The following is a 72,089-nucleotide window of genomic DNA, read 5'->3' as shown; positions in this document are numbered from 1 at the left end:
TAACCCGGGCCTCGACCGATCCGGTATGTAAGTCTTATTTATGATCCGCATATTTCATTTGGCAAATGAAATGAACCTTTCTAAAGGTTAGAAATAGATAGAATAGAACGAAACAAGCGTTTTCCAGCAGTTCGCATGTCATTCCACAGGGCGGCGCTGCCGTTTCGTTCCGAACCTGCGCGGAGACGCAAGCTCGTGTTCTCCCGCTCAGCCTCGCTGAGCTTCAACTCCTCGAGTTTCTCGCACGCGGGCGCGGGTGAGGTCACCTTCTACTTTACACGCGCGTACGTCAGCGCGGCGCAGCGAGTTAAATCCGACCCGCGCCATTTTAACGCAAGCCCCCGGGGACGCGCACGGCGGAGGACGCGCGTAATGCGGAGGACGCGCGTAATGCGGAGGACGCGCGTAATGCGGAGGACGCGCGGGGGGGGGCGCGTCCACGCCGCTGAAGAGCCGCCGTGAGCGCGCCCCCGTCACCTGTTGCCGTCCGGACTCCGCCAAACAAACCAAGTTCCCCGCTTTCTTCAGTTAGGGACGCGGACTTAGGTAAGGAGCTTCTAGGGTTTCCTGCCGAGAGCGGCTTGTAGTCGGCGACAGGTGGCCTCGGTAGCCGCCTTGTTGACGTGTTCCCGGGCCGGGCCGTTTCGGTCTCTCTCCCGTGTTTCGTGTCGGGGTTTTTAGAGGTGCCGCCGGCTGGGGAGATGAGACCAGCTGGTGTGCTGACAGGTGCTGGGCGGGTTTAGGCCAGGCTGCTGTGTTTGGGTCCAGACGACCCGCTGAAAGGACTCCTGCTACCCGTACACGGTGTTGGTGGCAGGTGGCAGGTGAGGAGGGACAAGGCAGCCCGGGTGTTCCCACATAAATACCACAGTCCACAGGTGGCCCCGGCCGCTCACCATGCATCCCTGCTGGGATCGAACACAGCACCAGGACTGAGCTCGGCTGTCCAGCCTGGCCGGGAAGCGGTCTGCTGGCGGTCCTACGCCTTCACTCCGCTAATTCCTCGGTTGGGACAGAAATGATGATGTGCTGAACAACTTTTTTGTTGTTAGTTATTAGCGGTAGTTGGTTTTACTGAGCACCTTGTTCCTTAACGCGTTCCGAGCTGTGTTTGCTGCGTGCCGCAGAACCCGTTCCCTGTCCATTCCCTGTCCGTTCCCTGTCCATTCCCTGTGCATTCCCTGTTCTTTCCCTGTCCATTCCCTGTCCGTTCCCTGTCCGTTCCCTGTCCATTCCCTGTCCGTCCCCTGTCCGTCCCCTGTCCGTTCCCTGTTCTTTCCCTGTCCGTTCCCTGTCCATTCCCTGTTCTTTCCCTGTCCATTCCCTGTTCTTTCCCTGTCCATTCCCTGTCCGTTCCCTGTCCGTTCCCTGTCCGTTCCCTGTCCATTCCCTGTTCTTTCCCTGTCCATTCCCTGTTCTTTCCCTGTCCATTCCCTGTTCTTTCCCTGTCCGTCCCCTGTCCGTTCCCTGTCCATTCCCTGTCCGCCCCCTGTCCGTTCCCTGTCCATTCCCTGTTCTTTCCTTGTCCGTTCCCTGTCCATTCCCTGTCCGTTCCCTGTTCTTTCCCTGTCCGTTCCCTGTCTTCCACCCCGTGATTCCTAAATGCCCAGAACGGGGCATGAGCTCAGCTGCGGTAATGAAGTGGTGAGAAGGGCCGCGTCCTTCACATTTCACCTGCCTGACCCCACAGTCGTCCTTCTGAACTCCCAACAGTCCGGCTTGTGTGTCACTTCTTAAGCAGGTATCGTCACTTTTCTCTCTTCTGCCGCTGCGCTGAACGGGAATAAAGGGAAAAGCGCTGTATGGGAATAGCAGGGAAAAGTGCTGTATGGGAATAAAGGGAAAACGCGCTGTATGGGAATAGCAGGGGGAAGCGCTGTATGGGAATAGCAGGGGGAAGCGCTGTACGGGAATAGCAGGGAAAACGCGCTGTATGGGAATAGCAGGGAAAATGCGCTGTATGGGAATAGCAGGGAAAAGCGCTGTATGGGAATAGCAGGGGGAAGCGCTGTATGGGAATAGCAGGGGGAAGCGCTGTATGGGAATAAAGGGAAAATGCGCTGTACGGGAATAAAGGGAAAACGCGCTGTATGGGAGTAGCGGGGAACTGGAAGGTGTCTGATACCGAGAAAGCTTTTGATAGTTCACTTTGAGTAGGTGAGTGCAAGTGGGTCCATGCCAACCCAGTGATGGTTGGTGCTTGGGGATGCGGTTATAGCCCGCATGAGGTCATGTGTAATGTGAGTGCAGGTATGTGCTCTATGTCCTTCAAGCCCCCCCCCCCCCCCCGCGCTGAGGCCACTCACCACAGTCTGCAGGCGAGAGAGGCTCTTGGTTTTAAAGTCAAGCTGGGTTTCGTGGGCACACTTGAACTTGCTTGTTGTCTGCGTCATGTTGTTCTTTATCTGAAGCTGTGAAAGGTGGTGGGGGGGGGTTGTGTGTGTGTGTGTGTGGGGGGGGGGGTTGTGTGACGGGGTGCTGCTCTGGTGGGTGTTCGTCTCGTCCCCTCTGTAAATATAACCCCTTCACTACAACACAGGGGATTAAATGAAGGGGTTTTCGTCAGTCCTGGGGACAAATGGGGTGTGGGGGAAGAGCAGGGTTGTGTACTGAGGGGCCTTTGGGTTTGCGGTCTCTTGGTGTGTTAAACGTGCGTAGGCTGAGTCCTGTGTTGGGTAGGAGTCATTGTTTGGAATGTTGTGTCAGGAGTGTGTTCGTGATGGTGTGCTGATCATGCCCGGGTTAGGTTCCCTCGCAAATACAAGACGCAGGTCTGTCATAATTCAGATATTTGGCACGAGAAGTTCGTCACATCCTGCCACTCAAGGATGGTTTTTATAACGGCACCCAAATTAACTGTAAAAAACAAAACAAAAGAAAAGAAGTTGCTGCATAAGCGTACGCCTGCTTGAGGACTGCCACCCTCAGGGATTGGGATCAACGAGAGGCAGGCACCGTCTCTGCCCTTCTCACCAAGGGCGTATAAGAAATCCGTTACTTCACGCTGAGTTACTTCAAATGGTAAAATGTTCTGCTTCATTTCCTAACAATCTATGACGTGCTCGACCTCCCGGCATGTGCTTTTAATAGCAACAGCAACTGTGGGATGTTGTTCAGTGTAATCTAGTAAGGTGTTGTTCAGTGTAATCTAGTAAGTGTTCAGTGTAATCTAGTGAAGTGTTGTTCAGTGTAATCTAGTAAGTGTTCAATGTAATCTAGTAAAGTGTTGTTCAGTGTAATCTAGTAAAGTGTTGTTCAGTGTAATCTAGTAAGTGTTCAATGTAATCTAGTAAGTGTTCAGTGTAATCTAGTAAGGTGTTGTTCAATGTAATCTAGTAAAGTGTTGTTCAATGTAATCTAGTAAGGTGTTGTTCAATGTAATCTAGTAAGTGTTCAGTGTAATCTAGTAAGGTGTTGTTCAATGTAATCTAGTAAAGTGTTGTTCAGTGTAGTCTAGTAAGGTGTTGTTCAATGTAATCTAGTAAACTGTTGTTCAATGTAATCTAGTAAGTGTTCAGTGTAATCTAGTAAGGTGTTGTTCAATGTAATCTAGTAAAGTGTTGTTCAATGTAATCTAGTAAGGTGTTGTTCAGTGTAATCTAGTAAGGTGTTCAGTGTAATCGAGTAAGGTGTTCAGTGTAATCTAGTAAGGTGTTGTTCAATGTAATCTAGTAAGGTGTTGTTCAATGTAATTTAGTAAGGTGTTGTTCAGTGTAATCTAGTAAGGTGTTGTTCAATGTAATCTAGTAAGTGTTCAGTGTAATCTAGTAAAGTGTTGTTCAGTGTAATCTAGTAAGGTGTTGTTCAATGTAATCTAGTAAAGTGTTGTTCAATGTAATCTAGTAAGGTGTTGTTCAGTGTAATCTTGTAAAGTGTTGTTCAATGTAATCTAGTAAGGTGTTGTTCAGTGTAATCTAGTAAAGTGTTGTTCAGTGTAATCTAGTAAAGTGTTGTTCAGTGTAATCTAGTAAAGTGTTGTTCAGTGTAATCTAGTAAAGTGTTGTTCAGTGTAATCTAGTAAAGTGTTGTTCAATATAATCTAGTAAGTGTTCAATGTAATCTAGTAAAGTGTTGTTCAGTGTAATCTAGTAAACTGTTGTTCAGTGTAATCTAGTAAGGTGTTGTTCAATGTAATCTAGTAAAATGTTTAATGTAATCCAGTAAAATGTTGTATAATGTAATCTAGTGAATGTAATCTAGTAAAATGTTGTTCAATGTAATCTAGTGAGGCGGTCTTTAGTGAAACTGGGGCATTTTTCTCTCAGATGCATCTGAATTACACCCAGCGAAGTGTCATCTCCTATAATTTATGCCGAAACGTGCGAGACTAAATTTCAGGGTCTATTTCTAAGTGAGAGATTGGCTCCCTTTCATGTGTTTATTCTGACGCATGATTTAAAACTGATGGCACTTATGGAAATTATAGTAATTATTTTGATTACAATTTCATTTAGCAGACGCTTTTATCCAGAGCCACGTGCAGCTGAGAGTTGGTACAACACAAGCAAGGATCAAGTAAGGGCCCAAAAAACTAGGTTCAAGTCCGATAGGACATAGGGGTCAGTCAGCAGGCAGTGCACAAAGCCAGTGCATAGGGTGCAGAGAAGCATTTTTATTTTTTTTTAGTACCGTCAGGTGTGGAGGTGTTGGAGGAAGAGCTGGGTCTTTGGCTTCTTCTTCAGGCTGGAGAGGGGTTCGGCGGGGCTCGGAATGGAGTTCGGTAACTGGTTCCACCACCAGGGAAGTGCAGAAGAGAAGAGTCTGGCTCGTGCTATTTTGATCTTCTAGTTGTGGTGCAGCTCTTGGAAATGAAGTTGTATTGAACTTGAAAAACTCACAATGAAACACGCTATTTATAAACCCCATCAACACGCTTCTTATGTTCTGGGGTAAAACTGCTCAAATATGTATTTGTAAGACAGAGTGCTGACGTGTTTTGGGTAGAAATGCCCATTCTGTCTGCCAGTCTTTCTCATGTAGGGTGGTGTTTTAAATGTTGACAGTGCTACTCACATATTTAAGATTTCCCTTCAAGACCAAGTAGTTAAAAACGCCCAAATTCCCAAATACCGGTTCAGGCTGGTTTTAGTCTACTGGGTTTGGGGATCTAGTCAAGCATATATTTAGCTTCTGAGGCCAGAAAGTTGACGGTATTGTTCCACCTATGTTGTCATTGGTCATACAAAGGACTTAAAGAGTAAAAAGCTCCCACCCACAATGCCATCCGACGCACATCACTTGTGCGTGTGTGTGTGTGTGTGTGTGTGTGTGTGTGTGTGTGTGTGTGTGTCTGCGTGTGTGTTGGGGGAAGGGTGGGGGTCGTTATTAAGCATCTGCACCTGCCAGCTGATGTCGGAATTCCGAGACCAATATAGCCTCCACTTTGACACACACCGGCCCGCAGTAAAACTCCCTAACGTATGCACGCTCTCATTAAGGCACACTAACAAATACACACATGCTCGAAGTATGGATCCCTTCGCCACGGTACAACATGCACACCACACTCACTCCATACACTAACAACCAAGTCACGAACGGACGCACTGTACACAGCAAGGCCACTTAACCACCATCATAGGCAGAGGGTAACTAACGTGGCATGGTGAGACCGTGAGGCCATCGGAAGCGCGTGCGCCCAGAGGCGTGAGGGAGCTGGTATGCTGGAAGCTTCCCGAAGGAGGGGGGGGGTAGTGTAACGATCACCGATGACTAGACTCGCGAGCCCTTGGCTAACGGGTCGGACCCTTTAGACGACTGGCTAACGTAGTTGCCTGTGGTGCGGGAGATCCGGGTTCGCGTTCCCGGCTGCCCCCCTGGAAATTGGCTGCATTACATTACATCACGTTAGCTGCAGCTAATTGAGCTGTATTGGGCCCGACTAGCATGTCATGCACGGTTACATTTGATGGCAAACTGCCCAGGGAGTTGATCTTGCCACACGGGACACTAATGTCAGATACATCTTCGCTGAAAAAGTAACGGAAACTTTCCTCCTTGCTTTCCATTTTTCTGCCCCCCTTTTATTCCCCAATTGAATTTGACCCAATTACCCCAATCTTCCGAGCCGTCCCGGTCGCTGCTCCACCCCTTCTGCTGATCCGGGGAGGGCTGTAGACTACCACATGCCTCCTCCAGTACATGTGGAGTCACCAGCCGTTTCTTTACACCTGACAGTGAGGAGTTTCACCAGGGGGATGTAGCGTGTGGGAGGATCACGCTATTCCCCCCCAATTCCCCCGAACAGGCGCCCCGAATGACCAGAGGAGGCGCTAGTGCAGTGACCAGGACACATATCCACATCCGGCTTCCCACCCGCAGACATGACCAGTTGTCTCTGTAGGGACACCCGACCAAGCTGCAGGTAACACGGGGATTCGAACCGGTGATCCCTGTGTTGGTAGGCAACGGAGTAGCTTGCCCTCCATCTTGCTTTTACTTTTTGTCTTTCTTTCTGCTTTCCATTAGTGCACAGATTACCGAGGCAGAATTTTAGCTTTGGGTACAATCCACTACACAACAACATAGGCCTAGAGGTTCTGACAGCTGTAGTATGAGTGCACGTGTCACCTGGACCCCAGAGCAGGATTCCAAACAGCACTAAAATTAAAGACCAACTTGGTAAGGGAGCACACTGAAACAATGTGATGCCACAATGCTAAAGGCAAAAGGGTCTAATGCTACCATGCAACAACGCCTCCCTGGAGTATGGTTTTTCATGTCTTCTGCTCAAGGCATCACAACAGGGCTCAGTCAGTGACAGGCCTGAACTGACCAACAGTGGGATTTTGCTGCCATTACTATTCAATCTGCAAATCCAGATATGGAGGTAGCTAGACTTTCCTTTTGGTCAGAATTGGATATTTCAGGCGTCCGGGTAGTGTAGTGGTCTATTTTGTTGCCTACCAACGTGGAGATTGCCGGTTCAAATCCCCGTTTTACCTCCGGCTTGGTCAGGCATCCCTACAGACACAATTGGCTGTGGGTATGTGTCCTGGTCGCTGCACTAGTGCCTCCTCTGGTCAGTTGGGGCGCCTGTTCAGGTAGGAGGGGTAACTGGGGGGGAATGGCATGATCCTCCCATGTGCTACGCCCCCCTGGTGAAACTCCTCACTGTCAGGTGAAAAGAAGTGGCTGGTGACTCCACATGTATGGGAGAGGCATGTGGTAGTCTGCAGCCTTCCCCGGATTGGCAAAGGGGGAGGAGCAGCGACCGGAATGGCTTGGAAGAGTGGGCTAATTGACCGGATACAGCTGGGGAGAAAAAGGGGGGAAATTAAAAAAAAAGAAAAGAAATGGGATATTTCAGCTCGACTACATGGAGAGGTGAAGCAGAAAAGTCACATAGCCACAGACGTGCTGGGAGCCCAGAGATGTGATTTCTTGGGATTGGATCTTCAGAACAAGACCCAAAAGTGTAATGATTTTCTTTGAGAATGATGTGCACTCCATAGATTCCCCCATCCCCAAGCAACAGGACAGGAAGCCCGCTGAAGAAGTGAATAGAAGAATATTATCCCTTTTAGAAGGCCCAGGAGAGACCACTTTATCATGGTTCATGAAGATGCTGTCATCATCACACAAGTCCAGAATCTGCTCTTGGACTGATCAGTCAGCAAATTATCAGTCACGGAGGCCAAGTTTCAGATGTTTTAATCACGCTATATTCTTTGTGTAATTACAATCAGGACTTAATAATCAGACTCAGAATCGGCTTTATTGGTCAAGTGTGCCTATGCACACGAGGAATTTAACTCCAGTTCACAGCAGCTTGTAGCACTTGCAGACTCACACAAAAAAGAAAACAAACAAACAAAAAAGGAAGAAATAAATGGAACAACGGGACATTGGAGGCAATCATGTAAGCACAGTAGGTATGTCACTACTACTATACAGAGTCTTGTTGTGGTTGAGTAATCTATAACTAGGGCCCTACCAAATTCACGGCCGTGAAAATCGCGTCACGGACCGTGAAATCAGCCTCTTCCCGTGTAATTGACCATTTGCCGTGAAATGCAGTGAAATGCAGAATTTAAGTGCGCAACCAGTTTGAGAAAATACTGTGCTGACATGATTGACATTTTGGATGCGCGAATAAAAGCATTCACGTGTCTAAGACATTGATTGGTTAAATGAGCATCCGGGGTGGTCGCAATGATCATTGTTGTTACTAGCATAGTTTGAGTTAGCTGTCGCCAGCATGTTAGCTTAGGCCCTAACGTACTGAAGATGTCGAAATCTAAAGCCTCAAAAAACACGACTGCAGACGACAGAGTAATTGAGTTTGGAAAACATATTTTACACGCTGATGGCGGGAAATTATTTTGTACGAGTTGTAATATCTCGTTAGATCACAGTCGACGAGCAACGATTCAGCGTCACTTGGAAAGTGAAACAAAAAGAGGGCTGCCGAAAAAGAACCACAAGGTCGTTCGGAGACGAGTCAAACGAGAACATTACGCAAAGTAGATTTAAACAACCAGCGGCCGAATTCCTGAAAGCAGTGCGCATTTTTGACCCTGCACAAATATTTATTTTGACGGTGGATTTAAACTCACTCAGCACGGACATTCCTGGATTTGACAAAAACTGTAGGCTGGAATTGCCGAACTACAAACACATCGCACAAGAGGTGGACACAACTTTACTAGCGCTAGCTTTTTGGAAATCCTCCGAATCTAGGCTACCACATCTTGCTAAAGTAGCGTGGCGCTGTCTGTCAATCCCGACGAACTCTGTGGACGCGGAGAGGGCCGTGTCAAAACATGGACAAGTATTTTCATCGCAGAGACAGAGCATGAAGCCAAGCACCATCGCAGGATGCTCAGTGCTTACATTAAACCACCAGTACGGTTATGCTGTGTACAGTAGGCTGGGCTATTCAGGCCCTGTGTGAATAAAAAGTGTAATTTAATAATTGCCGTGAAATGTCGCATTTTTCTTATAGATTCCGTGAAATCTGTGATTTTCGAGAAACTAGGTCCGTGAAATTGAGCGAAATGTACCGTGAATTTGGTAGGGCCATATCTATAACCTATGTCCATAAATTATACCCTAATGCTTATATACTATATTGTCCATACACTCTACCATATACCATACCACAACTCTACCATGCACATGTATAATGCTATATACTCCCACTATATGACACTATGTTGTCTTCTATACCAGAAGTACACACTATATATCCACCTACCATCCACCTCACAACTACATACTATATTGTATACCTATGTTACCACCTCAAAACTAACAGCAATAATTGTAACCAGCATACAGCAGTTGAATGTGTATTTACAATTGTACATTTGTATTGCACATCTGCTTTAAAGAGGTGGTGCACATCGTCGATATGTAGGCGAGACATCTTGACCAGAAGGGGTTGTGTACAAAGTGTCATATTTACAAGATCAGTGTCCTTTATTGCACCATGCTGTTAAGTGTTCATGAGAGAGATGGTCTGTGGGGGAAAAAAACTGTTCCTGTCTGGTGGTTCAAACAGACTGTGACCTGTGTATGGGGAGGGGGGTCTGTGCTGTTTCTGCCCGCCCGTTTCCGGGCTCTAGAGGTGTACAAGTCCTGCAGTGTGGGCAGGAGGGTGCCAATGATTTTTTTTTCTGCAGTCCTTACTGTTCCATGCAGTCTGTTCCTGTCCTGTTTTGTTGCTGCTCTGAACCAGACCGTGATGGATGTGCACAGGACAAATTCCATGACTGCGGTGTAGAACTGGCTCAACAGCTCCTGTGGCAGACCAGATTTCCTCAGTTGCCGCAGAACGAACATCCTCTGCTGGGCCTTTTTGAGATGTTGATCTCCCACTTCAGGTCTTTGGAAATGGTAGTTCCCAGAAACTTGGTCTCCACGGTTGACACAGGCCTGTTGGATATTGGGAGGGGGAGCAGTGCTGAGGGGTGTCTCCTAAAGTCTACTGTCATCCCCACAGTCTTGAGCATTGTTCATCTCCAAGTTGTTCTGACTACACCAGAGCACCAGCCGCTCAACCTCCCGCCAATATGCAGACTCGTCACCATCCTGGGTGAGTCCGATGATCCTCGTGTCGTTTGCAAACTTCAGTAGTGTAACAGCTAGGTCCCTTGAGGTGCAGTCATTGGGATAGAGGGAGAATAATAATATATCCGCTACTAGCTAACTTCAGAAAAGATGCTTAAACTGTTAACATAAGCTCAGTTTTGTAATACCAAGTCTTTCCAAACATCCTTTTGAGCACAAAGAACGAACCGAGCCGTTTAAGAATGTGGTGACTGTCTTATGAGTTGGACCAGTTTTCCCTGGCATGCTACCAGCGCTATAGTATTGGCCTCCGCGGCTTCTAGGGTGTGGGAAGGTGGCGGCGCAAACTCCAGTTTGCATCGTGTGACGTTTTTATTTTGATCTTCGATTTTTTTTTCCTTTAATGGCTGGGAGATCTGGCGTTGGATCGGCTGAGAGAGCTTGGTCTGCTGTGTCCTGTGGGCCCAGGGACCACGGCCTTGCTCGGAGCTGCGCCCGAGAGGAAACACCGAGGCGGTCTGGCTGCGGCCTCGCCTGGCGTCGACTGTGCAGTGTTTTTGTCTGCGTTTGTGTTGTCGTGTGGAGTGCGGGGGAGGTGTGTCAAAGGAGTCTGGCTGGGAGAGCTGGCGTTGGATCGGTTGGGGGAGCTTGGTCTGCTGTGTCCGGTAGGCCCCAAGGACCACGGCCTTGCCTGGAGCTGCGCCCGAAGAGGAAACACCGAGGGTGGTCTGACAGGGCGTGGAAGCGGGGCAGGCTAAGCTAACTGCTAGCCTATGCAGACCGGCAGTTGCGACAGTCATCCTGGCTGGTGTTCGTTGTCCTGGACGGTGGACTCTTTGGACTGTGTTGCACTGAGTGGACCGTGTTGTCAACTGTTTTTTTTCTTCTTCCTTTGTTCTCTCTGTTTTTGTATGTCTTTGGTGGTGCTGTTTTTGGAGGGTTTTGGATATGTGTTTTTATCGTCTCTGTTGCACTGCTGTGGGCTGGTTCTTTTGTGGATGCAAGTGCATGATGGGAATGACAATAAATTGTTCCTGATTCCTGATTCTAACGCACGTGAACATTTTCGTCGTTGAAGATCTCTTCAGTTCACCACAGTCCACCCTCTCAGCAGCAGCTTGGTTCTCAAGATCGTTCATCAGGGAGACCTTTGTCCGTGTGTCTCACAAGTAGGCTTTATTAGAGGACATGTACCCACATTATGTCCACTCATTTACTCCATACCTGTAGGAAGTCGCTGCAGTCCATACTCTGTGTGCTGTGTGTAGTGTGTATGTGGTATTGTCATTTCGCCCCTGCACAGCCCCGGCAGAGGGAGATGACCACATAGTAGCCATGGAAACAACATTCTTTCCTTCTGGAAAAGTAAAGGGCGATGAGGCCCATTATCCATGACTCTGAATTGTCAGGAAGTAAACAACTCAGTGGGCTGATGTGGGGGTAGACTCATCAGCTGTTGCTGCTGCTCAACTCGACTACATATGCAGTCATTAAAAGATGTAGAAAAGATCTTTGGAGCTCACTTTTTAAAAAAATTTAAATCTATTTTTGCAAATAGTTTTTCTTACCTGGTGCTTGGTTACAAGTGCGGGTGGGTCGGCTGGACTCCCAGCTGAGTGGGGGTGGTCACAGTGCTAGCGGCAGGCCTACCAGCATTATGTAATGCCAATAAATGGCCCTGAACTTAAAATTGCAATGCGTCATGGAAATGAATCAGTATGAGCCAGAGTCTGTTGACATGTTGGTTGTGTTTCTACATTGAGAAAGAAGCCCAGTTGCGGAGACCAGAGCTGAATACCCCCAGAAAAAGACCAGTTGATTACCATGTGCTTGAATAATCAAGAAAAAGACAATAGAAAATTTACCTGTACGAACTATGAGGCTAATTCTTTGTCTTCTACATCAGCTTAACTAAACTTGTTTTTTGCTACGGGGGCACCCAGGTGGCGTGGCGGTCTATTCCGCTGCCTACCAACATGGGGATCACTGGTTCGAATCCCTGTGTTACCTCTGGCTTGATTGGGCGTCCCTACAGAGACAATTGGCTGTGTCTGCGGGTGGGAAGCCGGATGTGGGTATGTGTCCTGGTCACTGCACTAGCGCCTCCTCTGGTCGGTCGGGGGGGGGGGGTAGCGTGATCCTCCCACGTGCTACGTCCCCCTGGTGAAACTCCTCACTGTCAGGTGAAAAGAAGTGGCTGGCCACTCCACATGTATCGTAGGAGACATGTGGTAGTCTGCAGCCCTCCCCGGATCAGCAGAGGGGGTGGAGCAGAGACTGGGACGTCTCGGAAGAGTGGGGTAATTGGCCGGATACAATTGGGGGGAAAAAGGGGGAAAACCCCCCTCAAAAAACTTACTTTTGCTACTCCAACTGCTTGTGTGGATTTGATTTTATAACTAAATAAACAAACAAACAAATAAATAAATAACCGTTGTCTGTCAGTCTCCCAGAGCCCCAGGTGGGTAACCACTCCTCTGAGGAGCCTTTCGGTTGTGGTGAAGAAGAGAGCGCACTTGGCGAGGGTCAAAGGTCACTTGAGATCTCCATCCCAACTGGCACACCCAGCCCTCCCCCTCCCCCCTCACCACCGCCGCCGGCTGAAGTCAAGGAGAAAGCCCCCGCACCAAAAATCTTCACGCCGAGCAAGCTCAGTTTTACAGTAAGTAAAAGTGCCTGTGGAATTTTAAAGGGTCAGAAGAGAGTTCTTTGTGATATCTGTCCTCTACCATGTTATCTCATCCAACTGCATTTTTAATCTCCTTGATGCAAGATTAAACTAGATTTCCCTCTTCCCTTGTAGTCCTCATCCCAACCAGGAGCCAGAAATATGAACCTGTCAGACCTCCCTGCCTTCACCCCCAGTGCCTTCCCTCCCAGCGGCTTCAACTACGAGCGGCCAAGACATTTCATCCAGTCCCAACCCGCTTTCCAGGCCCCCAGCTATGAAAGTGTGCAGAGAGAGGCTCAACAAAACCTCAACAGCATTCACAACAATCAGAACCAAGTCCAGAATAGTCCAATTCTCACCGAGCCGGTGGCTCAGTCTAAAGTTATAACTGTGCGCAGTCAGTCGGTGTCCCAGTCTCAGTCTCTGTCCCAGACCCAGTCCCAATTTCAGACATTACACCTGAGCAAAACCCAGAGCCAGACAAACGGAACCAGCAAGTCCTCTCCATCTTCGTCCAGTCTCAGTTTGCCTATCTCTTCCCCTACCTCCTCTGCTCCTCCGCCCCCTATCCCTAATGCTGTCCCCACTTCTCCCTCTTTCCCTACTTCCTCCTCTTCCACTCTCCCCCGCACCTCCATGCGCTCTACCATCAAGCTGACTCCCAGCGTTCCCAGTGCCATGGGCCTTGGCAGTGCCACGCTACCTGCCAACCCGGACGCCACGGCCACATCTGCTGCCTTCCTCTGCTCCATCCTGCCCTCGCAGTCGTCCTCCTCCTTCACTCCTTACACTTCTTCTAAGCTATCTCCCAGCTCCACCCTCCCACAGACCTCCCTCAGTTGCTCCCCCTTGCCCCAATCCAGTCCTCTCCTCCAGGCAAGGGCCTCCTCCTCCTCCTCTTCCTTCCCGCAGGCTCTCCCGGTCTCTCCCTCCTTTCCCAGTTCCCCTCTTCCCTCATCCGGCTCCTCATACCCCCAGGCCCATCCTTCCCAGAATCAGAACAGGGTACCACCCGCTGTGGTGTCGCTGCCAGCCAACTATAAGGGAACACCTAGCATGTGAGTAGCAACATGTACACAAACACACTCCCTACTAACGTGACAATTCTTTGATACACACTAGCATTTTCAATGTGCATCTGGGCTCAAGGGGATACACACATGCATGTCGTATGTCTGCACACATCTCCATGAAGGGACAAGGGACCTCAGTTGATCTGCTGCATGATGCTGGCATTTGCAAAATTGGTCAACCCCCCCCCAAAAAAAAAACAAACCCATATCATTCCAATGAATGATATGGACAGACTGCTCATTAAAACATGCCCCCCCAACTTCCTGTGTAAGTGAAATAAATTCTCTCCCCCTCCCCCTTTTCTGTGTTTTAGCCTCCCCAAGCCCATCCTGAAGAAGTCCGTCGCGCCTCGGCCCTCCTCCTCTCGCTCCACAGATGAAGACATCCAGGGCTCCAAAGATGCACTCATCCAGGACCTGGAAAAAAAGCTTCGCTCAAAGGAGGCCAGGAGGAGGAGCAGCCAGGTTAGTGTGTGTGTGTGTGTGTGTGTGTGTGTGTGTGTGTGTGGTTTGACTTGAGACAGCAGTAACTGCATGGATGCCTTTCCTTTCAACAGAAACTATCGTATGAAGAACGCATGGCTCGCAGGCTGCTGGGTCCGGACAATGCCTCGTACATGTTTGACTCGGACAACCTCATAGACTCACAACTAGAGCAGGTAAGACCCAGCATGGTTTATCTGAGTTAGTCACCTCTGGTATTGTTCCTGAACTGGCCAGCACCCTCTACCACTAATAAGTGTACAGAGCATTTAAAATTAAAGTTGTTTTTGTTTTTTAGCAATGCCTAAGACACAATTCTGAAACCATGGCTCATTTTGTCAAAACTTAACACACAAAACCACACAACATGCAAAACGTCACACCCTTCTTGAAGAAGCAAACACTTCATCCAAAACTATCCAAACACTTCATCCAAAGGAGCGGCATGGTGTCACAGTGGGTAGCGCTGTTGCCTCACAGGAAGAAGGTCCTGGGTTCGAACCCCACAAGCTGTATATACTGTAATAGAAAATAACAAAAATAGGCTTGTTACTGTGAACTGAAGGAAAGATTAGGGTACATCCTGTCTCCTGTTTGAGTCTGGCCACAGCACCTCATTGACATCACTAGCGATGTTCTGTCTGGCCAGATGGTGGGGGAAGTACTGTCTGGAGTGATGTACCCAGCCCTGGCATGCTCCTCCATCACCTTTACAAGGGGTATGCATTGGTGGGGTTGGCGATCATACACCTTCCAATGCCACGCCAAAAAGAACTCTTCAGCTAGATCGAGGGACGGAGAGTATGGTGGCAGGTGAAGTACCAAAAATCATGGGTGGTCAATGAACCAGTTGTGTACCAGAGAAGCCCGGTGGAAACTTGTGTTGTCCCAGATGACAACAAACATGGACTACTCTGGTCCAGTCCCTTGGTGATTGGGAATAAGTATACTGTGTAGTGTTGAGGAAGGTGATGATGTGGGCGTTGTTGTAGGGACCAAGAGTGGCATGATGATGAAGGACACCATTCTGGCTTCCCAGGGACATTGACGATGACACAGTGTCCTATGATGTTCCCCTGTGCCTTGTTTTGGCAAGGTTAAGGCCAGCTTCATCAGCGTAACGGAACTCGTAGTCCACTGCAGCAACATCCAGCTCCATCACTCTCTCAGACAGGCAAGACAAAGCATTACTGTAGGACAGTACTACGGCACCAATGAGAGGATAGCTTAACTGCACATCTTCATAGTGCAGTTGTTTCACTGTCAGAGTTGTGCTCAGATGGTACCTTGTACCTTCATGTGTAGGTGATGCCTACCAGGAGATGGCCTCATGCAGATAAGCTCACCAAACGGACGTTGCTGAACATTATGTTGTCAGTAATGATGTGCTGTTGCAGTTGTCATAGAAGTATGCTATGGTCTGCTCTGAGCATGTTTACGATGTGCTCTTCCTGCTCTGGGGTGAACAGCCATCCTCTTCCTCCACTAAGGGGTTGTCTAGGAATTCGGCAAAAACATGATGTGAAGGGTTTTTCAGTATGAAATTAAACATTACTATAAGTTACTATAACTACTGATATAGAGTGCTGCTATACTACAGTAGTACAGTGCAGTTCTGTGTGAGTTCAGTAGCATGGTATAGATAGATAGATAGATAGATAGATAGATAGATAGATAGATAGATAGATAGATAATGTTATTAACCATACGACCAAGGCTGGTGGAATTTGTTTGTGGTACACTTTACATTTTACACTCTGCAGCACAATACATACATGGACAACAACAGACACTCCATATATTATCACGAACAATACAGCTACACAATAACAGAAACAAACATATTACGCACGATTAGGTGAATGGTTGTTTATGTCAGTGGTGTGTGAGGAGGGACTATAGGGAGGAATTCAGAGGTCTTATGGCAAGGGGAAAAAAACTGTCTGCGAAGCGTTTAGTCTTAGTTGACAGTGACCTGTAGCGCCTCCCTGAGAGAAGGAGCTGGAAGAGGTGATGAGCAGGATGTGAGGGGTCAGAGGTGATCTTCTTTGCTCGCTTTACAGTCCGGTGAGTATGTAGCGATTCAACTGAGGGGAGTGGGTTGCCTATGATTTTGGATGCTTTGTTGACAATCCTCTGCAGTTTTTTCCGTGTTTGACTGTCCGTGCCACCGTAGTATACTGTAATACTATATTACTGTAATACTGTAAAAGAAGATGTTATGATGGCTGTGTAAAACAGAACGAGCAGTTGATGTTTGATCCGGTATTTTTTAAGCTGCCTAAGGAAGTCAAGTCATTGTTGAGCTTTTGCAATGATGTGTTCAGTGTTAATTTTCCACTTCAGGTTATTGCTGATGTATGTTCCAAGGAATTTAAAAGAGTCGTTGGTGGTGATGGGGTCTCCGTTCATTTGTATGGGTGTTTTGGGATCGGCATGCATCTGAAGTCAATAATGACTTCATGGGTTTTGGCTGTCTTAAGCAGAAGGTCGTTGTTTGCACACCAAGTGGCAGCTTGATCTACTTCAGTGTGGTACCGGGTTTCATCATTGTTGGAGATGAGGCCTACAATGGTTGTGTCATCTGCGTATTTTATTATTTTCACAGAGCTATCCGTGGATGTGAGGTGGGTGGTGTAAAGTGAGAAGAGCCAGGGGGAGAGAACACAGCCCTGAGGAGCACCTGTACTGAGGGTGTGAGGTTAGGTTATTAACCTTCACCCTCTGTGGCCTGTTCCACAGGAAGCTCTGAATCCAGTGGCATATGGCTGGGTCAATGTTCATATCCAAGAGTATGCTAAAGAGTTGGAGTGGGTTGATGGAGTTGAAGGCGGAACTAATGTCTATGAATAAGATGTGTGCGTAGGTGTTTGGTGATTCCAGGTGTTGCAGGACATGGTGCAGGGCTATGCTAACTGCATCCTCAACAGACCGGTTGGCTTGATAGGCAAATTGATATGGGTCCATCATTGGGGAGGTGCAAGATAAGTGTGGCAAAATGATGCGCTCAAATGCTTTTATGGTCACAGATCTTAGGGCAACTGGTCTGAAGTCATTGAGGCAGGCGATCTTCGAGGACTTTGGCACGGGAGTGATGGTTTGAAGCACTGTGAGACTGTACATTGGCTTAGAGAGGTGTTAAATATGGTGGAAAATATTGGGGCCAAGTGTGCTGCACAGTGGCTCAACAAACCAGGACTGATGCCATCTGGCCCTGCTGCTTTCCTAATGTTCAGGTTTTTGAATGTTGCTCTCACCTCATCCTCCTGGATGCAGAAGGGTAGCATTGGAGTGGGAGTAGGGGGGATGGCTGGTGGAATAGGTTTTTCAACCCTTGCAAAAAACGTATTTAATTTATTTGGGAGGTTATGGTCATTATCTGAACGGAAGCAGGGGTGTTTTTTGTAATCTGTCATTTGCTTAAGTTTTTTCCATATTGCTCAGGAGTTACTGGAAGAGAATTGTTGTTCGAGTTCTGTTGCGTAGCTGGACTTTGCTTTTCTTATTGCAGCACGCAACTTGTACTTGGCTGCTCTGTACTGATCCCTGTTTCCGTTTTTGTATGCCCAGTTCTTTTCTTTGTGTAGGAGGTGTACATCTTTGGAGAACCAGGGTTTTCTATTGCCGTAAAATGTCACGGTTTTGGTAGGGATGCACATTTCCTCGCAGAACTCGATGTATGACGTCACTGTGTCAGTGAGTTCATCGAGGGAGTCGCAAGCGGCACTAAATCTATCCAATTAGTGCAATCAAAACACCCTCGAAGCGTCTCAATGGCGGCCATGGACCAGGACCTGACAGATTTGGATGTTTTCTTGATGGATTTAAGCTTTTGTCTGTATTTTGGGATGAGGAGTAACACAGCGTGGTCGGACCTCCCCAGAGGAGCCCTCGGGAATGCGCGGTAAGCGTCTGAAATTGAGACGCAGCAGTGATCCAGTGTTGTTTTCTCTGCTGTGGCAGGTGACTTGTTGCTCATAGTTCGGTAGTTAGAGGGACAGATTCGTATGGTTGAAATCACCTAACACGGTGACAGACGTGCCAGGGTTGGGGTTTTCAACAGGGGAAATGTGTTGCGAGAGTTGGCTAATGGCTGTGTTAGCGTTAGCTTGTGGTGGAATGTAAACAGCTGTGAACTACTAATAAGACCCGTTAGCCCCGAGCTAACGGATCTGACCCTTTAGTCGAGCGGCTAGTGGTGTCGCCTTGTGGTGCAGTACACCCCGTATCGAATCCCGCACCGGGTTAGAAAATAACCGGTTACATTGGTGGCAGCGGTGGGATCCGGAAGTGTGCAGATCCTCAGAAGTCTCTTCGGAGCACGGTAATAACAAAGCACGGGGGCGCGCTTCCGGGAGAGGGTGACGACTGTAAACTACTAATAAGACACGTTAGCCCCTAGCTAACGGGTCTGACCCTTTAGCCGAGCGGTTAGTGATGTCGCCTTGTGGCGCAGTACACCCCGTATCGAATCCCACACCGGGCAAGAAAATAACCGGTTACACAGCTAATACAGTTGAAGTGAATTCTGTTGGAGGGTAATGTGGTCTGCATTTCAAACTGACGAATTCAAGATCATAAGAGCTGGTCGACCATGACACAAATACCCCCACCTTCTGACTTGTGAGGTAGTTTGACTGACCTGTCGGCTCTGAAGATAGTGAAGCCAGGGGGGGTTACCGCCGGATCAGGGACCGGCTGGTCCAGCCATGTCTCGGTGAAGCAGAAGGCTGAGCAGTCTCTGTAGTCTCTGTCGGTTTGTGTTAATGACCAAAGTTCATCCATTTTATTTTTGAGGGATCGCACGTTGGGTAGGATCAGTACCGGTAGTGGGGGCCGAAAGGGACGTCTCCTGAACCTGGAGAGCACCCCTGTTCTCCGTCTCCCTGTGCTAGGTGTATTTCCCCAGTGTTGTTTACAGCTAGTATATCCTCTGGAATGTTGGCCGATAGTCCCTGATTGCCCAGTGTAGACCTCCTGATGTACAGCAACTCCTCACGGTTGTATTTCCATAGACACGATGCTTTTCTGATACAAAACGGAGACAAAAGTGCAAGACACAGAAGCAGAGCAGGAACCGGGGCCAGCCTCACGGCGGCCATCTTGATGATGGTAGGAACATATAGAGGATAGGTCTACTTACCTACTGTCATTTTGAAATGTACTGATGATACTCGCTACAGTGTAGCGGGTCAGTTGAGGCTAGACCCTCTGCCCGGCCTCCCTAAAATACAGCCCATGGTTGACCACAAAGTGGCCCGGATCTCATCCATGATGGTTCCTCTTGCTCGTCCTTCCTGTCTCTCCAATATTGGCCTCCACTGTTATCCAAACCAAGGTATCTAACCTGTGGCCTGTTGACAGTGGTCAAGGTCTGATTTGTAAGTGAACAGCTTAGCCATACTTGTTTTCACCCCTGACGACTGGATTTGGGTAAGTGGGTGTGGCAGTTGAATGGCAGTGTTTTCCAGAAGAAACTCGGGGAGGGAGGGGGTTGAATGATGTGTCTGATGTAGAGAAGCGTGTGTAGTGTTTTGCAAAGTGTGTCTTAGATTCGCAAAACGAGTGTAAAGCAGAGAACGTGCTCATGGCGTAGCATACCAGGGCAACAGGTAGGCCACATGAGTTGGTGGTTTCCGTAACTGTGCCACAAGTGCCAGTTTTTGTCTTAGCAATTGCAAATAATAATAATAATAATAATAATAATGAATGAGATAAGGCTGCAGCTACATGGCTAAAATGTACTCTATATATATTACTCTACGACCGTGTATTTTCTTTACTTTATGGAAGGTGTTATGTCCAGATACTCTTGAGCAGTATTGATCTTTGAGGCCAACTCACTTCTCAACCTCATAGTTTTCTCAGAGGTCCGCCACCGTGGCCGTGAGGCTGAACCACACTGACCACCCCGGCCGTGAGGCTGAACCTTACTGACCACCGCGGCCGTGAGGCTGAACTACGCTGACCACAGGGCCATGAGGCTGAACCACACTGACCACAGGGCCATGAGGCTGAACTACGCTGACCACAGGGCCATGAGGCTGAACCACACTGACCACTGCGGTTGTGAGGCTGAACCATACTGACCACTGCGGCCGTGAGGCTGAACCACACTGACCGGCCGTATGTGGTTCACCAGGACAGTCAGATCCACATGTCTGTCTTGTATGGACAGCCTTTGTAGAAACGAGAAACATGAGTACAGAAAGATCATCCTGTAAAACTGCAGTAGTTTGTGACATTTGCCCGTTGATCCCTTTTTATTTTATACTCCCTGTACCTCTAGCACCCCTAGTGGCCATTCTCTGAGTGGCACAGCGGTTCAGAGTAAAGTGCCTTTGGTCAAGTCAGTTTTATTTGTGTAGCCCGATATCACAAATTATAAATTTGTCTCGAGGGGCTTTACAGCAGCACAACATGTAAGGATGAGGGGCAAGTTTCCTCCACCGGGAGCCTCAAGGTTGTACTACACACTAACATGACCAGTGGCCCAAATGGATGGTCAGTGGCCTCATGCTTATTTGGGTGGGGGGGGGGTGCGTATGTGTGTACAAGGTGGTTCTGATGGGAGCCACATATTTGTGTGTGCACACCCAAATCTAGCCAGTTCTTTTCTTCGGTCTTTTACACAACATGTACACACGCGTGCACACGCACAAAGCCTCTGCAGCCGGCGAGGTTTATCAGCTGCTATTTCCAGCCTCACTTCTGAGAACGAGCCCCCTCTCGCTGGCGACAACAGGACTATTGTGGCAGAACACACTCACACACACGCACACACACACGCACACGCACACGCACACACACACACACACACACCACAACATGTGTGCTTCCTAGCCCAGTCTCTTGGCATATTGTTAGACAGATGACCTGCTGGGGTTATTTTAGGTTGGGAGGGTAAACCTAGGATTGCAAATGATCCATCACACACACACATACACATGCACACACACACACACACACATGCACAGTTGTACAGTCACACATGGACTAGCCAGCACACAACACCACGCCATCAATTAATAGTGGGGTTGTGCTAATTGGGTTTGGACTCTCTCTGAAGTCCGCAGTTTGGAAGTCTTGGTCTTGAATGTTACGGCATACTGACGTGGACTTGACTTGGTCTCAGACTGTGCGGGCTCGTGATTTTTTCAAGACCAGTCGAGTGCAAGACGTTAATTTATTTTTCTAATGAATATCAAACTTCCCATTGAGATCAATAATTGACAGTCTAATCTAATTTGGATATTTTATTGTTATTATTATTATTAATATTATTTTGTTGAGTTTCCCCCATTTTCTCCCCAATTGTATCCGGCCAATTAACCCACTCTTCCGAGCCATCCCGGTCACTGCTCCACCCCCTCTGCTGATCCGGGGGGAGGGCTGCAGACTACCACATGCCTCCTCCCATACATGTGGAGTCACCAGCCGCTTCTTTTCACCTGAGAGTGAGGAGTTTCACCAGGGGGACGTAGCGCATGGAAGGATCACGCTATTCCCCCCAGTCCCCCCCCTCCTCCCCGAACAGGCACCCTGACCAACCAGAGGAGGCGCTAGTACAGCGACCAGCACACACATCCACATCCGGTTTCCCACCAGCAGACACGTTCAATTGTGATGCCCGACCAAGCCGGAGGCAACACGGGGATTCGAACCGGCGATCCCTGTGTTTGTAGGCAACGGAATAGACCGCTACCCTACCCGGACGCCAATTATTATTAATGTATATCTGTGAAACGTTGGAAAATTGGAATCTGAAACACTCCTTCCTTGGTGCAGTGTGTGCAGACTCCTACAGGGACAGTCAGACAGTGCTGTCTGTCTTTACAGAAGATTTGTTCCTACCACTCTCCAGTCGGACTCGCCACTTTAAAGTCTTGAGCTCGACTCAGGCTCGATAAGTCTTGGACTCGACTTGGACTTGCTCCCCTAAAGACTTGGTCTGGACTTGGTCTCACCTTGCCTGGCCTTACCTGCAAGGCTTAACTCATAGTTTACTGAATAAAATGGACATTTGAATAATGGACAAACATGTGTCACGGCTATGTGTTGACTATAAACTGTCTAGACATTGATGTATGTTTCCGCTTCTGGGGTGGGAAGATAGCGGAGCGAACTGACATTTGTGGCGGCCTCACCCAGTACCGTCCATGCAGGGTCTTTGTCTACGTCTGCGTCCAAGTTTGTGTCTTCGTTTGATGGCTGGGAGAGCTTGGTCTGCTGCGTCCTGTGGGCCCAGGGACCACGGCCCTCACTGGAGCTGCGCCCGAAGAAGAAACACCGAGGATGGTCTGACAGGACGCAGAAGCGGGGCAGGCTAAGCTAACCGCTAGCCCATGCAGACCGGCGGTTCTGATAACACCGAGGGCGATCCCGTGGCGGTCTGTCCTGGCGTTGACTGTGTTTTTGGTGTCGTCGTGTGGAGTGCGAGGAGGTGTGTCGAAGCGTCCAGTGGGCCCAGGGACCACGGCCCTGCCTGGAGCTGCGCAGTTTGAAGTGGACGTGGAAGCGGGGCAGGCTAGGCTAGCTGCTAGCCCATGCAGACCGGCGGTTCTGGCAGTCCTCCTGGCGTCCGCTCTCTTGGACAGTGAAAAAATGTTTAAATATGTGTAAGATATAGTATGTGTTTTTGTAGATTGTTTTGTAATTTGGATATACTATGTGTTGTAGTTTGGATGTGTTGTTGTCTTTGTGTCTCAGTAATGTGGGCTGGGGGAAACAATATGTTGTTTCGTTTCGTGTACACAAGTGTGTGAAATGAAACGGCAAATAAAGGTTCCTGATTCCTCATGTTTCTCTTTTGTTACAGCCAGATTCGTCAGCAGGAAGACAGATGGGAGGACTGTGGTGAGTCTCACTAATGAACCAGTTTATCAACTCAACAGCATTTCACACTGCTAACAGTTGAACCCTGGGGCAGGCCGCCCCGGATTTCCCACCTAAAACCTGTCCATGCTGGTAAGGACTACCAAAGGGCAGTTATACTCCAGGTATTGAAAACCTGTCAGTTACAGTAGAGTATGAATATGCTGGGCGTCTGGGTAGCGTAGTGGTCTATTCCGCTGCCTACCAACACGGGGAATGCTGGTTCAAACCCCCGTGTTACCTCCAGCTTGGTCGGGCGTCCCTACAGACACAATTGGCCGTGTCTGTGGGTGGGAAGCCGGATGTGGGTGTGTGTCCTGGTCGCTGCACTAGCGCCTCCTCTGGTCTGTTGGGGCGCCTGTTCGGGGGGCGGGGGGGGACTGGGGGGAATAGCGTGATCCTTCCATGCGCTACGTCCCCCTGGTGAAACTCCTCACTGTCAGGTGAAAAGAAATGGCTGGAGACTCCACATGTATGGGAGGAGGCATGTGGTAGTCTGCAGCCCTCCCCCCGGGTCGGCAGAGGGGGTGGAACAGAGACCGGGACGGCTCGGAAGAGTGGGGTAATTGGCCTGATACAATTGGAGAGAAAAACGGGGGGGAAATCCAAAACAATAATAATAATAATATGAATATCTTGTGTAGCATAATATAAGCAACATCACAGTCGTGACCAGTTGTGTATGGTGAATACTACCAACAATACATGTGGCGTGGTGGGTCCCTGACCAGTCCCTCGCATGTTACCATGCTGTCAGAGGCCCCAAGTGTGGCGAGTGTGTGCATGTTGTGTGCAGCAGTGGAATGTGGTTTGACCTTTTCCAGCTTCTGAGAGAATCTCTTATCTGAGCTCTAATGACGTCATTCTGAGGCAGTCGTCACAACAGTTGTGGATGAATGTTCTCCTCTCCCTCACTCTCCCTCTGTCAAAGTTGTTTCCTTTCACTCTCGCTCTTTTTGAAACTCTCTAATTCTCTCTCTCTTTCTCTCTCTCTCTCTCTCATCTCCTCTCACTCACAGGGGAAAGCACCACTTGGGGACAGACGAGAGGGGCAACGAGGGGTCAGCCATCCAGGAGAAATGTTACGCTCCTCGTTTTCTGCAGATCCCTCCGGATCTCACAGTAGAGGAGGGACGCTTCTGTAGGATTGACTTCAAGGTAAATCTTATATTTACACACACACACACACACACACACACACACACACACACACACACAGGAAGGCACAGTTGCTGCCATGGCAAATCTCACGACTTGCCTCTAACAGTAAATCCGGGATGTCCAAAATGTTCTCAAATGTAATGATGAGAAGTCTGACGTCATTCTGTTCAGTCCCCCAAATTCCATCATCCCCTTTGTTACTAATCTTGGTGGTCTGTCAGGTGGTCTTAAACAGCCTGCGAGGGATCGTGGGGTAATATTCGACGCTAACCTCGGTTTTGAATCAAACGTGTTGTTGAGTCATGCTACTTCCAGCTCGAGCTAATCTCCAAAATGAGGTCATTTTTATCAACTGCCGATCTGCAAAAAGTTGTACATGCTTTTATCTATTCTCGGCTTGACTATTTTAACGCACTTTATTTTGGTATCAGCAAGGGCTCCCTCCACCGTCTGCAGTTGGTACTACACACCGCTGCTCGGCTCAGTCCTGGGACAAGGAGGCCTGACCATGTCACTCCTGTGCTGGTCTCCCTACACTGGCTTCCTGTTGTATTTCAATCTGATTTTAAAATGTTATCGCTCACTTTTAAGGCTTTAAATGGTCTCACTCGAGGGCTCACCTGGTAGAGCACGTACCACGTAAGGCTGAGTCCTTAGCCCAGCAGCGTGGGTTTGAATCCGGTCTTGCTCCTTTATACATTTGGGATTTACTGACTTGGTACACGCCCTCTCGACCATTAAGACCTGCAGATGGAGCCCTGCTGGTTATTCCCAGGTCTCGGTTTGTTGCACAGGGTGATCGGGCTTTTGCTGTTAGAGCCCCACACTCTGGACCTCTCTTCCTCTTGAACTAAGACAAGCCAAGTCTATAGCTTCTTTATATTATTATTATTATTATTACTATACTTGGTGAGAATTGGTTGGCAAACCCCGGGAGTTTGAGTCCCCCTGCAGCCAACCCATAGTGGAAAATCATTAAACTTATTGTACTCCGAGAGGCTTTGGATAAAAACATGCGAGTACATTTAAATTAAATATAAGATGTGTCATGGATGTGTGAACACATCTGCACCAGACACCCCCAGACCTCACAGCTGAATCCACCAGCAGGGGGCCTCTAATGTCACACGTGTGACCCCGTTGGTGCCTCCCTCTTGCCCATCAGGTTGGAGGTCTGCCCGCCCCGGACGTCTCCTGGTATCTGGACGGTAAAGCCATCCGGCCCGATGACTACCACAAGATGCTGGTGTGCGAGAAAGGGATGCACTCCTTCATCATCGAGATCGTCACTGTGCACCACGCCGGCGTGTACGAGTGTGTGGCCAAGAACCGCGGCGGGGAGAGCCGCTTCAGCATGAGGCTGGACGTCATAGGTAAGACTGCTTATTCTCAACCACCCTGCCAAATTACCCAGATTACCTTGGCTAACTTTCAGAAGACGGTATGTTCTAGCAGCTGCACACATCAAGCCGACTGGCAATGGACCAGATGTTTGGCGACTTTCAAGTAAACTTATCAGTAAATACATTATTATAGTCACCCTTTTGAAACCTAAAACCAAAAAACCATTGTTCAACACAAGGGACAGTTTAACTGTAAACTATCAACATCTCTGATGTCCTCCAGCATTAATCTCAATTTCTACCATTTCCTGGAATAGTTGTGTAGGAGCAAAACAACACAACAATTTAGAAGAAATTTGTGGGAAATCCTGCAGGACCTGGCTCGCTTCATTTCAGTCAGCTCAGTATGAATTCAATTCAGTTCAGATCAATTCAATTCAATGTATTGTCATTAAAAACAATGTGCAGGCACATGTTAAAAATGAAATGAGGGCTGTGGCTTCACCAAACACTGCAAGACAGACACAGATAAACACAGTATAAGATATACACACATGAAGACCAAAAGCTAAAAATAAGTTAAAAGAGAGCTGGAGTACAAAATATTTAAAAATATCTGCAGACATTCAGTGGGTAGCCAGGTTCAAGTGGGCAACAGCTTGGGGAAAGAAGCTGTTTTTGAGCCTGGTAGTGTGGGCTCTGAGGCTCCTGTAGCGCCTCCCAGAGCGCAGGGGGGAGAACAGTCCATGGTTGGGGTGGGTGGGATCTCTGCTGATGCTGAGAACCCTTCGAAGGCAGCGTTTGTGATAAATGTCTTTTATGGCTGGGAGCTGGGTACCGGTGATATGCTGGGCCGCCTTGACGACCCGCTGCAGAGCTTTCTGGTCTACTGAGGTGCAGTTGCCGTACCACACTGAGATGCAGATGGTCAGGATGCTCTCTATGGTGCAGTGGTAGAAGTTGGTGAGAATTATGGGGGATAGATGGGTGCTCTTCAGCCTCCTCAGGAAAAGCAGGCGTTGTTGGGCCTTTTTCACAAGGGCCTAGGTGTTTGATGTCCAGGAAAGTTCCTCGCTGATGTGGACTCCAAGGAATTTAAAGCTGGAGACACACTCCACTTCCACCCCATTGATGTGAATGGGGGAGTGGCTACAGCTTCTAGACCTCCTGAAGTCCACAATTGGCTCCTTCGTCTTCTGCATGTTGAGGACAAGATTGTTGATAGTGCACCATGATGTGAGGTGCTGAATCTCATCCCTGTATGCCTGTCTGAATGTTCTCATTCATCCAGGTCATGGTTATCCAAAGGAGTTGAATCAAGTGCAACTGGACTTGGTATATATCCGGGAAGACGTTTCGCCTCTCATTCAAGAGGCTTCCTCAGTTCGTGCCTTTCTGACTAGACCAAGCTAGTCTGACTGGCTGGTGATGAGACTCAGAATTTATCCTCTAGGAGTCGTTGTCAGAGTTATTGATATGCGTGGCTCTTTGTGTTCCGATGTTTACCAACGCCCGCCGCTAACAGAGCCATAGATATGCGTGGCTCTTTTGTGTACCGATGTTATGGCCGCGCCCGTCGTTATCGGAGCTATTGATATGCGTGGCTCTCCTGGGCTCCGATGTCCAGCCAGGCCCGTCGGCATCGGAGCTATTGATTTGCATTTGTTTAGCAGCGACGGTCGTTGGGGGTGTTAGTTTCGACTTCATTGTTCAGTGGTCATGAGAGTGGTTGGAGTCGTTAGTGATGGACTGTTGTTCTTGGAGGCTAGGCTTCTTGAGTCTCCTGGGTAGAGATGAAAGGACGGCATTGTAAGTGGGAGATAGGCGGTGTCGCAGACCTCCTCCTCTGTTGAGGGATGGTTTTTCCAGTTTCGCATAGATGGCTTCCTTCACCCCTCTTTCAAACCATCTATCTTCTCTGTCCAAAATGTGTACGTTGCTTTCCTCGAAGGAGTGTGTCTTCTCCTTTAGGTGTAGATAGACTGCTGAGTCTTGTCCTGAGGAGTTTGGCCTTCCGTGTTGGGCCATCCATTTGTGTAGTGGTTGTTTGGTTTCTCCTATGTATAGGTCCGTATGCCGTCTCGTCATTGTTGGTGATACGGCCAATGACTGTGGTGTCATCTGCAAACTTAACTATAACATTTGAAGGGTGAGTTGGCAGGCAGTCGTGGGTAAAGAGGGAGAAAAGGAGGGGGCTCAGAACACAGCCTTGAGGGGCACCTGTGCTGAGGATCAGGGTGGAGGAGGTGTGGTCACCTAACCTAACAGACTGAGGTCTGTTGGTCAGGAAGTCCAGGGTCCAGTTACAGAGGGAAGGGTTGAGGCCAAGGGAGAGGAGTTTGGTGGGGATGATAGTGTTGAAGGCAGAGCTATAATCTATAAACAGCATCCGGATGTATGTGTTGTTAAGTTCAAGATGGGTCAGAGCAAAGTGCAGGGCAGTGGCAATGGTATCCTCAGTAGACCTTTTGGGACGGTAGGCGAACTGATGTGGGTTGAATGTGGGGGGGATAATGTTTTTAACATGAGCCAAAATGGTTGTAAATGTTTAAACACTTGGCATTAGGAATATTTCAGGTGTCTGGGTAGTGTAGCGGTCTATTCTGTTGCCTACCAACACGGGGATTGCCGGTTTGAATCCCCGTGTTACCTCCGGCTTGATTGGGCGTCCCTACAGACACAATTGGCTATGTCCGCGGGTGGGAAACCAGATGTGGGTATGTGTCCTGGTCGTTGCACTAGCGCCTCCTCTGGTTGGTCAGGGCACCCGGGGGGAATAGCGTGAGCCTCCCACGCGCTATTCCATATGTATCGGATGAAGCATGTGGTAGTCTGCAGCCCTCCCTGGATCGGCAGAGGGTGTGAAGCAGCGAGCAGTATGGCTCGGAAGAGTGGGGTAATTGGCTGGATACAACTGGGGGAAAAATGGGGGGGGGAAATCCCCCCCTCCAGAAAAAAGGAATATTTCGGTAACCAGTGGATTGAGCTAAAGGTGAAGGACGGTGATAATATGAGGTTCTGTGTACATCCCCCCTCTCTCCATGTAGCCCAGGAGGCTCTCCGCCCTCCCACCTTTGTCCAGAAAATGCTCAACTCCCGTGCTCTGGAGGGTGACACCGTGAGGTTAGAGTGTAAGGTGGATGCCTCTCCTCCACCTCAGCTCTTCTGGAAGAAAGACAAAGACATGCTGCGCATTGACCCCAACAGAATGAGGTGGGTGAGCTAATACGCTGCCATGCAACCTTATTTATATGATCCACTGGACACACACAAGGAGTCTACACCCTCATAAAAATGCACTGTAAAAGCTACACTATTCGGCTTTTATTCTACCTAGCAGATGTGCATTAAGCCAACCTGAATACAGTCTTCATCTAATGAAACACGTCTCCTTGACTGTGTCCAAGTCATGTTCTGCATTACTGAGAGGGAACCAAAATTCCCGAGTTTTATCTGTCGTTCCCATTGTCTCAAAAAATGTCTTAAAGTGTTCTTACGCCTACCTTCATCCACTCAAAAGCGACAGAACAATGCCTCTAATACTATAAAGTATCATCTGCTCATGGTAAACATGAGCAGAGGTATCTCTGTAAACATGTCTTAGCTGTTCGTCCTCTTGATCGTTCACTCAACATGTTGAGTGAAACCTAACCTATAATTGAATTAAAATGATTGCAATAAAAAACATTCTGATTATAAAATAAACATTTGGGGCATCTGGGTGGCGTGGCGGTCTATTCCGTTGCCTACCAACACGGAGATCTCGGTTCAAATCCCCGTGTTGCCTCCGGCTTGGTTGGGCGTCCCTACAGACACAATTGGCCGTGTCTGCGGGTGGGAAGCCGGATGTGGGTATGTGTCCTGGTCGCTGCACTAGCATCCCAGAGGGGATGCTAGTGCGACAAAAGGTTGTTGAGCTGCACAAATTAGGAAATGGCTATAAGAAAATGGCTAAATGGTTGAAAATGCCGATGTCCACTATCGGGGCAATGATTAAGAAGTTTAAAGCAACTGGAGATGTTCAGAATCTACCTGGAAGCGGACGTGTGTCAAAATTGACCCCAGGCACAATGAGGAGGATGGTTCCAGTGGACAAAGAATCTCCAAGGATAAAAGCTGGAGAATAGCAGACATTAGTTTTATCTCCAAAACCACGATCAGACTCCACCTACATAACCACTAGATGTTTGGGAGGGTTGCCAGAAAAAAAGCCTCTGCCGTCGTCAAACAAGAAACTCAAGCGCCTACAGTTTGCCAAACGTTACTGGAACTTTCAATGGGGCCGGTTCTATGGTCAGATGAGATCAAGATAGAGCTTTTTGGCAACAGACACCGAAGGTGGGTTTGGTGTAGACCAAAAGATAGTCATGCAAGAAAGTACCTCATCCCCATTGTGAAGTATGGTGGTAGATCTTTGATGTTGTAGGGCTGTTTTTCTTCCAAAGGCCCAAGAACACTTCTTAGGATACATGGTATCATGGACTCTGTCAAATACCAGAAGATATTAAACCCAAACCTTACTGCCTCCACCAGGAAGCTGGCCTATGGTTAGATCTTCCAGCAGGACAATGATCCAAAGCCCATCTCAAAATCGACACAAAAATGCTTCCCTGAGCACAGAATCAAGGTCTTGCCATGGCCATCCCAGTCCCCTGACCCAAACCCCATGGAAAACTTGTGGGGTGAGCTGAAGAGGAGAGTCCACAAGTGAGGGCCTGAGATTTTGTATGGAGGAATGGTTTCAGCTCCCTTGCCATGTGTTCTCCAACCTCATTAAACATTATAGGGGAAGACTCGGAGCTGTTATCTTGGCAAAGGGAGGCGGCACAAAGTATTAAATGAAGGGATACCTATAATCGTGGCTCACGTTTTTCAGAAAAATATGTTTCATAAGAATTTCTTTCCTTTCAATTTTTTACTGTAATTAACGTTTAGATTTTTGTTAACATTTTCAGTGAAAGATCAAGAGGATAATCAATTAAGACATTTTTTCATACCCCCTTTTGCTCATATACACTGATCAGCCAAAAATATTAAAACCACCTGCCTAATATCGTGTAGGTCCCCCTCGTGCCACCAAAAGAGCTCTGACCCGTCGAGGCATGGACTCCTCAAGACCTCTGAAGGTGTCCTCTGGTATCTGGTACCAAGACTTTAGCAGCAGATCCTTTAAGTCTTGTAAGTTGTGAGATGGGGCCTCCATGGATCAGACTTGTTTTTCCAGCACATCCTGCAGATGTTCGATCGGATTGAGATCTGGGGAATTTGGAGGTCAAGGCAACACCTTGAACTCTGTCATGTTCCTCAAACCATTCCTGAACATTTTTTGTAGTGTAGTAGGGTGCAGTATCCTGCTGAAAGAAGCCACTGTCATCAGGGAATACTGTTACCATGAAGGGGTGTATCTGGTCTGCAATGATGTTTAGGTAGGTGGCACGTGTCAAATTGAGGTCCCCATGAATGCCAGGACCCAAGGTTTCCCGGCAGAAGATTGCCCAGAGCATTGCACTGCCTCCACTGGCTTGCCTTCTTCCCATAGTGCAGCCCAGTGCCATCTCTTCCCAAGTTAAATGATGCACAAGCACCTGGCCATCCATATGATGTAAAAGGCCACCTTCTTCCATTGCTCCATGGTCCAGTTCTGTTGCTTGCGTGCCCATTGTAGGTGCTTTCAGCAGTGGACGGAGGACATCATGGACACTCTGACCAGTCTGCGGCTACGCAGCCCCATACACACCAAGCTGTGATGCACTGTGTGTTCTGACACCTGTCTATCATAGCCAGCATGAACTTTTCAGCAATTTGAGGTACAGTGGCTCTTTTGTGGGATCAGACCAGACAGGCTAGCCTTCACTCCCCACGTGCATCAATGAGCCTTGGGCACCCATGACCATGTCACTGGCTTACCGGTTGTCCTTCCTTGGACCACTTTTGGTAGGTACTGACCCCTGCATACCGGGAACACCCCACAAGACCTGTTGTTCTGGAGATCCTCTGACCCAGTCGTCTAGTCATCACAATTTGGTCCTTGTCAAAGTAGCTCAGATCCTTACGCTTGGCCATTTTTCCTGCTCCCGACACACCAACTTCCAGAACTGACTGTTCACTTGCTGCCTAATATATCCCACCCCTTGACAGGTGCCACTGTAATGAGACAATCACTTTTATTCACTTACCTGTCAGTGGTTTTAATGTTTCTGCTGATCAGTGTATATCAAGGGTGCCAGTATTAGTGGAGTGTACTGTATACATGTTGTTTATTTGGATCAAATTTACATCCTTACCCTGTGTTCACACCAAAAGTGTCATGAGCACAAGCGGTCCCTCTGGTTTTTAGTTGTTCTCCAGAGCTCTAGCTTTTGGTTGTGTCTAATAGCCTACTGAGTTTGTAAGATAGATATCACAGTGAGAAGACATACCTGTCTGCAATTGGTTGGTGCTTCAACACAACATGACTGTTTTGCATTAGGTTAATTTCAGCTCAGTTTCAAATGGTCGCTCTTCTCAGTGCTGGCTGCTTCTCAGTTAATCCACCATAAAGAAGCTTCTGGTGTTAGTCCAAGGTTGTACTGTCAATCAGTCTCGCCAGGTGCAGAAACAACAGCTTGATAAATGATGCTATTTAATCCATCATGGTTTTCTTAACAAATATGCACTTTTTGATATTTGTAGACCTTGAGCAGAATATCAGTTTGTGTGTCATATCTTCTCCTTGTTTTTTTAGTTTCTCTAGATACTGAACAGAGTTGTTCTCCTTCTTGCAGTTACCAGTTACCTGTTGCTGTTGGATAAAAATTAAGGATATCGTAACGTGCATGGATAAGTAGACATGTTAGCCAAGGGCTAACGGGTCGAACCCTTTAGTCGAGCGGTCAGCGATGTCTTCCGCGGTGCGGGAGATACGGGTTCGCGTCCCGGCTGTGGCAGTTCCTGTGGTTGCCCCCCGAATTCGCTACAATATGTTTGCTTTTGTAACTAGTTGTAAATCAACCCCCCCCCCCGGAATGAAAGATTTATTGTAAACATCATGTTGGGTGTCTACAGCCTGTTGCACCAGCTTTGCATAAGTTTGAACGTGGCTTAGTTTGAACGTAAGGGGTGGATCAACGCTATAACCCTTTAAACAGGTTGCACCATATAAGTTAGTTCCAACGTAGAGCTAAGATATAACTTAAAATTTACAATCCCCCCATTAGCTGGAAAGTCATGCCTACATCAACCATTGACATGGTGGAATGACTACCGAGACTAGAGAGACTATTAACTGGTGATCCGAGGGAACCATTTGTCCCTAACTTAACCTGGCCGTGTGTTTTCCGTGATGGATTGCATCTGTTTGACATGTCTGACTGACATACATACACTCTGGATTCCGCTTTTGCCGAGTCGAGATGGAGAAGATACCTGATGTACTGACCGTTGATTTACAACAAGGACCTGATAAGAATGGGGCTCTTGGTCCATTGTTTCAGGTTTGTGATGCGCTGAGATAACTTCGCCACAGGGGCATTTCAAAGTTTAGTGGGGGATTTGGTACAAATCCACAGTTAGCAGGACCGTAAGATTGGTGGCTTTGACATCGTGTCGGCGCCTGGGTGATTACATGGCATTTCCTGTGCAGCTGGAACAACAAAACAGAGTGCTGCAGAAATTATACCAAATAGTGGGGTTTATTATTATTATCCTGAGTTCTGTAAAGAATTAAACAGGGTGGAATCCCCCCCCCTTTTTTTCCCTCCCCAATTGTATCTGGCCAATCACCCCACTCTTCTGAGCCGTCCCGGTCACTGCTTCACCCCCCTCTGCCGCTCCGGGGAGGGCTGCAGACTACCACATGCCTCCGCCTCCTCCGATACATGTGGAGTCACCAGCCGCTTCTTTTCACCTGACAATGAGGAGTTTCGCCAGGGGTACGTAGCATGTGGGAGGATCACGCTGTTCCTCCCAGTTCCCCCTCCCCCCCGAACAGGCACCCCGACCGACCAGACGAGGCGCTAGTGCAGCGACCAGGACACACAACCATATCTGGCTTCACACCTGCAGACACGACCAATTGTGTCCGTAGGGACACCCAACCAAGCCGGAGGTAACACTGGGATTCAAACCAGAGATCCCCATGTTAGTAGGCAACGGAATAGACCGCTATGGTACCTGGACTCCCGGTTGACCCTCTTTTTAAGCACCACAGTCGTGTGCAGCGATGCAAGTTGCCAAGCAGAGATGCTGCACATGTTCAGGGTGCTGGATAGTCAAGAAGGGAACCACAGGCTTTGCAGTTAGGACACACTAACAATGAATTTAACAAATCTTGAATTTTCTTTAGCTATCAGTAACACAAGTACGCTAACATTTGCCCCCTGGTAATGAGAGGGAGTTGCACAGCTTTTAGTTAATGTTACTTTGTTGAAAACAACCGCTTAATAGCCCTGTTGCTTAGGTCTGTATCACCTCTGGTAAACTAAACACGAGTCCTGACAATGCTTATCAGGCTACATGAGCTCATCCCCTCATGTGTGTGCCTCTATGCTTGACCTTTATGTTAAAATAGTTTATAATGTCACTTAATTTCCGTTCACCTAATAATTTACCTAATTAATTTTCCGCTTCCGGTGTGGGAAGATGGTGGCATGAATTCATGTTTGCGGCGGCCTCATCCAGCAGTGTCTTTGTCCACGTCTGCATCTAAGTTTGTCTTCGTTTGATGGCTGGGAGAGCTGGTGCTGGATCAGGTGGGAGAGCCTGGTCTGCTGCGTCCTGTGGGCCCAGGGACCACGGCCCTGCCTGGAGCTGTGCCCGAAGAGGAAACACCGAGGGTGGTCTGACAGGACGCGGAAGCGAGGCGGGCTAAGCTAACTGCTAGCCCATGCAGACCGGCAGTTCCGATAACACCGAGGGCGGTCTGGCGGCAGCCTCGCCTGGCCTTGACTGTGTTTTTACTGTCGACTTGTGGAGTGTGGGGGGGGTTTCGAAGGAGTCTGGCTGAGAGAGCTTGGTTTGCTGCGTCCTGTGGGCCCAGGGACCACGGCCCTGACTGGAGCTGTGCCCGAAGAGGAAACACCGAGGGTGGTCTGGCAGGACGCGGAAGCGGGGCAGGCTAAGCTAACTGCTAGCCCGTGCGACCGGCAGTTCCGACAGTCATCCTGGCTGGCGTTCGTTCTCCTGAACAGCGATTTTATTTAATTATTTATTTTTAGCTTAGATTTATGTGTTAGTTTGGATATATGTGTTCTTGTAGTTCTTGTAGTTTGGGTGTGTGTTGTTGTCTTTGTGTTGCACTGCTGTGGGCTGGGGACAGGATGTTTGGTTTCATTTCATGTGTGTCATGAAATGATCCGATTCTGATCTATTTTTGAAGCTATGCTGATGTTACTACAGAAACTTAATTCGGCTTCGCTGCAGCAGGCGATGACGTCACTGTCTGTAGCAGTGTTTTGGTAAGTGGCTCCTAAACGGTCTGCTAGTTAAGATGTAACTTAAGTGTCTGCGGTGCAACGAAACAAAGGTACGGCTTCAGTTTCAACCTGGTTTCAACACAGCGTCAGGGGGGACTTCACACCCAGACTACCGGTAGAGGACAAGTTGAGCTGGTGCAGCAGGCTGCAGGCCTTTTGGGCCAGGGGGACGTAGCGCGTGGGAGGATCATGCTATTTCCACCTGTTGCCCCTCCCCCCTGAACAGGCGCCCCAACCGACCAGAGGAGGCGCTAGTGCAGTGACCAAGACACATACCCACTTCCGGCTTCCCACCTGCAGACACGGCCAATTGTGTCTGTAGGGACGCCCGACTGAGCCGGAGGTAACACAAGGATTCGAACCGGCGATCCCTGTGCTGGCAGGCAACGGAATAGACCGCTGCGCTACCTGGACGCCCAATATTTAAATTTCTATATATGTTTTTGATATAAACTTTGTATTAGGACGGTGTGTGTGTGTGTGTGGGGGGGCTTTGTGTGTAGATATTTATAAAAGTTTTTCCTTTTGTTCTGTGTGGTGTTGGTAATAATTCTGGCTGCAAACGTCGAGCTGTCAGCCGAGCAGGCTAAGAAATGTGATAATACCTCTGTCAGTCTCATGGATATTCTGGCTGTGTCTCCCTCTAGTCTGTACCAGGACGGAACAGGCAGACAGTGCTTGCTGATAGAGAGGGTGATGAAGTCGGACGCCGGCTGGTACACGCTCTCCGCCATCAACGAGGCCGGCATGTCTACATGCAACACCAGGCTGGACGTAGGCAGTAAGTGAACCAGCTGTACATCTGTCCACAGTACATATGTTTGCTCAGAGGACAGCGTCTCGTTTTGTGCTAGTTACCATAACAACCCTGGTTGTAAAACCAAACAACAGATGGGGGATACCCTCCCTGTGTGCTCGAGTGCATCTCGCCGTATCGTTCCCAGCATTTAAAACAAATACTTTGTGATCTATGTGATCTCCATTAATTCAGTATGGAGGTCAATTTATCAGACAGGGCTTCTCATCTAGGATGAGACGGACGGGTATGCAGGAGCAAGGGTTTCACGTTGTAAATATTTTAGAGAGATTTTAGAATAGTGACTCCGACTCCGGCCATTGGGTCGTTAAGAATTATTACTGTAGTTTCTGTGGAAGATGAACGAGGACATTTTTATCAGAACATGGCAATGGTTCAGATTACATTATTGATTGTAATTCTTTTCTATTGAGCTTCTGGTGAAATTGGCCTCTATTTGGGTCTTAAAGAAGCACACTTGGAGCCTGCGGGCCACTTCCGCTGTTTGAGTTACCCCGGGTTACATTCACTGCCAGACTTTGTTAAGCTACTGTAAATGCGTCACTTTATTTTCACGTGCATGCTCAGAAATTGGGTGGCGCAGTGGTTAGTGCTGTTGCCTCACAGCAAGAAGGTCCTGGGTTCGAACACCGGGATTGTCCGACCTTGGGGGTCGTCCGGGCTCGTCCTCTGTGTGGAGTTTGCATGTTCTCCCCGTGTCTGCGTGGGTTTCCTCCGGGTGCTCCGGTTTCCTCCCACAGTCCAAAGACATGTAGGTCAGGTGAGTCGGCCGTACTAAATTGTCCCTAGGTGTGAATGTGTCAGTCCTGTGATGGCCTGGTGACCTGTCCAGGGTGTTTCCCCGCCTTCTGCCCTATGACTGCTGGGATAGGCTCCAGCATCCCATGACCCTACTTAGGAAAGGCAGCTTGGAAGACGGATGGATGGATGGCGTTACATTGGTTATCACCAGCATGGCAGAGCTGGAGCAGTGAATAAAAAAGTTGTCGTCACGGTAACAGGACGACGTTGGTGTGTTGGTTCAGATGTTATGCTGGTAGTGAGGCCTATGAAAGGTTGAATTAGCTTTGATCAAAACAGGTTTCAAACCCTGGAGTGCTGGTGCAAGAGCCAGACTGGGAAGATGATAATGGTTGGTGTGACCTGTAAAAGTGTGGGTATTAGTACACGCAGTATAAAACTGTCCTTACCATGTTAGAAGCACACAGACTTGCCTTTAACTTGGATGGTTTGGTACATGCTGTCCTCGTGGAGCTGAAGAGAGCGAGTGAAGACACGGTGATGCTACACAAGTGGAAGAAGGGACAATGTGGTGTTAGCTTACTGACATTAGCACGCGACCATGTTAACATTTAGCCTGGGGGGGGGGGGCAGGAAGTGATGTAGTGTGAGGATCTAGAGAGCTAATCCTAACCAACAGGTTACCTTTCCATCTGAGGCCTACATGTAGAATCAGCACTTGAATTTGCTTGACAGAAGATGCAGAGATCTAAAAATCTTTTCAGATTGTGTAGTTTTGAATGGTTTGGTTTTCTTGTTTTAGAATCCCTATGCTGATATGTGTTTCCGTGATATGCCGTGAAGGGTAAAGCGGGGTTATTTTCAGACACCTGGCATGACAGGAATGCTTGTCCCGTCTATCCCACAATAACCCGTTACCAGCCCTGATACATGGCTTCATTTTATAATGTGGATTACAGATTATCCTAGCGACTGGTCCAGTAGGGACTGGTCCATGAGTGACTGCTCCACTACGGACTGGTCCACTAGCGACTGGTTTACCAGGGACTGGTCCACTAGCGACCGGTCCAGTAGGGGCTGGTCCACTAGCTTCTACTCCTCTGTTGCTGTATGTAAGACTTACATGTACAGACACACATATCATATGTACCATGGGGTAAGGTGCCCAAAAAGGTTCACGCAATACTGTCAAAGTAGACCATGAACTGTGAAGCAGACAGGACACTTAATTTCTCTCCTATCTCCTCTTGGTCATCCTCTAGCCCGTACAACTCCAGCTATGAAGACGGCGCCCCCTGGCTCCAAGACATTGAAACTGCTCTCCTCTCTGAATCGCCTGCCTACTCTGACCGTGGAGAGTCCAGCACAGCACACCGCCCCGCTGTACGAGAGCGAAGAGCTGTAGGCCCAAAAGAGTTCCCTGCTGCCAACATCTCAGGACTGAACAAACCGGGCCGGGACACAGAACCTAAACGAGAACTTGCGTTAACTCCAGAGCAATTCTAAGAGCTGATCCCAGAGGCTGCACCAGCTGTCCTTTGAGCCAGAACCCAAATTATCTATGCTGTAGGGACCCGTGCTGATCGTCCATACTGATCTTAGCTGTATACGGTTATTCAGAGGTCCTACATGAAGTTCAGCTCCTGATCTACTAGCTATGAGAGCCCTGGCTGGTAAATTTAGCTGCGGGGGCAGTGTCGGCTCAGTACGGTGCCATACTCCAATGCCAGGTTTCGATTTTAAACATTTTTCAAAAGCTTTAGGAAAAGAAGCACTTGATTATGTCCTAAATTTGAGAGCAGTAGTTCCTCCTCTTAGCACTGTGCTCGTCTTTCTTTCCTCTTCTTAGCATCTAGTCTCCCCGCGGCTCATGTTCGACACATGAGCTGCGGGGAGATGTCTCGTTTTTTATCTCTGTCTTCCTTTCTCAGTCTGCCTCACAGCTGAACAGTGCGGCGAGGAGGGAATCAGCTCTGTGCATAACTGTAGTCCACTGACTTCCGGTTTCTACTGCAGCGGTCATACCAGTTTCCTGTTTGTTGGCGTGTGCTATTGACGATGGCATATTTTTCGCGATGCCTGCAAGATTTACCATGGATAAATGTCAACCACATGCACACAACTGTCCACAAACTTTCACCTGCGCCTACCAGCAAACAGGTGGAAAGTTTCAAGTTGTACATATCAAGTTACGTCCACAATTCCGTCCGTCCGCTCATCCTCATAACTGTGAACATAACTTGATATGTACAACTTGAAACTTTTCACCCGTTTGCTGGTAGGTGCAGGTGACAGTCTGTGGACAGCTGTGTGCATGTGGTTGACATTTATCCATGGTAAATCTTGCAGGCATCGTGAAAAATATGCCATTGTCAATGGCACACACCAACAAACAGGAAACTGGTATGACCGCTGCAGTAGAAACCGGAAGTCGGTGGACTACAGTCATGCACAGAGTGTATTGTGCTCCACTGTCCTACTCACAATGCAACATGAACAGGGTACCTCACCAGACATGTGTCAGAGCCTGCACTTTAGTCCTGACACCTCTCTGTCTGCAGCCCCCTTTGCTGCTTGCTGTTGATGATCACTATAAAGAGTTTGTGTTACGTGTTATCAGCTCCGTGGTCTGGGTTCGAGTTACAGCTGCTGCTTTTGATGCTACGTCCATTAAGCTGGGTTCACACTGGAGCAGAAAACTTGGTTTGTTGTCTTTTGACTTGAATCTTCTTTTTTTTTTTTTTTTTTTTAGCCTGTTTTGCTTTCATGTAGACTGCAGGAAAATTATCCAAATCCGGTCACAGTACAGCACAGTACAGATTCTCTGTTTCTGCACAAGTGCAGTGGTGCATTTGTTTTTAAAGTTGATTTTAAAGCTACGCTGTATGTGGCCATGGCTATTTATTTGAGCGGGGGTCATAGGTGAAAGGTTAATGTGCAATTGCCTCGAGAGCGTAGTTTAGGTACTACGTGGGTACTATGCTCTCGAGGCCTGAAACCGTAAATATGAGTTTGAGTAAATCTGTCTTGGGAAGGTTAACTCCACAGAGCCGCCACTTTAATATCCAGGCTCCATGGCTGGCGTTCGGTTGGACATCCGGAGTTTCGTCCTCTAAATAAAACAATGTATTGATGGCCATGTGCAAACATCATAAAACCAGGAGCAGCCTCTTGCGGAGGCAGATGAAGTGTCCTCATCTCTTAAGTAATTGATTTTTGCATGAACGGGTTCCAGTCTGCCCAGACTGGCCCAAATTTTCCAAACTCTCGGAAAACCAACAAATCCGCCCAGAGCCTTGTGTAAACTGCAGGAGGCTCCGTTTGCGTCCGGTGCCTTCAACTGCTGTTGTCGATGATGACGCCCTCAGCACCGTCTCCCAAAACCATCTTAGTGCTGGAGTTGTTTTTGTACCTTTTTCCCCTCGTGTCCCCAACTTTTATCTGTTTTTATGAAAGAATCCCATCTCCACTTAAGCTGAAGATGAGTTTTTGTGTTGCTTGCATGAATGCAGCTAATTAACCGTCAGTCTGTATTTACACAGGAACAAAACGCTGCATTTGTAACCCCATCTAAATGTTTCGTCTGTGACCACCAGATGCTCCACACTGTTTTCAGTTTTTAAACATCCGGCATACTTAACTACAGCACCAGTATACTTTTGGTGAATTGGACCTCTACCTAGTGAAAGAAAGTTCTGGACTGCAGGTAGTGAGGCGTGTCTTCTAAAATGATGTTTGTTGTGTACCATGATAGACCTCCTTGGGTGAATGAGAAATAAAGTCTTTCTGGCCTTAGTGCGGCTGTCCATGAGCACCTTTCTTCACTAATGACATGTTGATGGCTCGGGGACGTTCAAACCCCGTTTGTTTTTAAGCAGAAAGGGAACAAGACTGGCTACGCACGCATGCAGATAACCCATCTAAGCTCAGACACGATCTTAGAGATAGGGTGAGGAGCTCGGACATACGGAGCACCTCCCCCTATCGCTATCATATCTCCTCCGTAGGGTGTCTGGGCTCAGCCTTACAGATAGGGTGAGGAGCTCGGTCATCCGGAGGAAGCTACACTATAACTCACCAGCCCCAGGATCACACCCTACACTATAACTCACCAGCCCCGGGATCACACCCTACACTATAACTCACCACCCCCAGGATCACACCCTACACTATAACTCATCAGCCCCAGGATCACCCCCTACACCATACCTCACCAGCCCCGGGATCACACCCTACACCATAACTCATCAGCCCCGGGATCACACCCTACACCATAACTCACCAGCCCCAGGATCACACCCTACACTATAACTCACTAGCCCCAGGATCACACCCTACACTATAACTCACCAGCCCCGGGATCACACCCTACACTATAACTCACCAGCCCCAGGATCACACCCTACACTATAACTCATCAGCCCCGGGATCACACCCTACACCATAACTCACCAGCCCCAGGATCACACCCTACACTATAACTCACTAGCCCCAGGATCACACCCTACACTATAACTCACCAGCCCCGGGATCACACCCTACACTATAACTCACCAGCCCCAGGATCACACCCTACACTATAACTCACTAGCCCCAGGATCACACCCTACACTATAACTCACCAGCCCCAGGATCACACCCTACACTATTAACTCACCAGTCCCGGAATCACACCCTACACTATAACTCACCATCGCAAGGATCAAACCCTACAATATAACTCACTAGCCCCAGGATCACACCCTACACTAAAACTCACTAGCCCCAGGATCACACCCTACACTATAACTCACCAGCCCCAGGATCACATCCTACACTATAACTCACCAGCCCCGGGATCACACCCTACACTATAACTCACCAGCCCCGGGATCACACCCTACACTATAACTCATCAGCCCTGGGATCACACCCTACACTATAACTCGCAACCGCAAGGATCACACCCTACACTATAACTCACCAGCCCCAGGATCACACCCTACACTATAACTCACTAGCCCCGGGATCACACCCTACACTATAACTCACCAGCCCCGGGATCACACCCTACACTATAACTCACCAGCCCCGGGATCACACCTTACACTATAACTCACCAGCCCCAGGATCACACCCTGCACTATAACTCACTAGCCCCGGGATCACACCCTACACTATAACTCACCAGCCCCGGGATCACACCCTACACTATAACTCACCAGCCCCGGGATCACACCCTACACTATAACTCACCAGCCCCAGGATCACACCCTACACTATAACTCACCAGCCCCGGGATCACACCCTACACTATAACTCACCAGCCCCAGGATCACACCCTACACTATAACTCACCAGCCCCAGGATCACACCCTACACTATAACTCTTGGAGAAGGAGGATTTTCTCATGGGGATTAAGTTTCACTTATTATTCTAGAGTCTGTACACTTCCTCAAGTATAGTCAAGTACAGTCATTTTGGTTTAAATATACTAGTCTAGCAGGAGGGGCCCTCAGATATAGAAGTACCCCTAACTGAGGTAGAACAAAATACAATGATTTACTACCCCAATTCCTGTCAAATTAGGCCAGTACGAATAGGGTAAAGGTGACAAAAGAGCCCATCACTTGAATGCTCCCTCTTTTCTTCATCAGATTTGCTGTGATATGAATCAGGTGTCTGCCCTACGTCACCAGAGAGTCAGAGTGTAATTTACCTATAACTTACTGAAAGGTAGTCCTGTAAACATAGCTTCAGTTTAGGCAGAAATTGTACTTTTGTGGCGATAGGAAAAGAGGCCTCCTTTACTTTTCTCTCATTTATCAGAAAAACATAAATCCTTATCAAATATACCATTACTGAATTGTCTAGGATGCTATTGAACAATAACCAGTGGTTGTATGGCGATATCCAGTACAGTTATATTGCAAATGAGATTTATTTGTAATATTAGGTTTTGTCGACCTCTTGTGGTGGAGTGCATTGAACAAAATCTAGTTTTTACATTTTATTGAAAAAAATATAAAAAATCACATGTTACCCGTTGTTCTCAGAGGACTGGCTTGTGTGTCTGGGCATACACATTTTCTAACCATTACTGGTAATGAACCAGAAAAAAAGCTGCTGGAACAGTAGAAGTGGCATTGTGAACTACCGGACTCCACACTAAAGGACCAGCACTCCCAACGTTGCTGGTTGTCACCTCAGCATCAGCTACCCACTTCATCCCAACATGTCAAACACAATCTTCTGGTAACAAACCAAAGGCATTTCTTTGTTTTTCCCACCCCTGATGAGCCTGATCAAGTTTCCTCTCACCAGTGGATGAACTGAGGCCCAGGGTTGCCCATAAGGGGGAGGGGGCTTTCTGGGGCCCACAGAGGCCAGCAATAACCATGTCCATCCTAAATATGAGCAATGACGATGGCAATACTTGCTACTGAGTGTGAACTGGCTAAACACATGGACCTTAAACACATTATAAAGGACTCCACATCCAGTAAGACGAGGACGGTGGCGGTATGAGAGGCAAAGAGGATGCCATGATGTAAGAAATGGCATCTTCTACTAAAATGTGTGGTGTAAGTGTAGCAGATCCTTGTGTGTCAGAGTTCTATTATCTTTTGTGAGTGTGTGTGTGCATGCCCGCACCTATGTAGCCCGTTACTGAGCCTCTATCAGGGGCCCAGCAACTTCTGTGGGTGGGCCTGCTGAGGACATGAGGCAAACAGAGGAACCAAGCTGGGAAGGATGTGCAGCAGGTTATCCATCCATCCATTATCCAAACCACTTATCCTGTTCTCAGGATTGCGGGGATGCTGGAGTCTATCCCAGCATCTATCCCAGTCCTACAGCAGGTTAGGAAGCGATGGAAACGGATGACCCACTGTGGTGACCCCTAATGGGAGCAGCCAAAAGTAGTAGTACTAGACTCTGCTGTAGTTTTATTACTGTTTTAATTTAGTCTACTCTGATTTAGTTTCGTTTATTCTGTTTTAGTCCTGGGTTCGAGCCCCGGGGTAGTCCAACCTTGGGGGTCGTCCTCTGTGTGTAGTTTGCATGTTCTCCCCATGTCTGCATGGCTTTCCTCCAGGTTCTCCGGTTTCCTCCCACAGTCCAGACATGTAGGTCAGGTGAATCAGCTGTACTAAATTGTCCCTAGGTGTGTGTGTGTCTCTCTCTCTCTCTTGGCACTGTCATGGCCTGGCGGCCTGTCCAGGGTGTCTCCCCGCCTGCTGCCCAATGACTGCTGGGATAGGCTCCAGCATCCCACGGGACCCCGAGAGCAGGATAAGCACTTTGGATGATGGATGGATGGATGGACAGTATCAGACTACCACCTTTCAGTCTTCTGACGTCATGTGGTCTCACAACATCGTTGTTCAGTAAGTGTAGTGTACCTTGGCCTTGAGGACGAGGTACACGAGACATTCTGTGAGGGGGAAGGAGCCTTCATCAAGGTCTGGAAGAGACAAACTGGTCACGTGTATACTGACGTGGGTTACGTGTCAAAGCAGACAGGTATCACACCGGTAAATAATCACAGACCAAACAGTTATAAAAGAGGTATAAATGTCACAATTTTCCTTAACAATATAAACACAATGACAAATCATACACTTGTATATACAGTAGAAAGGACAGTGAAGAGGAATGGGAGAGGAATACAAGATTTTTAGACGATGCTGGGACCTGGTTCTTCATAGTCAAGTCCAGGGACCTCGTCCATGTCCATGTCATTCAAAACCCTTGACCATGATGTGAAGGAGTTCACCAGGTCGACAGCAGGGTGTGATGGTCCAGGTTGATGTAAGGCACATCACTACTAACATGGCATGATGAAGAGCCTGCAGTCCCATGCCCACACTGCTTCATGAAGACAGCGAGCTGATGGGAGAGCTTAGTATGATGAATAGCCTGCAGTCCCCTGTGCCCACACTGCTTCATGAAGACAACAAGCTGGGGGGAGAGCTTAGTATGGACAGAACGTAAATTCATTTGTAACTCGTTATGAATGCAAAACCCAGGTACAGGTCCAACAAATCAAGTGTATTATAAAGCATTACAGAGATAAAGCTGATGATGAAGACCAGGTCCATGTTCCCTGATGAGGCCCCTGTGTGCTGACTAGACTGTTGGTTACAAGTTGGGCAATTTCTGACGCTGAAGCTCAAAAGATGCTATCTGGGGTGTCAGGGTGGTGTAGTGGTCTATTCCGTTGCCTACCAACAGGAGGATCCCCGGATCAAATCCCCGTGTTACCTCCGGCTTGGTCAGGCGTCCCTACAGACACAATTGGCTGTGTCTGCGGGTGGGAAGCCGGATGTGGGTATGTGTCCTGGTCACTGCAGTAGCGCCTCCTCTGGTCGGTCGGGGCACCTGTGTCAAAAGCTGAGGGGTCACGAGTCCTGTTCTTCTGTCTGTGCTCAGGGTTCAGGGAACTCTTCAGCTGGAACCTGGTTCAGGGATCAGATGTACGACCTGAATGGTCGGATGGATGGATGAAATCATAGGTGGGGGGGTGGGGGGGGTGTCGAGGAGGAGGGGAGTCTGTCCGTTTCATTCTTTTTTTTCCTTAGGTCAAATCTCCACATCGCTCTCTTTGTCGTTGTCGTGGTCCCCGTCATAGAACTCATTGGCTGCCTCCGGCCTGAGGAAGTGACATCATTGAAAGTGATTTAGTCACAGGATCATTGCATCAGTGACTGTATGACCGAGTGTGGCGCTGACTTCATACCCTGCAGAGACCTGCGGCTGCTGCAGGGAGACGACCCATATACCCTGGAAGTCGGAAGTTGTTACAAAGCAATTCTATTGGTCAGTCGGTTAAGGGTCCTTCCAGCCTACTTTGAACGGTTGTTGCCTGTGTTTAAACTGTCATGCTGGCAGCAAAGTAGTAGTAGTAGTAGCCAACGGCACATTTACCCTAACCCTAACCAATCATTGTAACACTTCCAGGAATAACACTTCCAGGGTATAAGGATCATCTAGAGTATACCGATTGTCTACCTACAGCTGCTCTTCAAGTCAACCCCATCAGAAAACGTAGACCAATGTAGTCCCAAAACCCTGACACCCTAATAAGAGCACTCCTTACTTATTTCTCTTTTCCATTGTTGTCACCGAATACAAATCTTTTTTTTGTGGATTTTTTTTCTCCCCAATTGTACCCAGCCAATTACCCCACTCTTCCGAGCCATCCTGGTCGCTGCTCCATCCCATGTGCTAATCCAGGGAGGGCTGCAGACTACTACATGCCTCCTTCGATACATGTGGAGTCACCAGCCACTTGTCACCTGACAGTGAGGAGTTTCACCAGGGAAGACGTAGCGCGTGGGAGGATCACGCTACTCCCCCCCCCCCCCAAACAGGCACCCCGACCGACCAGAGGAGGCGCTAGTGCAGTGACCAGGACACATACCCACATCCGGCTTCCCACCTGCAGACACGGCCAATTGTGTCTGTAGGGACGCCAGACCAAGCTGGAGGTAACACGGGGATTCAAACCGGAGATCCCTGTGTTGGTAGGCAACGGAAGAGACCGCCACGCTACCCGGACGCCCCGTGAATGTATTGCCTGTGTGTGCATCCATGTTCATGAGAGAGGAACTCCAGCATGAAGCCATCTGTCCCCTGCACAATAGTCTTAATGACGGCGGGCGTGTGTGTGTACCTGGTATAATTATCTTCTGCCCCCCGCTCATCCGGGTCAGGGTCGTCATTGCGCTCGTAGCCCAGCAAGTCCGAGGGCACATCGTGGATCTGGACACTGGGAGCGTGGTTCAGCATCTTCAGGTTCTCGAACACTGTCTGACGGATCTGCTCCAAGTACTGAGCACGCGTGCGCACACACACACACACACACACACAGTCAGATCTGAGCTCCAGATACTACAGAAGAACACTAACAAAACACACAGAGATAATTTAAAGTGTCAACAGCTTAACAAAAATGCACACCGGCCAGCTATACTGGTCATATTAACTGGTATATACTGGTCATTTACCATGAACACATGCACCTCATCACCTGTTAGCTGGTATATACTGGTCATTTACCATGAATACATGCACCTCATCACTTGTTAGCTGGTATATACAGGTCATTTACCACGAATACATGCACCTCATCACTTGTTAGCTGGTATATACTGGTCATTTACCATGAATACATGCACCTCATCACTTGTTAGCTGGTATTTACCATGAACACATGCACCTCATCACTTGTTAACTGGTATATACTGGTCATTTACCATGAACACATGCACCTCATCACTTGTTAACTGGTATATACTGGTCATTTACCATGAACACATGCACCTCATCACTTGTTAACTGGTATATACTGGTCATTTACCATGAACACATGCACCTCATCACTTGTTAGCTGGTATATACTGGTCATTTACCATGAACACATGCACCTCATCACTTGTTAACTGGTATATACTGTTCATATTTACCATGAACACATGCACCTCATCACTTGTTAACTGGTATATACTGGTCATTTACCATGAACACATGCACCTCATCACTTGTTTAACTGGTTTGTTAAGTCTTTGTCATCTACTTTTTACACCTTTAGCTTCCATCCATGTACAGTGGAGTTAGTAATGCACCCAAAAACAAACCCCGCTACCTCCCCCCTGGTTTAATGTGTGCTACACATGGCCCTGCAGGGCACACAGCTGAAGACCACCGGCTTTCAATATACAGGTCACATACTACCAACATATGGGATAATGAACATTATTCATGGTGCATATAGGAAATGTAATCCCTCCTGAGCACTTAGTGCACTTCCAAAACCACATGTGTGAGACATGGAAGTCGCCTCTTCTTCCCCTCCACTGGTTATATGGGTTATAGCATATGGGCTATATGGGTTATATAGGTCACATGGGTCATATGGGTTACATGGGTTATATAGGTCACATGGGTCATATGCGTTACATGGGTTATGGGTGACATGGATTATCTGGGTCACATGGGTTATATGTGTTATATGCAAGTCAGGTCAGCCTTTGCTGCTACCATTATGACAGTAGATGGTACTATCTGCATCTGTTTCAACTGCCTGAAGGTAACTCTGAATTCAAATCCAAGAAGGCGCTGGCAGCAGGGCCCTCGATGGTGTGTGCGGCAGAAGAGCTCAAAAGGATCATGAGCGCTATCGGTCCAATGGCACAAACATCAGATGGCATGCAGAGGAACCACTCTGTTGCTCAATGGATGGCATCACTTGACAAGTAAGCTATCACTGCAAGGCAACCTCTTTATCTACTGAGCCCGTTGCACTATGGTGTACCGCTTAGGAATGGGTTCTGAGGTCCAGAGAGACTGTGCGGCGGGGGCACGACACCGACTGTCTCAACTACTGTGCAAGGCATGATGTGAGGAGAGCTTGATGGAAAAAGCACTTGCGAGAAGAGCGTTTACAAAGTCCTATGGCGACAGAATGAACATGATGGTAGCAGCCTAAGGAGCTGGAAGCTACTAGCGGCACCTCTGCACATAGGTGACTCACATGTGATGGTCGCAACTCTGTTGAATCCTGGGCAACAACAGGGTCGAGGCAGCTATGTGAGGCAGCCCTTTTCAGGGAAAGCACTGCCCGCCCTGTAAGGGGTAGCCCCTAGAAAAGGTGGGGTAAAAAAAGCTTGCTCAGAAACTACATGGCTGGTTCGCCGCAGCCAGTGGGTCTTCACTTCAGCAGTCGAAAATGCAAGAAAGTGAAACTGACCGTTGCGACATGGAATGTTCGGACCATGTTGGACAACCACACCAGACCTGAGAGAAGAACTGCATTGATCGCTAAGGACCTAGAGAGATACCGCATTGACATTGCTGCTGTCCAAGAAACAAGGATTTAAGACCAAGGAGAAATACAAGAGAGCAGCTACACCTTCTTCTGGATTGGAAAGGCCGATAGAAGGAGAGATTAATGTGGTCTTTGACATTACCAAAAGAATTGCGTCCAGATTGCCCACTCTACCATTAGGAATCTCTGAGAGGAGGCGTGTCCAGATGAAGACAAGGAATCTTTCTACCAGAAATTGGTTGAAGTAGCAGACAGTGTACCAAGCGCAGACAAGCTTCTCATTTTAGGAGACTTCAATACAAGGATAGGCAAGGACCACTTAACCTATGAGGGTGTCATCGGAAAGTTCGGCAAGGGCAATAAGAATACCAATGGCGACCTTATGTTGAATGTCTCTGCTGAGTGTGACCTGTGTATCACAAACACCTTCTTCTCTCAGCCCAAAAAGAACTACTTCACCTGGATTTATCCAAGATCAAACCATTTCCATTTGTTAGACTACATTGTGACTCGCAGGGCAATCTTGACAGAAGTACTCTCAACAAAGGTGATGCGTGGAGTGGAATGCTCAACTGATCACTACCTGGTCCGAACACAGTCGCAAATAAAACTAAAGATGAAGTCACAAAAGAAGAAACTGGATACCAACAAGCTAACAAGCACAGAAGATCAATGAGACTAGCTGCAGCAATCACATCTGCTCTTCAAGATGAAGAAAGGGTTGCAACAGGCGTAAGTAACGTTGAAGAATGCTGGACACAAATGAAAGAGACCATCTATAATTCAGCAGAAGAGGTGCTTGGTCATCCAAAAAGAAAATCACCTGACTGGTTCCAGGACCAAAATGAAGCAATCCAAGAACTACTACAGGAAAAGCAAATGCTTCACAATGCCCACCTGCAAGAGAACTCTGAGAGGAGTCAATCGGCCTTCAAGGCAATTAAAGCCAAAGTCCAGAAGGAGATTAGAGTGATGAAGAACAACTGGTGGAGCAAGAAAGCAGAAGAACTGCAGGCCTTAGCAAATTGAAATGATATGCATGGACTCTACACTGCGCTGAGAGCCATCTACAGCCCAAGAAGCAATGTGATAGCACCAGTAAAAATGGCAGATGGAAGTAAGCTGTGTACTGACCTGGAAGAGATCACAGAATGACGGAAAGAGCACTTCTGCACCCTCTTGAATCAAGAAGGATCAGCATATCCAAATGTATGCCGGTGGCTTACAAGAAGGCCGATAAGAGAAGACCTCTGTGAGCCGATCACAATGGCTGAAGTAGAGAAAGCACTTAAAGACACCAGAAGTAGGAAGGCACCAGGACAAGATGGCATCCCATCAGACATCCTGAAGCATGGTGGTTCAATACTTAAGTCAGAGCTACTAAAGCTCTATAATGCCTGTTGGCAGAACCTATGCCATCCTCAAAACTTCAGAGATGCTTTGATTGTGACCATCTACAAGAAGGGTGAACGAAGTGATTGCGGAAACCACCGTGGGATCTCACTTCTGTCAACTGCTGGAAAGGTCCTGGCTAAGATCATAATGAACCCGATAAAGATAATTTCAGAAGAAGTTTTGCCTGAAAGCCAATGTGGTTTCAGATCTGCTAGATCCCCCAGATATGATCTCCACCCTGAGACAACTCCAAGAGAAAGCAACAGAACAGCACCAGCCACTTAACATTGTTTTTGTGGACTTTTCAAAAGCGTTTGACACTGTTGATAGAGATACACTGTGGAAAGTGCTAGAGACTTATGGCTGCCCCCAGAAACTGATCAGCATTATCAGACTTTTCCACGATGATATGACAGGGAAAGTATCAATTGGAGGAGACGTCAGCGATGCTTTCAACATCAAGCATGGAGTGAAGCAGGGATGTGTGCTTGCACCGACCCTATTCACGTTATATCTCGCTGCAGTCCTAGAAATAATGTCAGCCAATTTAGGAGGTGGCTTGTCCATCAGGACCCGAACAGATGGAAACCTCTACAATCTTGCGAGACTCAAGGCGTCTACCAAAACAAGAGAACTCTGTGTTCGAGAGCTTCTCTATGCAGATGACTCAGCTCTGGTTGCCAATGATCCTGGAGAAATGCAAGAAATAGTAGACCGCTTGTCTTCAGCGGCTACCCTCTTTGGACTGAAGATCAACGTCTCCAAAACAGAGCTTCTGTACCAGCCTCCCCCTCAGTTAAGCCCCGAAGAAGGTCAGCCCAGTATTTTGGTTAATGGAGCAACTCTGAGGACCACTGAGTGCTTTATCTATCTGGGCACTGCTGTGACAGATACAAACTCCTCTGACCTAGAAGTGGACAGAAGAATCCAAGCAGCCACAAAAGCCTTTGGTGCCCTCCACAAACGACTTTGGTCCCACCATGACATCGGGCCGACAACAAAGATCAAGGTCTACAACATAGCTGTTCTCCTGTCTCTACTATACTCCACTGAATGCATGACCCTGTATCACAAGCACATCAAGAAGCTCACCAGCATACAGCTTCGTCATCTGCGAAAGCTGCTACGAATCAGATAGGAAGACAAGGTGCCTGACATGGAAGTATTGAGACGTGCTGGTACTGTCAGTGTTGAAGCCCTAATAACAGCCTCCCAGCTCAGGTGGGCTGGCCACATGAGAAGAATGCCAGACAACCGCCTACCAAAGGAGGTTCTCTACAGGGAGCTGTGCCAGGAAAAAAGGAAGCAGGGAGGCCAGAAGCTACGCTTCAAAGATGCGCTCAAGCACCACATGAAGATCTGCGGCATAAATGACTCCAGCTGGGAGACAGGCAATCGAGAACAGCTGCTGAACAAAAAAGAGACAAGAAGCCTATGATAAGGCTCACCATGCAAGCCATAACAGAGCAACTCAAACAACATTCGCCTATGACAAATGTGTTTCAATGAACTGCTGAAGAAGATGATGTGTTACATGTGATATATGGGTTATATGGCTTATATAGGTTACATGGGTTTTGTACTCAAGATGGCAGGCGTGCAGGCCGGTAACTGTATGTGACATCAGATGTTGACCCAGACAAAATCAAAATGGCCTTTGGACAACACAGTTATCTCAAAAGATAGCAATTTCGGACGAAATCTTTCCTTAGTTCATTGAACATAGAATGTTTCATTTGTATGGGATAACATACTAACCAACATTACTTTCTTATCATTTTTAAGTATGTCTGATTTCATAAACTGCATGAAGTGATTATTTTCCTGGGTGTGTGTGTAGAGAGTATATACGTGTGTTTTACCTGTCTTGAATTCTGGTTCTCTATCCTGGTACTGACATCTGGGTGCAGCGTGAAGTCTGGAGCAAAGTACTCAAAATACTCTGTGGAGGAAAGAGAGCAGAGAAGAGGCTCTGACTGGCTGGAAGGGCTGTACGTGAATTAGATTTACAGAATTGAATCCTGAATTAATGCCTTCACTAACTAAGCAAATCTGAACTAAACCTCCAACAGGGGCCAACTCAGTTTTTCAACTTTTAGCCTAGATTCCTACTTAAGTGGTCTTTCATGCTAACACACAGGCTTTATACAGACACACAGATACACTACTCGGGGGTGGGGGCCCTGGCTTGTAAAACATTTGGGGTCCCAATGTGTAGATAGGTAAACTCTGCCTTACAGTATGAATGTTTTAGTATGGAAAAAAAAAATCTATATATATGAAGTGAGTGTATGTTTGTATGTTCACTTAAAACTCCAGAAATACTCATTGTAGAACAAAAAGAAACGTATCTTTAGAATCAGCACTTTGTAAGGATTGCACAGTTAGAAAAATATTTCAAAAACCAAGTAAAAAATTGGATTTATTTGTGAAAGAGGCTTTCCAACGATGCTTTGTGGTGACTTCCGGCAAATCTTTCCAGTGGTCAAGGGAGGCACTACACCTAACATTGTCAATGATAGCCTGAAGGCACGCAACATGGTTTACCCTGAGGCGCTTGAGCACTGAGTGATTAATACACACATTGGCAAAGAAGCTTGATGAATGGATTTCTAATTATGACATTTGATCATTGTCGTTAATAAGATTAGTTTATTCGACATTCGTTTATCACATGTATCATATCATAAATTATCCTATATTTCGTCATCGATTATATCGTAAAGATCAGATTGTGTTGTTGTTTTGGTGAGAACAGTTTCCCTAACCCGGCAACGCCGGGTACCTCTGCTAGCAAAATGAATAAAATCAATGCAACTACAACAATGAATGTGATGGAGTATGACTCACCACTATAAGGCAGTTCATCACTGATAGATTCATCTACCAGTAGAGACGTCTCATAGGTCCTGCAATTAAATAGCACAACATTTCAATAAAATAATAATATCCTTGATGTCAGTTAAGTAATGAAAAGTATCAACGTGTCTACATTTTCTCTTCATTCATTTATTTTATTTGGGGGGGAGGGGGAAATTTTTCTCCCTTTTCTCCTCAATTGTATCCGGCCAATTACCCCACACTTCTGAGCCATCCCGGTCGCTGCTCCACCCCCTCTGCTGATCTGCGGAGGGCTGCAGACTACTACATGCCTCCTCCGATACATCCGGAGTCGCCAGCTGCTTTTTTTCACCTGACAGTGAGGAGGATCACGCTATTCCCCCCAGTTCCCCCTCCCCCCGAACAGGCACCCTGACCGACCAGAGGAGGCGCTATTGCAGCGACCAAGACAAATACCCACATCTGGTTTCCCACCCACAGACATGCCCAATTGTGTCTGTAGGGATGCCCGACGAAGCCGGCGGTAACGCGGGGATTCGAACCAGTGATCCCTGTGTTGGTAGGCAACGGAATAGACCGCCACGCCACCAGGACCTCCTTCTTCATTCATTTTTTGATTAGGAGATGATTTCTCAGATCTTCTTTGCCAATGACTGAGCATCACACAGCCAGGGACTGTGGTGGGATGCAGGGACTGGATATCGGGCCTACCGGGCTAAATTAGAACTTTTAGCCAAGGTTAAAACCCGATAGCAAAAGCCATGAGTAAAAGGTCATAAATAAAATCAAAATGGATTCATTTATTGCATTTCCAGCACACAGAAGCATGTATTTCTTTAATGGTGGGAAAAGGACTTTCTGTTATTTTGACCATTTACCTCAAACTAACGGTTTGTCTGCAGTGTTCAGTAACAGTAATGGATTAGCTCAGTACTCACTATCGTCCAATATGTAAAGATTGGTACTCTGAATCGGTATCAGCAGTGAAAAAGCAGTATCTGTTCATTCCTTCAGTTTTGGGCTTACCAGCAGCGAGCCACATTCCTGACTGTGTAGCCTCCACCTCCCAGGACCAACAGGGGAATCTTAAAACTCTTCACAAACTCCACACACTCGCTGTGGGACACACAGAGCCATGAACACAATAACACACCCAAAAGTACTTTTGTCCTGTTAGCAGTAGCTACTGTGAATATTATACAACTGGTATCACATGACTTCCCAGCTGTGTCACAACTGTCACTAGTAGCCATCCATTATCCAAGCCGCTTATTCCCAACTCGGGTCGTGGGGATGCTGGAGCCTATCCCAGCAGGCATTGGGTGGCAGGCGGGGAGACACCCTGGACAGGCCGCCACTCCATCACAGGGCCGCAACACACACACACACACACACACACACACACACACACACACACACACACACACACACACACACACACACACACACACACACACCTAGGAACAATTTCGTACGGTGATCCACCTGACCTACATGTCTTTGGACTGTGGGAGGAACCCGGAGCCCCCGGAGGAAACCCATGCAGACACGGGGCGAACATGCAAACTCCACACAGAGGATGACCCGGGATGACCCACCAACGCTGGACTACCCCGGGGCTCGAACCCAGGACCTTCTTGCTGTGAGGCGACCGCGCTAACCACTGCGCCACCGTGCTGCCTAGAACTAGTACTGGTACTAGTATCAATGATACAGTACTAGTATCATTGATAGTACTATTCTCAGAAGTTCAGTCCTAGCCCTGTCCATACATTGTCTTGTGTAATACAAATGGTAGGCGGTCTACTTAGGGCAGATGTGAAATATCCTCTGATAAAACCTTCAAGCTCCTAGCTCAGGGGTGGGCAGTCTTATCCAGAAAGGGCCGGTGTGGGTGCAGGTCTTTGTTCCAATCAAGCAGTTACACACCTGATCCCACTAATCCACCAGTAGAGTCTCTGCTGAGGAACTTGATGAGGACACACAGGTGTGTAACTGCTTGGTTGGAACAAAAACCTTCACCCACACCAGCCCTTTCTGGATAAGATTGCCCACCCCTGCCTCGTTTACTACAAATGGGGCAGTAAATCAGACTGCAGTTACAAAATGCTTCTATGTCTTGTATGAAAAACACATGCAAATCATTTTTTATCTACAGCGACATTTCTTGAATTTCATCATTCTCGGTGCAAAGAAAGCCAGTAGAGGGGCCACAACATTTGGACCAGAGGCATCTGTGTTTGGTACAGGACGTTTGGACTAGGCCAGTCTCACCCGTGTCCTCGTATACTGAGGTTGAAGCAGCCCAGTCTGTCACATCCTAGAGAATCTGCTCCGCACTGCAGGGGGAAAACCACTGGCTTTACTTTCTGCAAACAGGGTCTCACTTTACATCATTCTAACCGTGATCACCTCATACCAACACCTGAGCCATGTGCAAGAAAACACCGCAGCCATGTGCAAGAAAACACCTCAGCCATGTGCAAGAACACCTACTACTGTTAAATGCTTCATAACTATCTTTTAATAAGACATACACTACCGTTCAAAAGTTTGGGATCACCCAAACAATTTCGTGTTTTCCATGAAAAGTCACACTTATTCACCACCATATGTTGTGAAATGAATAGAAAATAGAGTCAAGACATTGACAAGGTTAGAAATAATGATTTGTATTTGAAATAAGATTTTTTTTACATCAAACTTTGCTTTCGTCAAAGAATCCTCCATTTGCAGCAATTATAGCATTGCAGACCTTTGGCATTCTAGCTGTTAATTTGTTGAGGTAATCTGGAGAAATTGCACCCCACGCTTCCAGAAGCAGCTCCCACAAGTTGGATTGGTTGGATGGGCACTTCTTTGAGCAGATTGAGTTTCTGGAGCATCACATTTGTGGGGTCAATTAAACGCTCAAAATGGCCAGAAAAAGAGAACTTTCATCTGAAACTCGACAGTCTATTCTTGTTCTTAGAAATGAAGGCTATTCCATGCGAGAAATTGCTAAGAAATTGAAGATTTCCTACACCGGTGTGTACTACTCCCTTCAGAGGACAGCACAAACAGGCTCTAACCAGAGTAGAAAAAGAAGTGGGAGGCCGCGTTGCACAACTGAGCAAGAAGATAAGTACATTAGAGTCTCTAGTTTGAGAAACAGACGCCTCACAGGTCCCCAACTGGCATCTTCATTAAATAGTACCTGTTAGAGCCTGTTTGTGCTGTCCTCTGAAGGGAGTAGTACACACCGGTGTAGGAAATCTTCAATTTCTTAGCAATTTCTCGCATGGAATAGCCTTCATTTCTAAGAACAAGAATAGACTGTCGAGTTTCAGATGAAAGTTCTCTTTTTCTGGCCATTTTGAGCGTTTAATTGACCCCACAAATGTGATGCTCCAGAAACTCAATCTGCTCAAAGAAGTGCCCATCCAACCAATCCAACTTGTGGGAGCTGCTTCTGGAAGCGTGGGGTGCAATTTCTCCAGATTACCTCAACAAATTAACAGCTAGAATGCCAAAGGTCTGCAATGCTGTAATTGCTGCAAATGGAGGATTCTTTGACGAAAGCAAAGTTTGATGTAAAAAAAATCTTATTTCAAATACAAATCATTATTTCTAACCTTGTCAATGTATTGACTCTATTTTCTATTCATTTCACACAACATATGGTGGTGAATAAGTGTGACTTTTCATGGAAAACACAAAATTGTTTGGGTGATCCCAAACTTTTGAACGGTAGTGTATGTTCTTTTATCCCTGTCAATTTTAACTTACAATGAAACATGGGATAACTTGTCACACAATGGATTTTCTAGCATGTACAGGGGAAATAATCCACTGTTAGGAATTACTCACTGGCCCGCCCAATCACTGCTGATAAAATTAAAAAAAATAAAAATAAAAAGATGGGCAGTGATGACTGAGACTCACCTGTAGAACGATGCAGGTGGGCTGGTAGAAATCTACTACCTGTTTGATGACGGGTTGAAACAACTGTCTGTAGCCTGAGTGACAGACAGACAGACAGACAGTCAGAGAGAGACAGCGAGAAAGAGAGATACAGACAGACAGACAGCGAGAGACAGACAGACAGAACAGAGAGACAGACACACAGACGGAGACAGACAGACAGACACACACACACACAGCGAGGTAAACAGAAAGACTTAAGCAGCATACGTTCAAGAGATATTGGGCATGGGTCTATCTAGTGGCACAAAATTATTTACTCCAGTTAGAGCTGACTGAGATGTATGAGCTGTATGAGCTGTATGAGATATATGAGCTGTACGAGATATATGAGATGTATGAGCTATAAGAGATGTATGAGATGTATGGATGTATGAGCTGTATGAGATGTATGAGCTGTATGAGATGTATGAGCTGTATGAGGTGTATGAGATGTATGAGCTGTATGAGATGTATGAGCTGTATGAGATGTGTGAGCTGTATGAGCTGTATGAGCTGCATGAGATGTATGAGCTATATGAGCTGTATGAGATGCATGAGATATATGAGCTGTATGAGATGTATGAGCTTTATGAGATGTATGAGATGTATTAGAGCTGTATGAGATGTATAAGCTGAATGAGCTGTATGAGGTGTATGAGATGTATGAGATGCATGAGATGTATGAAATGTGTGAGCTGTATGAGATGTATGCGATGTATGAGCTGTCTGAGATGTATGAGATGCATGAGCTGTGAGAGGTATAAGCTGTATGATATGTATGAGATGTATGAGCAGTATGAGATTATGAGATGTACGAGCTGTATGAGATGTGTGAGTTGTATGAGCTGTATGAGCTGTATGAGGCGTATGAGCTGTATGATACATATGAGCTGTATAAGATGTATGAGCTGTATAAGATGTATGAGCTGTATGAGAAGTATGAGCTGTATGAGATGGATGAGATGGACAAACTCTTAAAAACTCAGTAATTTGATTTTCAGAGTTTACATCTATGCTATTCTAAATATCTTTGGATTCAAAACTGCAGAAACAGTCGTTCTACCCGGTCAGAACCAGTTCAGTCTGACTACCGAGTCAGAACCAGTTCATTCTGGCTACCCAGTCAGAACCAGATCATTCGGGCTACCCAGTCAGAACCAGTTCATTCTGGCTACAGTTACACTTCAAGATCTTTCCAACATTTCAAACACCCTTTAATCCTGACGTAATATTATAATTTGGTCTGGAATAGCACCCCCCGGCTCATGCTGCTGAAAGCATCGACTGTGAAAACAACCACAAAACAGGCAAGTAAGAGAAAGAAAACAAGAAGTGGACTGACTCTGGTCATCGATGCCATCTCTGAGTGGTACGTTGAGACAGTAGTACCGACCACTCTCTGCCCCCACCTCGTACATGTCCCCTGCATCACAGACACACACAACAAACACAGACTGATACACACGTCTTCAGCTGAACAGCAACACGATGGAATTCCCTTTGTAGGGTTTGACAAACTGTAAGCAATAAATGCAATAAAACAATGTGGGGTGTCCAGGTAGCGTGGCAGTCTATTCCATTGCCCACCAACAAGGGGATCGCTGGTTTGAATCCCTGTGTTACCTCCGGCTTGGTTGGGCGTCCCTACAGACACAATTGGCCGTGTCTGCAGGTGTGAAGTAAGTGTGAAGTATGTGGGTATGTATGAAGATGTGGGTATGTGTCCTGGTCGTTGCACTAGCACCTCCTCTGGTTGGTTGGGGCACCTGTTCAGGGGGGAGGTGGAACTGGGGGGAATAGCATGATCCTCCCACACGCTACGTCCCCCTGGTGAAACTCCTCACTGTCAGGTGAAAAGATGCGGCTGGTTACTCCACATGTATGGGAGGAGACATGTGGTAGTCTGCAGCCCTCCCCGGATCGGCAGAGGGGTTAGAGCAGAGACTGGGATGGCTCAGAAGAGTGGGGTAATTGGTAAGTGGCCAGATACAATTGGGGAGAAAAAGGGGGAAAAAAAGAGTTTCTGCAGCCCTACTTTAAACACCAAGATCAAGACCAGAGTAGCAACTGCTATTAGCCCCAAACAATTTACCTCATAATCATTAATTATTATAATTACCTTACAATAATGCCTGAAAGATGCTGGAGTTCTGGGGTAAACCACCAATACCTGATTACCAAAGAAACCCTGACGTGTCACTCTGCCTGTATCGCCCGTCTGTATATATACATACTGTATATATACTGTATATGTATATATACTGTTTGTGTACTGTATATATACTCAAGGCTCAGCGTTTTCGGTTTTTATTTTTCAAAGCCATCCAGCATGCCGAATTTCGCCACAAGAGGACACTGTTAAATAACCTCACACAAACAGGAACAACGTTTGGATCCATGGAAACATATAATCCGGGTGAAAATCAGTTTAAAAATCTGGGTATTTTTCAGTGAAACTCGGTAAAAACCGAAAATGCTGAGCCTTGTATATACTGTATATATACTGTATATATACTGTGTGTATGCTGTATATGTATATATACTGTGCGTATACCGTATATATACAGTATATACACTGTAAATGGCTCTTTGACAGCCATGTAACGGGTTGAAGTCTTGAGTCTCAAAACTAACAGGGGCGCAGCGCAGCACAGCCAGAACGTGACAGTGAAGACATGTTTGTATCCTCCCACTGACAGCAGTGTAAAAAGGCTAAATGCCTGACTAAAAGTCGCTTCACGGGCAGATTAGTTTTTCTTTGGCAATGGATGAGTAAAGGAATGATACCTGTGGTGTTTGTGACACGAGCAGCAGCTTACCTGTCCCTGGGAAAAAGTAGTTCCCGTACTTGTGGAAGGACACCGTCATGACACGGTCAGTCAGGTAAAAGGCTTCCTGCACGCCGTCGCCGTGGTGGATGTCTATGTCGATGTACAAAACCCTCGGGTGGTATCTGCAACACACACACTGATGTTGTCGTAGGCCATGTCTATCTGCATGCTGTCGTAGGCCATGTCTATCTGCATGTTGTCGTAGGCCATGCCCATCTGCATGTTGTCGTAGGCCATATCTATCTGCATGTTGTCGTAGGTCATGCCCATCTGTATGTTGTCGTAGGCCATGTCCATCTGCATGTTGTCGTAGGCCATGTCTATCTGCATGTTGTCGTAGGCTATGTCTATCTGCATGTTGTCGTAGGTCATGCCCATCTGTATGTTGTCGTAGGCCATATCTATCTGCATGTTGTCGTAGGTCATGTCTATATGCATGTTGTCATAGGCCATGTCTATCTGCATGCTGTCATAGGCCATGTCTATCTGCATGTTGTCGTATTGTAGGCCATGTCTATCTGGACGTTTTCATAGGCCATGTCTATCTGCATGCTATCATAGGCCACGTCTATCTGGATGTTGTCGTAGGCCATGTGTATCTGCATGTTGTCGTAGGCCATGTCTATCTGGATGTTGTCGTAGGCCATGTGTATCTGGATGTTGTCGTAGGCCATGTCTATCTGGATGTTGTCGTAGGCCATGTGTATCTGCATGTTGTCGTAGGCCATGTCTATCTGCATGTTGTCGTAGGTCATGTCCATCTGGATCTTGTCGTAGGCCATGTGTATCTGCATGTTGTCGTAGGTCATGTCCATCTGGATGTTGTCGTAGGCCATGTCCATCTGGATGTTGTTGTAGGCCATGTCCATCTGGATGTTGTCGTAGGTCATGTCTATCTGGATGTTGACGTAGGCCATGCCCATCTGGATGTTGTCGTAGGCCATGTGTATCTGCATGTTGTCGTAGGCCATGTCCATCTGGATGTTGTCGTAGGCCATGTCTATCTGCATGTTGTCATAGGTCATGTCTATCTGGATGTTTACGTAGGTCATGTCTATCTGGATGTTTACGTAGGCCACGTCTATCTGGACGTTTACGTAGGCCATGTCTATCTGTATGCTGTCGTAGGCCATGTCTATCTGGATGTTGTCGTAGGTCATGTCTATCTGGACGCCTCCCAAAGAACACACAACACACCACACACTTGCTGACCTATTAAAGCTGGAATACACAAGTTTATCCCTACACAATCTTTAATTTATCCACCTGGATCATGCAGTCAGGCTGCATCCCACTACCTGGCATGTGTACCATGGCAGGAGACTGTCCCCAGGCTCCGTATACCGAAGGTCAATGTTCTGACTGGGTAAGATGACCACCGCTGCAGCGGCAAGTACATACATGTTTGAAACGACTCCAGCAGGGAAAAAGATTTAAATGTGATGCCAGTGCAGCCATGGCAACAAGTATTACTGTACAACAGTGTTCCCATACAGTTTGATGTAGTCTGTAATACCTTAGACTTTGTTAACTTTGGTCTCAGGATCCATTTTACAAGGGTGCAGACTATTTACTGGTAAGCTGACATATGGCTGCTATATAGTCCGAGCTCTCTCTGCCTCCTCCATCCAGCTATAATGTCATCTCTATTAACATATACACACAGACACACACACATATATTGTAGCGAATTCTGGGGGCAGCTGGGAACTGCCGCAGCTGGGACACAAACCGGGACTCCCGCACCACAGGCAACCGCGTTAACTAAAGGGTCTGACCCGTTAGCCAAAGGCTAGCGAGGCTAGTCATCTGCGATCATTACACTACCCCCCCCCCAGGAAGCGCGTCCCCGCGTTTCAGCATATCAGCTCCCTCATGGCTCTGTGCGCACGCGCTTCCGATGGCCTCACGGTCTCATCATCCCACCTCTGACACCAATGTAGTGAATTATGGGGGCAGCTAGGAACCGCCGCAGCCAGGACGCGAACCCGAGTCTCTCCTGCACCACAGGCGACTCTGTTAACCAGTCGACTAAAGGGTCTGACCTGTTAGCCAATGGCTAGTGAGTCTAGTCATCCGTGGTCATTACTATACATATATATCGGAAGCGTTCTTGTTCCCATTTCCATGTTAGTCCGAGTAGTATAGACCAATCATGTTTAAGTAGGTGATTTCTACAGGAACATGCTTTGTTTGCATGTTGGTGACAGTCCATGTGGGGAGCGAGAGGTCCAACGCATCGGCCGAAATGTCGACTGGTCCCAAAACACCAACAGAAAGTATCAAATGTTTGAGAATTTTGTGGAGAAATGTTCGACTCGTGTCGATGACTTGTAAAACAATCCGGTTGTAGCCATCGTCTTTCAACTCCATTCGAACGTCTCAAGCCGCTAATGTGACTGTAAACAATGACGAGGAACAATGAAGAGGAAGCCTTCACAGGGAATGGAAGCAAGCAGCAGCAACTACAACGAAAGCCCCAAAATACTGGTCGAAATATTGGCTCCAGGAGCTAAATCCTCTAGTGACGATTTAGCCTCTGGGTTCTGAGATTGTCCATTGGAGCATGCTGTCCTACAGTTATACTGACTGTCCTGCAGTAATACTGACTGTCTGTCTACCAGCATCACCACATCCTACAGTAATACTGTCTGTCTACCAGCATCACATCCTACAGTAATACTGTCTGTCCTGCAGTAATACTGACTGTCCTGCAGTAGTACTGACTGTCCTGCAGTAATACTGTCTGTCTACCAGCATCACATCCTACAGTAATACTGACTGTCTAACAGCATCACCACGTCGTCATCATGAGTCAAAAGCATAACATAACCTATTAACTGGAGAAAATTTGTGGACTGCAGCTTTAACACGATCAATGTCAATATCATTGAATGGTTTCAAGGGAAGACCTTCACACACAGACAGACACACACACACACACACACAGCTGTGATGACCAGGAAGCAGCAGAGTCGGGCAACATGTGGTGATGTTTATTCAGCAGGGTGTGATCTTACTTGAGCAGCTCCAGGATACTGATGACAATGTCATTGACGTAGCAGAACCCGGACGCCTGGAGACACAGAAAACCGTCAGCAACGGCAGAGACAACCACTTCACACAGAACACGGCAAAACAGGCAGACACCGACGGAAATGATTTGTATTCACCTCAAACTTCTTGGCATGATGCAGACCCCCCGCCCAGTTGATGGCAATGTCACAAATCTGAGGAGAGGAGGAAAACCCCCCCCAACAAAAAAACAGCATCACTGTCAATAATGGTCCCAAATCCCCTGAAAGCATCACAGCCTTCAGAGACTGGTTTATATCCAGCATCAGCTTAGTGTCCACACATCAAGCCTCCAGCCTGGTTTACTTTCAAACCAGCCGAGGAGCTCGACTCCTGCGCTGACAGAGCTGACGCCGGAATGTGACTGAAGCGCAACACAAGTATACAACACATGTATACAACATAGTGTGCGTGTGTAGGCATGTATACATGTGCGCTACCTTGTGGTTGAGCTGCGTCGCACCCTGTAAAGATGCTCCTGTGTATCGGGAGCAAAACTCAAACAGACCTGGAAACACAGGACTTACGTTGTCGTCGTCACACACACACACACACACACACACACACACACACACACACACACACACACACACACACACACACACAGGTTTATCAGTACAAATGTTGTCATTTGTGTTTGAAACCTGTGTGTTTAAAGGGGGATGACTGAGATTGGGAGGCTTACCAGTCGTCGCCCACGTTGAACGTGTTGAGGCTCTTCGTGAAGCCCTGCATATTATTGGGGCTGACCTTCTGCAGGAAGTCTATGTAGTCCTCGGAGTGGAACCGGCACATGTCGTGCTGAGATGCCTTGTACGGTTTGAACACCTGACAAGACGGGATGGAAAAGTCCCCCTCAGTTTCAGTGGGGCATTGGAGGGCAGCGGAGGAACACATGAGACAGTGGAAGGATGCTCGGTACATTAACTGTGAGTACATGCACGTTCACTACAGATGAGCTCAGAGGAACCGAACCCGGTATAAATCCATGCTCACCATCATCTTCTTGTAGAGTCCATAATGCAACACCAGACTGTGTGTCAGGGACAAGCGGTGGGGCTTCATTGGGTGGCCAGCACCTAACGGACACAAGTCAATGATTATATATCACTGAACACAACAACACAACATTAAACAGAGTAATGCACTTTTTCTCAAAACAAAATTTCAAGACTGGTTTATAAAGAACAACTTTTACAATCAATAATCACGTGATAAACACATACCGACTGAACCAAAATGTGAATCTGGACCATAGTTCAAGCAAAAGCAGCCCTCAAAAGCCTTTTAAGTGAGGGTGCAGTACGAGACTGATGGGCCTCATATGGTTGGGCAGGTTATTTCAGAGCTTTAGTTTTAGTTTAGTTTCAGTTTCCAGTTAAGTTTTGGGAGTCAGCAAAAGAACACAAAGATCTGAGGCTGTTCTTGGGACCATCCATCCATCCATCCATCCATCCATTATCCAAACTGCTGTCAGGGTCGCGGGATGCTGGAGCATGTCCCAGCAGTCATAGGCCAGCAGGTGGGGAGACACCCTGGACAGGCCGCCAGACCATCACAGGGCCGACACACACACACACACACACACACACACACACACACACACACACACACACACACAGGGACAATTTAGTACAGCCGATTCACCTGACCGATTCACCTGACCTACATGTCTTTGGACTGTGGGAGGAAACCGGAGCACCCGGAGGAAACCCACGCAGACACAGGGAGGACACACAAACTCCACACAGAGGACGACCCGGGACAACTCCCAAAGTTGGACTACCCCGGGCCTCGAACCCTTGCTGTGAAGCCACTGGGCTAACCACTGCGCCACCATGCCGCCCTTCTTGGGATCATAAGGAATCAAAATCTATGGAACGGCACTTGTTACTAAGGCCAACATACACCTAACAAGTGAAGAAGACAATTTTGGAATACGTCCTAAAGTGCACACGTAATCACTGAGAACTGGGGTAATAGGGCATATCTTTTAGTTGGATGTAATGTGCTGGACATGAGAGAGCTTATAAGTGTCAGTGGTCAAGAAGAGATGACGAAAGTGTTTCAATTGTGAAAACATACAGTAACTGCAAAACTATCAACTTTTTCATCCACCTTAAAAATGACTCCAGCATTCTTAGAGCTTTGAGATAAAAGCGGAACAAGTTGGACCAAGGTAGTTTTAGATCTGAGAACTAACAGTAGTGGACCCAGAGAGCCCAACTTTGAATTGAAAAAAAAAAGTCAAGTTAGATGGCCAGCTGCTTCAGATCACTTGGATTTACAGACAACACCAGCAGGGTATCATTGGCATACATGTGTTAATCAATAACATGCTGGTGAATAATATGACCTCTGAGCAGGTAATATGTGTGGCATGTATCTGTAAAGAAGGACTGGGCCCAGAATGGACTCACTGACATGAGGTGACTTCTGCCAGTGACAGAATAAGCTGCCCAATAGAAACAGAGAACATTTTCTCCCGGTGACCCACGCTACTTTAAAATGAAACTAATGTAACTAGGCAAGCAGTGGTATTTCAGACACTGGAGATTTGTGAATTTGGTGCTTTCATCAAGGTGGTCAGAAAAGATGACTTCGGGTCCTCCTGGTGTCTCAAATAGAAAGATTCTTTATCATAGAGGCTGTTTACACCTTATATTAACATGCGTCTTGGGTGATCTGATCACAAGTGGACAATAAGTACAGGTGTGAATGCACCCAATGCAGCCTCAATGCATCTTGAGATCCAATCATTTGCTAAGGCCACATTCGGAGGTGGCCTGGGATGCATTTGTCCACATCGCAATTGAAGTGTAAATGCACATGTGTCCCAGGCCGCAATGAAGGACTGCTTATGCAGTCACCAAAGCCTCCTCTGGGTTGAGTTTTTTTTTACCTTTTCTGTAATTTCTAGCACACATCAGACCCACAACTGTGGAAGAGCCCCCGCCCTCTTGAACATTCAAGTTCAACTTCAGGTTCAAGTTCATTTATCAACTGCAGCACAGAGCCCGACCCTCTCAAACCCGCTGGAATAATTAAATAATCTGAGCCTGAACTGATGTGATCTGGTCGAGCCTGACAGGGTTACGTTGAGAGCTACAAACTCTGGTCTTCAGACTTTTACATTTTCCAATATAACGAGTTTTAAGAATGAGCTTCAACTTTTGTTGTGTATTTTTAGCACAAAATGAAAGGAGGAAAACAATTGGAGCATGACTCTCCAACTCACTCAGTTAATTTTCCTCATCAGATTATTTGTCTCTATCTGGTGCAGTTGCTGCATCCATACCATTGTAATAATGTGAAACTATTTACCAGGGCTGGCGTGGGTGACGCCTGGGCCCGGGACAAAATTATTTCAACTGGTCCCGCCCCAATTAAAATAAAAATATGCTTGACATCTCGCTTGGAATAGTCAACGTCATGCTTTATTGTTGGGACAACTGAAATGTCATCCAAAAATGTTCAAAAAACAGTCAGTCATCCGCTGCACCTTTTTATTACCAAAGTCATGTATTATGTCTTAAAGTCCAGATTCTGCGCCAAGTGGCTCTCTATTGAAAGCAGTGCCAAACCATTTAATCTGTGTGAAGACATAGTAGAGTGCAAATAGTTTTTTACAAGTTTCATCTTACTGAATGCACGTTCACCACCTGAGACAGTCACCAGTAAACACAAAAACATGCGCTGTAAGATGCACAAGTCACCATAAATGCTGTGAAGCTCCATGTCATACATAAGATTCAGTAACTCCAAAGGCCCTAGGTTCTTCTCGAATGTAGCATTGTAAACCGATTTTATGTGATTAATCCGCCTTTTGAGACAATCTGTCAAATCGTATTTTGTATTTTGCAGACAGCTTTCTGCAGGATGCAGTAATGCACTCCTCTGACACGTTCCTCAAGTTCCACAAGATGGAAAACTCATCGCATATCTGCTTCGGTGCACTGAATCGTGTGTTGAGTTGTGAAATAATGGAATCAAGTGCAATTTAATTTTTTTTGTTCCTGAAAATTACTTGAGGACTTTTCTTCAGATATTTTGTAGTGGCGGCTGGTGCTAAAAAAAATTTTTTTGGGGGGGGGGGGCGCATTTTACCTTGGCGCAGCACACCTGACAGCTGCTTTAATGTCCACACAGTCACAGAGTTACTTAGGACAATGTAGCCTATAGATTTTATCAGGGTTCGTAGACGGTGGATGATTGACAGTCGAGACGAGGTGTCGTGGTGGGTGTGAACATGATTGACAGCCACGAGAATTGTCCAATCACATTAGATCAAAACACATTACAACAACACCAATTCACTGCCAATAAAAGTGGGAGTGTCTTGGGGCGCACAGAACTGCGCCCCAAGGAAAACCTGAAGAAATCAATCAGACAGCAGCCTCAGGTCACCTGCTCGCCAGAAGTCTGAGGGCTTAGATAAGGTACCGTTTGGCCAGTGCCCCTTACCCAGGAAGTATATGTATTCAGACAGAAATCAACCAAATACCATTTGAACCAATATTTAATGCTGTTGACAGGCGCTCACAGACTGAAATACACTTTTTATTTCATCATTATTTGCATTATACAGCTAAATTATATATGTTTAAGTAGATTTTCATCTCTTGATATTGGAAGGGGGCGGCGCCCCAGCGCCCTGTACTGGCCAGCTGCCACTGATATTTTAACATCTGCCTCATTGAAAAAACACTGTCTGCAGTCTAGCATCTAGTCTACCATCTAGGTTGATGTCCATAGCCTCGGCTACAAGTGTGGGCTCTGATAGAAGTTCCTGACATGAATCATTGCCTTTATTTAAACTCGAAAAATCATTGAGGGCTGGCCCTCGTTTACAATGATATCGAGTAGCAGTTTAAAATGACTTAGAAAGATACAAAACAATAAGATGCAAGTTAAAAGAAAACGATCAATTAAAACAGGTACAAAAAGGAGCTGAAGGTTTGTAATCATAGGTTTAAATTGACCACGGGTTACCAAAGCATTAATTGGTAGGGTGCATTGTAAAGAGCTCCAGGTGGTCGGAGCATAGAAACCAAAGTAGGTCTCCCGGGCTCAGTACAAACTCGAAGGACTTGCTGTGACAGCCAGTCATTAGACAGAGTTTGATGTGGTCCAGAGGACCAAACTAGCATAGATGTGATATAGGATGGCAGCCTCCCAATAAGGGCCTTGTACCCTGGGGTACACCCTGGGGGCCTATCATGCCTCAACAGACAGAGAAGACAACCCGACTTTTTCATACAGGGTGCATTATGCAAAGTAATCATTTCCTCAGCTAATGTCTGAATTTTAGACGCTTGTGCATTGAGGGAAACGGCCATTGATTGAAGGATGAGAGTTCTACCGCATTGTAACACCAGGTGTGAACTGACCTACTCAGAGCTGTCCACGTGTGATCGGCTCACCGGCACATGGTGAAAACAAGTGTACACAGCCTCATAAAGTCTCAAGACTAACAACAATGTCCTGGGTTCTTATCTGGCCGAGGACATTTCTGACATCCTGCTGTCCCTTGTAACCCTCTGTCTGTGAACAGACAGAGGGTTAAAGCAGAGAATGCCACAAAACGCTCTTTGAGAAAAGCATGCCTGCAAATCCTTATGCAGGCTCTTGCAAAAGAAAGACATGTAAGAACTTATATGTAAAGACACGACGGAATGTAACAGCGACACAAAACGTATTCAAAAATGTCAGAAAAACTCACAATGCAACAACCGGTCGATAACGTAACAAAATCCCTGAGCAGATACCATAAGGAAAGTGTTCTGGTGTGCTCACCACACTATGCAGGTTAGATGAGGCAAGACGGGTTTTCAGGTTAGCAGAGGGCTCAGACAGAGCGGGACTGCCTCTCCTTCCCTGTTCAATGTCTACACTGATGACTTGCCGAAGCAGCTAAACGGGTACGAAACTGGCTGTGTTATCGGAAATATGGATATTAACCACCTAATGCATGCAGATGTTTTGGTTGTTTCTCTCCATACAGTGCAGGGTTACAGCAGTTACTGAAGATATGTCCCCCGTATGAACCCCATATGAACATATGTCCCCCGTATGGTGCAGAGTCTCACATCCAAAGAAGATAGAAAATTAGTTTTTCCTGATTTTCATCTGAGTAATAATGCTGTTGAGGTGTGCTACTACTACTACTTCCGGCTGCTCCCGTTAGGGGTCGCCACAGCGGATCATCCGTTTCCATCTCTTCCTGTCCTCTGCATCTTCCTCCGTCACACCAGCCACCTGCATGTCCTCCCTCACCACAACCATAAACCTCCTCTTTGGCCTTCCTCTACTCCTCTTCCCTGGCAGCTCCATATTCAGCATCCTTCTCCCAATATACCCAGCATCTCTCCTCCACACATGTCCAAACCATCTCAATCTCGTCTCAAGAGCAAGAGCAAATATGCGGATGATAACTGCTCGTGAGGTGTGCAGTGAGATTAAACACCTTGGTCACTATATTACAGAACATCTAACAGGTGACAGATATATCCATATCCTGCTAGGCTGCACTTTGGCTACGGAGGCTAACATGGTGATTCTTAAGTTTCAGATTTGTACTATGTGTGTTAAAGCCTCACTGTGGTACGCCTCTGTATACTGCTCATTTATGGGGTGGTTGCAGAAAAGGTAGTATGCATACTTTAAGTGGTACATAACAATGCTATGTTTGTTAATACTGGTATACCTACATTAATACTGGTATACCTACATTAATACTGGTATACCTACATTAATACTGGTATACCTACGTTAATACTGGTATACCTACATTAATACTGGTATACCTACATTAATATTGTTAATACTGGTATACCTACGTTAATACTGGTATACCTACATTAATACTGGTATACCTACGTTAATACTGGTATACCTACGTTAATATTGTTAATACTGGTATACCTACGTTAATACTGGTATACCTACGTTAATACTGGTATACCTACGTATCAAGTACTGTTAAGAAACATGACGTAGAAATGCACGTGCCGCCCACACAAGTCAGAGAATAATGTTACTGTGGCTTTAACCAACCCTGTAAAGACTTACGTATACTTTAACCAACCCTGTAGAGACTTATACTTTAACCAACATGTAAAGACTTGTACTTTAACCAACCCTGTAAAGACGTATACTTTAACCAACCCTATAAAGACTTATACTTTAACAGACCCTATAAAGACTTATACTTTAATCAACCCTGTGAAGACTTATACTTTAACCAACCCTGTAAAGACTTATACTTTAACCAGCCCTGTAAAGACTTATACTTTAACCAACCTTGTAAAGACTTATGTTCGTTTCTCATCACATATCTGGAGACATTGGCGCGTGAGCCTTCATGTTAACTATGAGATGGACAACTGTGTTTGTCCCTGTAATATGTTATATGGATATGTCCTGTATACGTACTTTATATAATATATATGTATGTTGAGCTGTAATGAGAGGAGTATGGTACAGAATTGAGCAGAAGTGTAAGTTATCTGTGGGTAAGATGGGCACCACGTGGGAAATCACGCATAAAACGCAACATGAAAATGTAAATGAATGAACCGGAGGCCCGCAACGAGAAGCGCGGCCGCTGGAACCGCAGCCCAGCCCAGTCCCCTGCCCGGCGTGTCCCCGGCTCATAGCGTCCGAAGCGACTCCCTCTCGCAGGCCTGCTCCCTCACACCCGACTCACCGTAATGAAAGTTGCCCACGTCCGGGTCGTAGAAATAGGCGGTTCTGTTGGACATCCCCGAAGCGCTCTGTTGACGGTATTCTGCCCGATTTCCCCAGGTGTTTTGCTGCAAACGTAACAAATATACACTGAATTCTTTGATTAACTTAGCATTTAGCCGCCATTGTAAACAGCGAAGGCGTCCTCCGTCATAGGCGTGCGACAGAGAGAGGGTGAGGGGGCGGAGCCGGCCGCAGCTACGTCATAATAGTGCGTTACTGCCGTACAGAACGACTCTAAATACTGTTACTGACCTCTTTTTTTTTGGAACATATTTTATTTATTAGTTTTTTGTCATATATAATTTTGTTTTTACATTGCAACAGTACAATGCCAGAGTTTCAGTACGGGGGGGGGTCAAAACATAAAAAGTAATAATTATGTTCTAAATATAATACTTTAACGTGCATGGATTAGTATACACGCTGGCCGCTGTTTGGCGGGTCAGACCCTTTAGTCGAGCGGTTAGCGATGTCCCCTGCGGTGCGGGCGATACGGGTTCGCTTCCCGGCCGCGGCAGTTCCTGTGATTGCGTTGTCCCCCCCAATTCGCTACAGTATAGTGAAAAAAGAGAACATAAGCGGGATAAAATCAAATACATCAAGAAGGAAGGGTTGACAGAAATAAACGTAGGAGGTGGATGATCACATGATGACAATAAGAGCCGCTGTTAGGGGCCGTGCAGAAAAACAAAACCATGCAAATCCAAGCTGTTCCTTCATCTAACGTGTTTAATATGTTTTCCGAGATAAGAGATGTTTTCGTTGACTTTTGGTTAGAGGTTATTTTGGTAAGGGACTTGAAAAAGAATGTCAGATCAACGTGAAATAAACGAATATTGGGCTTGGAGCCCATCACCTTGGATTTGTGATTGTGAAATTGACCAAACAAACACAGAATTGTGAGAGCGTTATCTACAGGAGATGAGCAGTAGTGCAGTCCAGCAACAAGACCAAAGAACCTTCTTTGGGATTTTGTGTCCCCAACGCTTAACATTCAGAAAAATGCCTAAAAATGTATAAAAACTATGTGTATTATGCATTATCTTATCAATCAAGGTGTCCTCTTTATTGTATTTATTGAAATTTGAAGTTGGCTGATCTAAAAAATTTATAAAAACTGCATAGAACACCGAGAGACACCCGATTTTCGCCTGTCCCCACTGTCTACACTAAACTTTAGTATGAAATATAATAATTTATAAAAGTATGTATTTTTCATTTCTTGTGTAGCCCCACTTGTAATTTAGACATTACATACATTTTCCTCTCAAAAAATTATTCAACATTAGTTTAAAAATACATTTTTAGGTCCGTCCCCAGGTTTTCCCTCAGTCCTGTTATCCTGATACATAACCCCCCCTTAAAATGTAACTGGAACATTCCACAAGTGACATCATCAACAGGATATTGCGTCATCTCAGTGCCCTGAAGGAAATGGCAAAACCCAAAGTGAGTTCTCTCACTCTGTCTTGTAAATTTTTAATAATATTGTAAGAATGACAGGCAACATAAATCATAACTTTATGTCCTGTTACCAAAAGTATTTCTTATGCTCTAATGATATCTTTTTTTATTATTTGAGTTTTTTTTAATCACTTGAAGGTGCTTGAAGTCCACATGGTGCTAGCATTGTTTTTCATGTGTTAGCTTTGGCTGCATAGCTACATTTGTACCCTCAGTCCTGTTACCTATAGGAAGGGTAACAGGACTGAATAATTGTAACAGGAATGGGGATTTTCAATGAAAGGGGCATTTTGAAGGGGATGGTGAGGTAGAGAGAGGTGGGGTGAAGTAGGGAGGGGGGTAGGTAGAGT

At 46.9% G+C, this 72,089-nt stretch overlaps 2 protein-coding genes across 2 annotated transcripts; one reads left to right on the top strand and one right to left on the bottom strand.

Moving 5' to 3' along the window:
- The first annotated feature begins 11,716 nt into the window (after positions 1–11,716).
- myot (myotilin) lies at positions 11,717–38,328 on the top strand. Its single transcript, XM_056277940.1, has 11 exons — positions 11,717–11,754; positions 12,460–12,676; positions 12,818–13,743; positions 14,073–14,223; positions 14,316–14,417; positions 23,060–23,097; positions 24,135–24,273; positions 25,442–25,649; positions 28,667–28,832; positions 35,719–35,852; positions 37,892–38,328. The coding sequence occupies exons 1-11, from the start codon at positions 11,717–11,719 to the stop codon at positions 38,032–38,034; spliced, it is 2,262 nt and encodes a 753-aa protein (XP_056133915.1). The 3' UTR covers positions 38,035–38,328.
- A 5,262-nt stretch (positions 38,329–43,590) lies between these two features.
- Positions 43,591–70,427, bottom strand: hdac3 (histone deacetylase 3). Its single transcript, XM_056275541.1, has 15 exons — positions 70,235–70,427; positions 63,523–63,605; positions 63,212–63,354; positions 62,967–63,048; positions 62,625–62,681; positions 62,472–62,527; positions 59,440–59,573; positions 57,963–58,043; positions 56,600–56,673; positions 54,950–55,014; positions 53,702–53,791; positions 52,685–52,743; positions 51,697–51,776; positions 46,286–46,443; positions 43,591–45,262 (listed from the first exon to the last, which is right to left on the bottom strand). Exons 1-15 carry the CDS (start codon positions 70,287–70,289, stop codon positions 45,193–45,195), a joined length of 1,287 nt encoding a protein of 428 aa, XP_056131516.1. The 5' UTR covers positions 70,290–70,427; the 3' UTR covers positions 43,591–45,192.
- Between the last annotated feature and the right edge of the window lie 1,662 nt (positions 70,428–72,089).

The sequence above is a fragment of the Lampris incognitus genome, chromosome 1, assembly GCF_029633865.1.
Source record: "Lampris incognitus isolate fLamInc1 chromosome 1, fLamInc1.hap2, whole genome shotgun sequence".
Classification (NCBI taxonomy): Eukaryota; Metazoa; Chordata; class Actinopteri; order Lampriformes; family Lampridae; genus Lampris; species Lampris incognitus.
This window is presented reverse-complemented; position numbering and strand designations above follow the sequence as displayed.

Bases quoted from the DNA above. Each gene is read 5' to 3' on its own strand.
- myot (XM_056277940.1), top strand. From the start codon at position 11,717: ATGGAAATGAATCAGTATGAGCCAGAGTCTGTTGACAT. The intron at 13,744-14,072 runs GTGAGTAGCAAC...TCTGTGTTTTAG, and splicing joins TATAAGGGAACACCTAGCAT to CCTCCCCAAGCCCATCCTGA. The intron at 23,098-24,134 runs GTGAGTCTCACT...TCTCACTCACAG, and splicing joins AGACAGATGGGAGGACTGTG to GGGAAAGCACCACTTGGGGA.
- hdac3 (XM_056275541.1), bottom strand. From the start codon at position 70,289: ATGTCCAACAGAACCGCCTATTTCTACGACCCGGACGTGGGCAACTTT. The intron at 63,355-63,522 runs GTGAGCATGGAT...CCGTCTTGTCAG, and splicing joins GACTCTACAAGAAGATGATG to GTGTTCAAACCGTACAAGGC. The intron at 51,777-52,684 runs GTGAGTCATACT...TTTCCTCCACAG, and splicing joins TGATGAACTGCCTTATAGTG to AGTATTTTGAGTACTTTGCT.